Here is a 72,089-nt window from a genome sequence, read left to right on the forward strand (position 1 = left end):
AAGCTCGGTAGACCTCTTACTTGGTGCTTCTTACTTATTTTGATCAGGTTATCAAAATTTACATGACAAAATCTTTTATGCCATAACCAGGTATCTTGTATTTTAGCATATAGACAATTGTTCCAAGTTGAGTCAAGATGAAATGTATTACCTTTTGTTTGTGTCCCGGTGGTGGCTAGCTTTCCATGTTTGTCATGAACTTTGACATTTCCTTTTTGAAATTCTATTTGGTATCTTGTGTTATTTAGTTGTGCTACACTCAACAAATTGTATTTCAAACCTTCAACCCAATATACATCATCATATTTAGCATTGTCAAGAAGTGTGATAGAACCTTTACCTTTCATCAGACATGGTGCATCATTACGAAATCTTACATAACCTCCATCATAGTCTTCTAGTTTAACAAACTTGTGTTTATCACTAATCATTTTTATTTATGTGAGATATCAAGGCTTCTTCCTCATACCTATCTTCATCTGATCCATCTTTGATAGCCACATAAACAGCTTCCTTTGTCTCAGTCCCATCAGATTTATCATCGTTGGATTCCTCATCAACTACTAGGCATGTCTTTCTATCTCTCCTTCTGAAGTCTCGGTGTCCTCTGTATTGATTGTCTTTCTATCTGTCATCTCGGTATTCTCTCTTTTCACTAGATTCTTTGTCAGGACAGTTAGAAGCCATATGTCCTATTCTATCATAGTTAAAACATTTTAAAGGTAACTTTCCTTTATACTTACCTTTGCCTCTTGGTAACCTTCTGGCTAATAATGCTTCAAACTCTTCTTGCTTTCTGATCTCCTCATATAGTTTGTGTACCTCTTCCATGTTTTTGCAAAATCTGTCACTTGCCTCACTGTGATTTCCTTCAGTATACTTATACATTCTATCATTGTAATCATCAGATTCACTAAGATGAAAAGAACTGAATGCAGATTCAACTTTATTTATCAAAGACCCACTGTTATCAAAATTACTTAACTCAAATGCATGTAGCTTACCGATAGTAGCATCCAAGGATACTGACATGTTTGGTATAGACCTTAATTCATTGATCACAGAGACTCGAATGGCATAAACAGGTAGAAGTATTCTGAGCAACTTACTTGTTACATTCTTTTCTTCAATAGTTCCTCCTGCTCCCTTGATTTGATTGACAGTTTCTTTTAACCTTATACTGTATTGGGTTATGTTCTCACCTTCATTCATTTTCATGGATTCAAGTTGACCTCTTAGATTGTCTGCTTTTTCTCTCTGAACATGTTCATCACCACCATACATAGATATAAGCTTGTTCCACATTGCTTTGGCATCAGTGCAACCTTCTAGATCATTAAACTCTGAGTCGGTTAATGTTGATGTTATCTCAATCATTGCTTGAATATGATCTTGCTTTGCCTTTATCTCTTCCATTATCATCGGGTAGGTGCTAGGTGCACTGTAATCATTCTCCAGATAATATATTGCATATTCTCCAATTCCTGATAAGTGCAGCTTCATCCTTTTCTGCCATGTGGAGAAAATAGACTTGTTCAGCTTTGGTGCATCCCTTTTATACATCTTCAGATCTTGCCTCAAGTACCTTTAAACTTTTCTTCCAGAGTCCAATGCTCTGATACCAATTGTTAATAAGATGAGAGGGGGGGGGGGGGGTTGTGAATCATAAAAACTCACTATGCAATATATTTATCAGATTCAACCTCGGTAGCCTTACTGCTATGCAACTATGACTGTAAATCATTGAAACTCATAAATAGATACACTTAAGACATCATAACACATTTAACACTAGATTTAACGTGGAAACCCAAATAGGGAAAAACAACTGTGGGATTTCGGACCCACTAAGAAATATACCCTTCTAGAGTATGCTCGGTTAAAAGCCAATCTTGTTACAGATTACATAAACACATTGCTAGATGTGACCCGGTTAAGGGATTTCCCTCAGACTTGTTAGAATCTTGCACTTTGTTAGAAGTGACATTGTCAAAGGATTTCAAACACTCATTTAGAATGTTACCTTGCTAGAGGATTTACAAATAAGACTGTTAGGTCCACTCGGTTAAGAGATTTCCTGTCACTTACAAAATAAATAATAGTATAAAATATATCTACAACTTCACATCTGAAATGCTAAAGAAGACTCTATGTGCTCAAAATAATCTTGTCATAAGACTTATCTTGCTCCTTGTTGGGCTTCTCAGTCTGTTCTTTAATTAGATATTCAATCTTTTGTGCTCGGTGATCACTACTGTAGTATCACTATTCTTCTATTTGCCCGCATACATTGTTCATCAACAATTTCTTATTTATAAACAATTCCTAACCGCTTAATCTCCTTGATCACATTCCCCATGATCAATCTTAGCCATCAGATCTTTAAACTTGACTAGGTTCATTGTATCTTTCGATCTGAAAATGTTTTATCTCACCTTGGAACTTGTATTCATTCCTTGGAACTTGTGCTAGGTTATGACCATTCAATCTGCACTATAGATCTAACTCCTGTATATTGATTATCGTAGATCTTCAAAAAACTTCTTGCATGACATACCAATCACCTATACATCTCCAGCTCATTGGCATCTTTCATTTAATAATGCTTTTATCCATCCAATGCATTATGTTATTACTCGGCTATTACTCGGTAAATACTGAACCTCACTCGGTAGATATTCTACCTTCTTTAACCGATAGCAATAACCTTATGGTTTACCGACTAGCATCTTGCTAAGTAACATAGAATAGTATCAAACCTTAACTAGTTCTATAGCTTGAAATCTTTTCTCCTTCTTGTTCAGTCTTTGAATACTCATATATAGGATATCAAAACAATCAAAACAACAAGATCTAATCATTGTCGAACTTGGTAATAGTTTCCCATTGAATAACTTATTACTCCCCTTCATTTTCATTCATTCTGTGTCACTTACCAACATATTTATACTTATCAAAACATACTCATTAAGATATGGCAACATCGTACTGAATCAGAAAATCAATTGCTTGACATCAATGACAAAATAATATTATTAAGACAGTAATCATCCTTTCTCAGTTATATCCACAATCTTCAACAACCTTCTCAATATCCTCATGCCAACAAACTTACTGGAATGCCAACAATCTCTCTTTGTGAAAATGCTAACACACCATCAACATCTTGAATCCCTACTAGAAGCCGCGCCAACACCACTTATGCATAGTATCAAAAGATTGTCAACAATGCTTTGTCGGTGAAACCCTCATTGGATCGATAAACCAGGCTTACCGACATATAAGATAGCATCGAATCACCAAATCAATACCAACTGACTGAACATATATCTGAGTAGCATGAATAGAAGATCTAAGCCATTTCCATAAGCCAAAGCATACTGGAGTATATCGGATCAACATGATCTTACCAACCAGAAACCAAACATCCTACCAGGACCAAAAGGATACTGGTAAAGAACCAAAGCAACTAGTGTTGATATCAATGACAAAACATCAATGCAATACATAATTAATTCCCCCAAATTGCCAACAATCTCCCCCTTTGGGATTGATGGCAACACTAGATGTGAAAAACATCCAAGTGCCAAGAAATGCCAAATAAATCTCCCATGCAAGAATATAGCAATGAAGTTATGATTCATACTCTCCCTGTAGATAATATCACAGTTAAGTTCTACAAATTTCTCCTCCTAATGTATATAACTCAAGTTTTTCACATGAATATCTCTCCCCCTTTGACATCAATGCCATAAATCTGACATAAATTTCAAAGCAAAATCATAAACATGGAGTCATAAGACTAACTACTCCCCCTGAGTAGTAGCATCACCACATCAATCCGGAATGAATAATTTCTCTGATAATACATACCAAACTGATGCCAAATAGCATCAATCAATTTTCTATCATAGAGGCAGAAACCCCTAATATGTCTCAGAGGTACTCAAATGATTCTTTAAGCAAAGGTTTAGTGAAGTGTTCATATAAACCAATCTAACTTCATTGTCTTCCACCTTTTCCTTCAAAAAGTTATACTTGATAGATATGTGCTTTGTCTTAGAGTGAAATACCAGATTATCTGACATGTCTATATATAGCATCAGAGTTATCACAATGAATAACTACTGGTTCATTGGAATGTAGTTTTATGTCCTTTAACATTTTCTTCATCCATAGAACTTGTGTACAGTTAGTAGCAGCAACAACATACTCAGCTTCAACAGTTTATAAATAAGTACATGACTGTTTCTTGCTAATCCATGAAATAAGTTTCTTTCCAAGAAAGAAAGCTCCACTGGAAGTACTTTTCCGGTCATCAACATCACCTGCCCAATCTACATCTGTATATGCACATAAAGTGAAGTCATCATCTTTAGGATACCACAAACCATATTTAGATGTTCCTTGTAAGTATCTAAAAATTCTTTTCACAACACTCTCATGATTTTCTATAGGATCACTTTCATATCTTGATGCAATGCAAACTGCATTCATTATATTTGGTCTAGTCTGAGTCAAATATAACAGACCTCCAATCATAGACTTGTATCTTATAGGATTTAGTGGTGCTGATTCATCTTTCCTTGTCAATTTCTCACTTGTAACCATAGGAGTACTAACTGGTTTAGAGTTTTCCATACCAAATTTCTTCAGCATCTCTCTAGCATACTTAGTTTGACAGATGAAACTACCTTTATCAGTCTGAGTAATCTGCAAACCTAAGGAAAAATTATTTCCCCAATCATAGACATCTCAAATTCATTCTCCATATTGTTAGAAAATTCCATGCACAACTTATCTTCACCTCCAAAAAAGATGTCATCAACAAAGACTTCAATAATCAGTATATCATCATCAGTGACTTTATAATATAGATTACTGTTAGCATTAACTATAGTGAAACCAAGTTTTAAAAGATGTTTGTCCAACCTTGCATACCAAGCTTTAGGTGATTGTTTCAATCCATATAGGGCTTTCTTTAACCCGCAAACCATGTTTTTATCATCTAAAAGTGAAAATCCATCAGGTTGTTCAATATAAACTTCCTCATCAAGATCCCCATTTAGAAAAGCACACTTAACATCCATCTGATAAACCTTATAGCTTTTATGTGCAACATAGGCAAGAAATAATCTTACAACAATCCTAGCTACAGGTGCAAAAGTTTCACCATAATCAATTCCTTCCTTCTGAGAATATCCTTTACAAACCAATCTAGATTTATTCCTCACAACTTGTCCATATTCATTTAATTTATTCCTAAAAACCCATTTAGTTCCAATAACATTCTTATTGTTAGGCTGGGGAACTAAAATCCGTGTGTTATTCTTTTCTATCTGATCTAATTCCTCTTCCATAGCTTTCATCCAACATTCATCTTTACATGCTTCGGTTACTGATACCAGTTCAACTTGAGAAATTAAACATACCTCATCAGTTGCCAATCTTCTTCTTGTCATCACTCCTTTGTTCTTATCCCCAATGATCTTATCTTCTGAATGATTCAACCTTACATACCTAGGAGTCTTCTGACTCTCTGTTTCTCTTCCCCGATCTTCAGTTACTGTTGAATTTTTTGATACCGCTGGAGTAACTGGTTCAACATTATGTTCCGATAAAGGTGTTACTAGTTTTGTTATCATCATTTCCACTGTTGGTTCTTGCTCATAAATTCTTATTTGACTTCTATTTTGCTCATCCACCTTGACATTAGCGCTCTCCACAATTCTTTGCAATGTTTTGTTATAAGATCTCTATGCTTTTCTTTCATTAGAATAACCAAGAAATATTCCTTCATCACATCTAGGATCAAACTTTCCAATGAAATCATATCTCTTGATATAACATTTACTACCAAAGATTATGAAGTACTTAACTGTAGGTGTTTTGCCAAACCATAACTCATAAGGTGTCTTACCGGTTTCTCCTTTGATATGAAATTTGTTGAATGTATAAACTGTTGTGCTCACTGCTTCTCTCCAGTAGATATGAGGTAGATTAGCTACCATCATCATGGTTTTAGTTGCATCCAAGATAGTTTTATTCTTTCTTTCCACAACTCCATTTTGCTGAGGTGTCTAGGAGTAGAAAATTGTCTCTTTATCCCATGCTTCTCACAAAAGTTATTAAACTCATCGGATGTGAATTCTCCACCATGATCTGACCTTAAGCACTTAATCTTCAATCCTATCTTAGTTTCAAACTTAGCTTTAAATATTTTAAACTTTTCAAAAGTCTCAGATTTTTTCTTTAGAAAAGTAACCCGCATTATTCTAGAATAGTCATCAATGATTAGCATAAAATATCTATCACCTTGAAAACTTTTGATTCTAGCAGGACCACACAAATCAATATGAATAAGATCAAGAACATCATTAGATTTGTCTTGTATACTATTAAAAGAGGTTTTGACTTGTTTTCCCATTTGACGTTCCTTACATACTAGATTATAGGGCTTTACAATCTTAGGTATATATCTAACTGCCTTAGTTGAACTGATCTTTACCATACAATCAAAATTCACATGACATAGCCTTTTATGCCAAAGCCAACTCTCATCAATTTGTGCAATCAAACATGTCTTCTCACCGGAATTCAAATGAAATATATTACCTTTTGTCTGAGTACCAATTGCAATCTCCATCCAGATCTATTAATGATCTTTCATTTTCCATCCTTGAATTGTAATTGAAATCCCTTATCCACCAATTGTCCTACACTCAAAATATTATGCCTTAAACCTTCAACATAATAAACATTATCAATATTGTTCTTACCATCTAATGATATAATTCCTCTTCCTTTGATCATGCATGCTTTGTCATCTCCAAATTTAACGAGACCGCCATCAAATTCTTGTAAAGATAGAAACTTCCTTTTATCTCCAGTCATATGATGTGAAAATCCACTGTCAATTATCCATTCATCCTTATCTTCAATTTTAGCAGCAAGGGCCTTTTCTTTCGATAAATTCTCTTCCAGTACCAGATCATCTTCCTTGATAGCCAGGAACACCCATTCCTTTCCATTACCGAAACCACTAGCAGAGTCTTGTGTCGGTTCATCATCAGAATCAATCACACCTTCCTCATTCACAAAGTAAAATGATTTGTCTATGTTTTTCCTGTACTTATGCTTGTTTTGATATCCAAGGTTAGGCTTAAAAGATCTTCTAGCTCTTTCTTCAAATCTTGAATTCCTTTCAGGACATGTAGATGCAAAATGACCTATCTTATTACATGCAAAACATTTAAAGAGTGATTTTCCTCCATACTTACTTCCTATTGGTCCTTTAGGTACTCTTCTAGATAATAGGGCTTCAAGTTGCTCAAATTATTCATCTTCTCTCTTCATATCATCCAATTCCTTCACATACAAAGCTTTCCAATCTTTCTTGTTGGTTGATGATGTAAATGCATGAAAAGCAAGTTCAGACTTAACAACTCCAGAAGGTCCAAATTCTTCAAGCTCAAAAGTAGATAATTTTCCAACCAAGGTATCCCTATTGACAATAGTATTTGCCATTGTCCTCAATTCATTAATTGCAGTAGCCTTCATCTTATAAGATGATGGTAAAGCTCTCAGAACTTTAGAAACTATTTTATCTTCATTCACTGATCCACCACAACATTGAATTCCCATGACAATTTTATTTAGCCTTTCCATAAATGCAGTAATCCTTTCATTTTCTTCCATCTTCAAATTTTCATATCTCACTTGGTAACCATCAAGTTTAGCAATCTTAACAATAGGGTCACCTTCATTTAGAGTCTCCAACTTGTCCCATATAGTTTTTGTTGTTGATTTGTCAGTCAATCCCATTATTTGTTGATCAAAAAGTGTACACAAGAGGGATTATGTAGCTCTACAATCATTCTCAAGCTCCTTATCCAAGTTTGTCAGAGGAGGATTGCCAGATGCTAGATTAAAAGGAGTAACCCCATTCTCAGTGATCTCCCAGATTTTCTTACCAAGACATCTCAGATGAGTCTCCATCCGAATCTTCCATACTCTGTAATTTGTTCAATTAGGCATAAGAATTTCTCTCTAAAAGATAGTTGTAGATGAACTAGATGAACTAGAACTATCAGATGCCATAGGATCTTCCTCAAGTGGTTAAATTTCTGTAGAGAGGACCAGAGCTCTGATACCAATTATTAGACAATTCAAATAACCAAAGGACAACCGAGAGGGGGGGTGAATCAGTTGTCACCAGATTATTGAAACCTTAAGCAATCAAAAATTTATAAGAGGAACACATAAGATCATACCAAAATACATAAACTAATTACCGAAATAGTAAATATACCAATTAAGCACAAGCAACAATTAGAGAATAGATACCAACCACATGACACCAAGATTTATACGTGGAAAACCCGGTAAAGGGAAAAACCACGGTGGGAAGCCTACCCATAGTCAAATAATATTTTTGCAGTAAGTATGTGATTACAAATTGAGGGGCTGACACTTACAGGAAGGCCAATAGCCTAGAGCACACTGCTCATTACAAACGGAGTCTCACTAACTACATAAAAATCCAGACTACAATTCAGAAGAAAGAATGAACTGCAATAAAAGCATCTCCTATGTCTAAATACAGTTCTGGTTAAGCTCAATAATAGAGGTCTTAAACCTCTTTCATAAACCCAACTTGATCACCTATGATCAACCAAATCCTATGCATGAATGATTATTACATTATTCACTTGCATGCCATTCCATTATGATCTATAATAAGATCACACACATATATATACAAACCCTCGACCTAATATAATTAGGTCAGCCACCCAGACAATAAAACCTATTATATAATTATAAAACATGTCATCTTGAGACCAAACAAATATCATCCAACCCATAAGTCATATTAGGAACACATCGAGGAGTCCCAACAACACGTTACATTAAGCCGGTCCAAAACCTAGATAACACAGGACCCAATTTAGGTCCACACATGCTAAAACAATGATCCCAATAAGTCAAGGCTCGAACACAATCACCATCACCATCCTAAACCCCTACTAGAAGCTGCACCAACACCACTTATGCATAGTATCAAAAGATCTTCAACAAAGCTCTGCCGGTGAAACCCTCACCAGATCAATAAAGTGGGCTTACCAACATATAAGATAACATCCGATCACCAAATCAATACCAACTGATTGAACATATATTTGAGTAGCATGAATAGAAGATCAAATCCAATTCCATAAGCCAAAGCATACAAGATTATACCGGATTAACATGATCTTACCAACCAAAAACCAAACATCCTACCGGAACCAAAAGGATATCGGTAAACAACCAACGCAGCTAGTGTTGACATCAATGACAAAACATCAATGCAACACATAATCAATTCCTCCAAATTACCAATAAGAGACACTTCATAGATGATTAGATGTTGTCATTGCTGGAAATTGATGTCAAAAATCCCATCTGCAATTCATTATTTGTTCATACTAGAAGTGTGATTGAGCTTTAGTGAGGTCTGGTGAGATAGAACAGGACATCTGGTAGCATGCAGTATCTTGGTTGGTGTTTCATCTATGTTAAATATTTTATTTTGCAGATCTCTAGGAAGCATCATGGATGTGTTATTTACTATATTGCAAGTTTGTGGCCTTCGGTGATAATTCTTGAGTGAGTTGGAAGGTTCGGTATACAGGTTCTTGGATAAAGCAATGTTCATCAACAGTCTCATGTGGATAATCATTGTGCGGATTATGTGGATCGGTTTTGGTGGTTCTAATTGTGTTTGAGGATCATTAGCCAACATATGGGTGGCGTGTGGACAATTATTTTTGGTTTGCATGGTTGTTTTGGTTCAGATTCATTTGACTTGGTATACATGTTTCATTTATGTGTTATGTGTTTTTGGGTTGACATGTAGAAGACCTAATTTGATGTTGTGGATATACAAGATTGATTGATTTTGTCATTTTTGATATCAATGGTTGTGTGGAAAGTATTTGTGAGCGATTGTGCATAGTTTCACGTGTGCAAGTAAAAGGATTTGTGCTCCAAAATATAGTAGATCATCAGAACAAAGCAGTGTAGCAAAGCAGAGTGAGTATTTTGAGCTTAACCAGAACTATTTCCAAGCATTTCCAGATGCTATTCATTAGTTCATTACTTCTTATAATCATTTTAAATGATTGGAAGACAATGAGCCTTTTGGGGTTGTAGCCCTTATTATAATTTGAGTAGTGAGCTCTAGGCAGTGTGCCTGAATGCATGTGCATTCCCCTTATGTAATATTTATATACTTATGATAGAGTATATTAATATTATGGGTCTCAATCCCATCATGGTTTTTACCTTAACTGGGTTTTCCACATATAAATCTAGTGTTATGGTGTTGTGGATATTTTCTTTATGTGTTTGCATCTTTCTTTTGTTGATTTGTATTAGATGGTTAAAGAATCAGATTAATAATGTTAAAGATTTCAGAACACTGATTCACCCCCATCTCAGTTTTCCTTGATTCCAACAATCGGTATTAGAGTCTAGTTCCTCGAAAGAAGCCTAATAGATTGAGGAAGATCCTAGAAGGTGAATCAATTGATTCTGGTAGTCTCAAACATCAGCTCATTGCGGCACTTGAGGATCTTGATCAAGCCCAAGTTGAGGTATGGAAAATAAAAGCAAACCTTAAGGATGTTGAGAAATTCATCCAGTCTTTGAAAGATTAGTTGAACAGGTTAAGGGAAAAGAGAAAGGAACTTGTTGATAAGTTGAAGGAGAAATAAAGCCAAAGCATTGATGACCAAGTATTGAAGGAGAAGACAAAAGAGTGTGAGAAGCTTTCTAGAGATAATGCAGTTTAGAAGAATGAGATGGAATCTATAGTGATGAGATTGACAAAGTAGAATGAGGAAAGGAAGAAGAATGAGGAGAATCTTGTTCAATCCCTGAAAGATAAATCTAAAGAATGTTGCAGACTTGATAGTAAGAATGGTCAACTGAAGCTTGACCCGCAAGACTCTAGACAAAATGAGGAAGATTTTGAAAGGCAGGTCATTCTTCTTAGATATGATCTTGAAGTTGCAAATGAGTACAAGAAGAAGTTAAGAATCAGTTCAACCAAACTTAATGAGAAGCTTGAATGCCAAAAGAATACTAACGACACAAGAGGTCTTGGATTTGAGAAAGGTGAAAGCTCTAGATCTGGTCAAGCCAATACCAAATTGGCATATTAGAAGAACAATTCTAGAAGGCCTTCGGTAAGGCAACCTAATGCTCATAAGTTCATTGGTAACTATTTTATTAGTAATAAATTTGGTCATATGGCTAGTCATTGCAAAAATAGGATGAATAATAATGGTCCATATTTCTCCGATTAATATTTTAAATATAACAAGTATGGACATAAGTCAAATGAATGTAGAAGTGCGATGAACAATTTTCAAAATAGAATGAATGTTAGATGCTATGCATGTGGTAGGTGTTATTATTTACTAAGTTGTCATTAGTTTTATGTCCAAAGTCATCCTATATACTCTAGTTGGTTAATACTACATAAATATTTAGTCAGTAAGCACTAAAGCAGTCGGTTATAGAAGAAAGGAGTCACAGAGTTAAGTATACATCGAGTTGTCTACCGAGTAACATTATATGTCTACCGAGCAGCAAAGAAGGTATATCGAGTAATCTGAACTGAGTAGAAACATGTTACCAGATTCAATGAACCTGGACACATATGTGGAAATGTGTTACAAGAATCGAGGAACAGGGAACCGTTATCACATAGGAAATTGCACTTCAAGATTTTGTATGATTTTGAGGAAGTTTATCCAATGAAATAATTTCTATGATTATTCATTCGATGAATCTTGTTTGTAAGATCGAAGCATGAACAAATCACTGTCCCAAAGATCTATTTATATAGAGTAATTTGAGAATCAAAATGAGAGACATGTGTGATAGAAGAGTTAAAAGAAAAATCATAAGAGGACACATTGAGTTGTGACTGTTACGACTGACAGAGATATTCAAAGGTCACCGAGAAAGTCTTCAGAGAACAGTTTAAGGGACAGAGTAAACAGAAGGGTTTACCGAGTTGATTTATCAATTACCGAGGTATGCTATGAGCAAGGTAATTTCATATTGAGCACATAGAATTTGCTATAACATTTCAGATGTAAAGTTGCAGATATTTGTAAAGATTTTATTGAATCATTTGAGTTGTAATAGAAACCTTTAACAGGGTAAAAGACTCTAACAAAGTCTATAAATTGTAAAGCCTTTAACTAGGTGCAGCATTTTGTTTAAGTGTTGTGAAATCCTTTAGCAAGGTAGATCTAAAGATCTTTATACTCCTAATAGGGTAAGCTATCAGAAATAGCTAAACATGTAGCTCTAACTGAGAAACCTTTATTATTGTAGTAGTGAAGTTGTGGGTGCCATCCCCACCACAGTTTTTCTCTCTAACAAATAATTTCTGCGTAACCAAAATATTTGTGTTATGGAGTGAAATGTGTATGAATTTTATTTCTATAATTATGTGTTAGCTTTATATTATGAGATCAGCAGTTTACAATTTATGTTTATCAGTAAGATTGTTTTTAAAGAAGAGTTTTGAAGTACCGATTCACCCCTCCCCTCTCAGTAAATTAGCCTTCATTGTTGGACCTAACAGTTGGTATCAGAGCTTAAATCTTGGAAAAGGGTTTAACAACCTAAAGAGAAAGATCTTATCAATGGAAGGCTACAAAAAATCTTGGAGAATTGTGAATCTTCAAGAAGAATTGGATCATGCTAATCAAGTGATTGCAGATATGCAGAGACAAATGCATATATCATTGGAAGTTAGAAGAAGGTTGTCTGATGATTTATAGGACTCACAAGAGTTGGTGGAACAAATTGAAACATCATCTGAGAACAATATATCAAAAGAGACTGAAGAAATGATTGGAGAACTGAAAGAAAAGAACAAAGCACCGACTGAACAACTGAAAGCAATGAAAAGAGAACATGAGCATTTCAGCACATAGATGACTGAAAATCTTGATGCATTAAGAAAAACCGAGGATAACATAAGAGACATGGAAAGGGAAAAACAACAACTAGAAGCATTGGTGTCTGAAAAGAATGATGAAATCATAAGAATGACTGGAATTCAACATAATCTTTCTAATCAATTGGGTTATGCACATCATGAAACAAATCTAAAAGAAAATGAGAATCAAGCATTGAAACTTGAATTATCAAGATTGACCAATGAACTTGAAGTACATAAGAAATCAAAAGAAACATTGAAGAAAAGTTATGAAGCATCAAGGATGTTGGATGAGCAACTAAATATAAGAAGACCCAACAAAGATGTAGGACTCAGTTACAAAAGAAAAAACTCTACCGAGAAAGGAATCAACACCACCGAGAGAGGGGAATCATCAAAGCAAGCTAGAAACAAGGAGAACATCAAAGGAAAGAAGCCTATTTGCAACTACTATGAAAAACAAGGACATACTGCCAACATGTGCCAAATCAGAAAAGGTAAGCAACTGAATGTCACTAGGTCTGATGGTTATTGTTACAATTGCAATAAGTATGGTCACACATCTAAACAATGTAGGACAAAGTTTGCTAGCAATTTTTAGAAGGCACAATTCAAGGGGTTTTGCAAAAACTACAATCGATATGGACACAGTATCGATAAGTGTTGGTTTAAGCAGAAAAAACTATATGAGGTCTTCACACCAAGCAAATACTAGAAGCTACCAAACTCACACAGATCTTAATCGACAATATACTGCAATACCATGGGATTACAATACAAGGATATGGTGTGAATGTTGTGGAAGATATGGACATATAAGTGCCAACTGCATGATAAGGTTTGGAATGAACCACCAAAGATCATGGAGGAATCCTGGAATGACATGCTTTCATTGTCATAAAGTTGGACACTTGGCTAAAGATTGTAGAGATCAACCCAGAGGAGATACTGAAGAGATAAAAATCAAACTACAGAAAATCTGGAAAAAGAAGGAAATTGAGTCAAAAAATGAAGAAAGCACCTTACCTAGCGAGTTAGGTGCATCTACTTCGAATTAATCAGTAAAGGTATGAAGGGACTGCATTCTCTCAAGGTTAGATCTTAATAGTTCCTATTTTATCATTTGCATAGCTAAGATGCATTAGCAAGTTTGAAATTATGTCTAGTCTTTTGGAGTACCAGAGAAGTCGACAAGTGCAAGAAACCTGTCTAGTCGGTAAAAGCGTAAAAGGAAGTTAATCGGTTTAGTGGAACCGAGTGCATTTAATGTTTTCTTACCTAACTGCACAAAGCCCGATAAGGTAAAATGTGTTCTTAAAGTTCTTCGCGCAGTTATTTTACACTTACAAGTTACCAAAAAGCAGAGCTAAGTGATTCAAAGGTGAGCTAAAATCTCCCAAGCGAATTTCAAGGTATTTATACAGCAATCTCAAACGCATTTTTAAGCCAGTTAACCGGTCAATATCAGTTGTGAACATCTGCATTATATTTACCAAGTTGAAAGCATTTTCTGGTTAGTTAAAACCCTAAGCTCTTTAGTTAGTAGAAATCCAAGTTTGAAATGGCTCCTAAGTTACATAAACCTGTTGTAGTTGAGAGTATTGAGAAGCCCTCACTGAAGTATTCCTTACCTCCCAAAGTTGCATCTGAACCCGATGAGAAAACTACATTTTCTCTTATCCGGATAGGGTTCTATTGGTTGAAGATGTCAGATTATACACTAAGTGTCATGTTGAAGAGCTAGGTCATACCGAGATCAAGGACATGTATGATGAGTTATGCACCGATGGAATTCTAGATAGCAAATATGAGCATATCAAAGTCAAGGGATTGACCGAAGCCCTAACCTACCCTCGAGTTTTCAAACCCCAATGGGTTAAATTTGTTTTGAGCAGAGTTCATGATGACTTTAAGTGGTTAGAGGAGCAATCGTTCAAAATCACCAGGGAGATCATTCACATAATAACCAGATACCCTATATATGACCATGCCTGAGCACATAAAATGATTTCACAGAAGGAATTGATAACTTTAACCAGAGTTGAGTCTGACTGCAGAGGTCTTAAATTGAATAATGTTACAGATGCAGAGATAAAGTTTGCAATTAGAGTCATCAATTATTGTTTCTTTCAATCGACAAGAGAAAATAGTGTACTTTGTGCAGCTATAGATTTGGCCTACAAGATTTTGAAAAAGGGTATGAAGATTGATCTATGTGAAGTGTTGTTGAAAAACATATTTGAAAATCTCAACACTATAAGGAAACCTAAGAAGAATAACTCAGCAAACACACTAAAGTTTGGGTCACTCTTAGTGTGCATGTTTTTCTATTTTTAGAAATTCTTCCCATCAGTCGGTAACATAGTTTGGGAGTTACACCAACCAATCACCCATCAAATAAATGACTTTATCAATCAGTTAGGTGATAATTTCAATGAGATAATGGATGACTACTTCAGCAAATTTCAAGAAAAGATGCATAACAGGTACAGAATCCCATCTCAGTTAGTGGAAAAATATAAGGATGATATATGTTTTGAATTGGACACCGACTACTGTTATGTCAATGCAGTAGATCCTAGAACTCAATCTCTACTGTCCATGGGTTATGAGATGGATCTTGATATTTCTCAACAATAGATAGATGCCTTTTTGACACTTCCTAGGCATGCTATCGAGATCAGGTATGGTACCTATGAAGAGGTCAAAGAAAAAGTAAAAATGAGCATAGTAGTACCGAAGGCTACAAGAAAAGCCACTAAAATTATCAAAGTACTAACTGAGAAATTTGGAGAAGGTTCTACCTCCACTCCTATCAAGAGTGATCAACTTACAATTGAGGAAGAATCCGAGGCTCAAGAAGTAGCAATTACTCTGAGCACCGAGTTACCAAAGGTAAAAGGAAGAAACAAGATACACCTAAGGTATCACTGACTCCACCAGTGAAATGACCTAACACTAGATCATCTGCAGTGTCACCCGGTAAGAGGCAGAAAAAGGTTGAATTTCCTAAAGTTACAAAGACTTATAGAAAGTCGACCAAGAGACTGATTTTGGATAAAGAGTCAAGTGACACAGAATCTGAAGACACAAACAAATTTCAGATTGTTAAAAGCACAAAGGAAGATGTACACAGTGTTGAAAACTTTTGTGCCAAATTGAAACAATATGGAGGATTCAGGTCATTCAGGTATGTAAAAAATGACTCCAGAACAGAAGATGATAAGAGGCAAATAGAAGAATCAGTTGTATGCACACTTCTAAAATTCCGAGTAGTTCCATTGGAAGTAAGTAATTTTCTTCCAAATGCATTATACTCTCACATTGACAACAGATGGAAATATGCCATGGACTCGGAGAAGCAGATAAGAGAAAGAGTTTTAGTACATCTCTTTTCAGACATGTCGGTAAATGGTATTAGAAACCATTTGAAAAACTATCAGACAAATTTTCAAGTGAAGCATAGAGCTTGAAAATGATGAATGGACTTTATCTTGAAGTCGAAAAGGAAACCAAAGAGAAATGGCAAGAAATCTTCAAAATTCAGACTGAAGAAAATCAAGGTGAAGTTGAAATAGTTGACATTACCGAGAAAGATCCTCCTTCAACTATTCAACAAGATGAGGATGTCATGGACACTGAGGCACATGAACAAGAGATGATAGAAGGAAATGCCTATGCCAAACTGGTATCAAGTGAATCAGTTTTGGAACAAGTCAAGTCCTATTCTCCAGTAACTCAAAAAGTTTCAACCGAGAAACCTTAGGACACTGATCAATGCCAAGAGGGTCAACAGTCTACAAAAGGAGAATCTACTTCTCAGGCCATCGAGGAACAGACTTCTCAAGCACCTGCATGCACTGAAACTATTGCCACTGAGACCCCAAGCAAGGAATCACCGAAGGACACATTAGAGGCTAAGAGAACTGACCAAAGTGTTGCCTCTACCGAGCAACCTACCAAGGGTGAACAAGCCTCCAAAGCCATTGTACTCATTCAACCGGTGAAAGCCTCATCATCCAAAGAAAAGAAAGTGAAGAAGCATAGTTTCAAGGTAGATCTTTCAAAGCCTATTGTGTTGCCAAATGTTGACATTTCAAAACTGAAAGGGCAAGCACTTATTGAATTTAGAGAACTATGTAAAGCCAAAGCAGATCAAGAAAGAAAAATGGCTATTCAGAAGAAGAACCGAGTACTTTAGAAGGTTAAAGAATTATTGACAAACATGCTACCTGAAGCTACCATGAATAAAGATGATGCCATCCATATGCAACTAGCTGAACTACTCACTAAATTAGAAGCATCAGGAGTAGACACATCAGAATACCTTAGCAAGTTGAAGGACAAAGAGCTAACTGCCAAAATGATTGAACAAGTGCAGAATGGAATTGCCATAGGTAAAGTCAAGCTTGTTAGACTCATTGCTAAGTTGTCCCCCTCAACTCAAACATATTCTTTATTTATTTCAGAAGCTCTATACATTTTCATTATTTATTAAGGATATCAAGCATAAGACCGAAGTTATTGAACAAGAGATTACCAATCTCTCCAATAAATTGAATACTGAGCCAAATTTTATTCAAAATTTCTATACCAAGCTGCAAACTCTTATGGCTCAATAGTTAGAACTTCAGAATGAAGAGCACAAAATCAGAATGGATATCATGACTCTTTAGACCTTATTTATTCCCCACTTATCATCAGTCCAAGAGCAGATCAACCAAGCTACCCACTTATCTTCTCAACCAGAGGGAAGCACTTTAGATGGTTTGATTTCACTGTTAGCTGATATTACAACTCATAATTCCCTAATGGACAGTGTTAAGGATGCACTCTCCACTGCTCTCATTGACGCCAACACAAAGTATAAATCTATTTTTGACCAGTTGCCTCCACCTAATGGTAACTAGTTTTGATGTTTGTCAAAAAGGGGGAGTGTACCGAGTATAAGAGGGAGAGTACCAAGCAAAACATAGTATCTGAATGTACAGTTGAATTTGACAGGGGGAGCATAGAACATAGAGCAGTGAACACTGAGCATTAATCACAAGAGCATGCAAATTAAGTTATGTATAGTATATTGATAAGGGGAGTATATATTTGAGTATGTTACTATTCATTGACAATTGTATATACTGTCATTTTAGTCAAATTTTGTAAGTATATAGATTTTGAGTTATGACTTTGAAAGGAGTTTTGTCAAACATACCAAACTAATGTCAAAAGGGGAGATTGTTATTATTTACTAAGTTGTCATTAGTTTTATGTCCAAAGTCATCCTATATACTCTAGTCGGTTAATACTACCGAAATATTCAGTCGGTAAGCACTAAAGCAGTCGGTTACAGAAGAAAGGAGTCACAGAGTTAAGTATACACCGAGCTATCTACCGAGTAACGTTCTATGTCTACCGAGCAGCAAAGAAGGTATACCGAGTAATCCGAACTGAGTAGAAACATGTTACCAGATTCAATGAACCTAGATACATATGTGGAAACATGTTACAAGAATCGAGGAATAGGGAACCGTTATCACATAGGAAATTGCACTTCAAGATTTTGTATGATTTTGAGGAAGTTTATCCAATGAAATAATTTCTATGATTATTCATTCGATGAATCTTGTTTGTAAGATCGAAGCATGAAAAAATCACTATCCCAGAGATCTATTTATATAGAGTAATTTGAGAATCAAAATGAGAGACATGTGTGATAGAAGAGTTAAAAGGAAAATCATAAGAGGACACATTGAGTTGTGACTGTTATGACTGAGAGAGATATTCAGAGGTCATCGAGAAAGTCTTCAGAGAACAGTTTAAGGGACAGAGTAAACAGAAGGGTTTACCGAGTTGATTTATCAATTATCGAGGTATGCTATGAGCAAGCTAATTTCATATTGAGCACATAGAATTTTCTATAACATTTCAGATGTAAAGTTGCAGATATTTGTAAAGATTTTATTGAATCATTTGAGTTGTAATAGAAACCTTTAACAGGGTAAAAGACTCTAACAAAGTCTATAAATTATAAAGCCTTTAACTAGGTGCAACATTTTGTTTAAGTGTTGTGAAATCCTTTAGAAAGGTAGATCTAAATATTTTGATACTCCTAACAGGGTAAGCTATCAGAAATAGCTAAACATGTAGCTCTAACTGAGCAACCTTTATTATTACAGTAGTGAAGTTGTGGGTGCCATTCCCACCGCAGTTTTTCTCTCTAACAAAGAGTTTCTGCGTAACCAAAATATTTGTGTTATGGAGTGAAATGTGTATGAATGTTATTTTTATAATTATGTGTTAGCTTTATATTATGGGATCAACAGTTTACAGTTTATGTTTATTAGTAAGATTGTTTTTAAAGAAGAGTTTTGAAGTACGGATTCACCCCTCCCCTCTCAATACATTAGCCTTCATTATTGGACCTAACAGTAGGTTTGGACATGTTGCTAATCAATGTAGATCAAGAGGAAATCAGATGAACTTTAGGCCTATGCAAGGAAATGTTGTTTTCTATGATTGCAACAAATCCGGTCACATTGTAAGATTTTGCAGAAGTAGAAAAGTGAATAGGAAGGGTTTGGAAGACAAGAACAAGAATATGAAGGCAGATGAGAAGGGGAAAATGAAAGTGGAAGAGATCAAAGATAAAATGAAGAAGACATGGGTGAAGAAGAGTGATAGTGATGCAGGAAGTGGGTCCGTACCTGATTCTGGTGCTGGAACTTCATCCAGTAACTAAGGCATCTAACCTTGGGGGAGTTTTCATGAAAATATTATAAACCCCCTATTTGAGATTTGTGGCTAATTCCAACAAGTTGTAGAAGTTGTATTTGATGATTGTAGATGTTTTGTAAGGAGTTTCATAATTGAATGAGTGGATTTAAAGATCTGTAGAAGATTTTTGTGCAATACAGAGTATCTAGTGTTGGAAACAACAAGGAAGGAAAACTGAGAGGGGGGTGGGGGTGAATTAGTTTTCACTGGATTAGAGAAATTAAACACAATCTCATATCTAATCAACTACAACAAAAAGAAAGATAACAACAATAATAACACACATATCACCAATATTTTGACATGAAAAACCCGGCTAAGGAAAAAACCATGGTGGGAACCTACCCATAATAAGATGATACTCTGTAGTAGTATGTGTAAATATTACAATGGGGAATGCACATGCATTTAGGCACACTACCTAGAGATCACTGCTCAAATTACAATGACCAAGAAGGATACAACCCTCAGGGAAGGCTCACTACCTTACAAAGATATTCAAACTACAATCCGATTGAGATGAACTGCAAAGATAGCATCTGCTATTGCCTAATGACAATTCTAGTTAAGATCATATGTCTTCCCTTCACCAATCTTTGCTCAATACACCACACCGAAATATGAATTTACTTGATCATAAATACACCACTCTCTGATTATGCAGACTCAAAACCCATACTACACCGAACCACAAATATAACACCTATTTATACAAATCATTAAGCTTGACTACAAGGTCGGCCAAACCCTTGACATGTAATTATAAAACTACATCATACGATACATAAATCAACAAATAGACCAACACAATGTCATAAATAACATAGCATGGACCTAAATCAACTCCTCAAATGCAACCACCGCTAAAAATATCGCCAAGTTCAACAACAACATGTTACACCACCAGATATACCACATAACATGAAGAATATCAATGGACCCATAAGATCATCACAATGATCAATGCATACCATAAAACAAATAGGACATGATTAGGAAACACCAACAAGCATGTTAGAACCATCTGTAATAGTTGCATCAATACCACTTATTCAAATCTAAATCGATCAACATGCTAACACTCAAGAACATTTAACAACAACAACTCAGACAAGAAAAATAGCTTGTGGAGCATCAAATCACAAACCATCTGAAATGAAGATACAAACAAACATCCCAAACACTCCCAAATCTGCAACACAAGATATGATCATACAACAACACAATGGATGAAACACCAAAACACTGCAATACTGAACACTGAAAAACCAATCTCCATACCGAAATCCTCAACTCGATCAAATCATCACATAGAATCATGGAATCAATAAATAATGAAGTAAAGACACTAGAGATACTTCATTATAGAACCACCAATCCTCATCAACAAACTAAACCAGATAATTTTTTTGTAATCACCGGAACACTAAAACCAAAACACAACAATATGGTGACATCAATGACATCAACATATCCTAGCAGCAACAATATCCAACAATCTCCCCCTTTGGCATTGATGGAAACATATGAGTGTGAAAAAAAATCAATGCAAAGGAATAAATAAACACCAACAAACTCCAACAAACTCCCCCTAAGATCATGCACACAAAGCTCCAAAGATAAGGCAATTTTTCACATGCATCTCTCCCCCTTTGACAATAATGCCAATGATATAAATCGATCAAGCTTCTCTCCCCAAATCTGATAAACTCTAACTCTGAACCATACACTGACTACCCCAACTGAGTAGTAGCACCAATTCATCAACCCAAATAAGAAGATAAGATTGTGAAGTCCACCAGATTGATGCATCTCCATGCACCTAGTTCTCACCGGGAGGGGCAGAGACCCCTAACTTATCTCTCAAATAAAAAAATGTATCTATAGGCAAATGATTAGTGAAAATATTTGCAATATGATCCTTTGTAGATACATTCTCTAGTTTAACTTCCTCATCACTAACTTTCTCCCTCAAGAAATGATACTTAATTGATATATGCTTTGTTTTAGAGTGCAGTGCCAGAATCTTGGAAAAATTAATAGCACTTGAATTGTCATAGTAAATAACAATAGGCTTATCATACACAACTATTATGTCTTTCAATATCTTCTTCATCCAAACTACCTAAGTAAAGTTGCTAGCAACACTAATGTATTCAGCTTCAGCAGTAGATAGAGATATAACATCTTGTTTCTTACTTGCCCATGAAACAAACTTCTTCCCCCCACAAAAGCTCCACCAGTAGCGCTCTTCCGGTCATCTACATCACCTACTCAATCAACATCAGTATAGGAACATAACATGAAATCATCATTTTTCAGATACCACAACCCATAGTCAATAGTCCCCTTCAAATATCTAAAAATCTTCTTCACAACAGTAACATGAGTCTCTTTAGGATCAACCTGAAATTTGGCACAAAGACAAACAACATGCATGATATCTAGTCTGTTGGCATTTTGCATAGAGATTGCATTAATGATATGTTGTCATTGATGTCAATTGAACCGATAAAAGGTATTCATGTTATTGCTGATATTGTTGTTTTTGATATTGGCTAGTAATTGGTAAGAAGAGAGTTGTAGAAGATGTTGTAACCAGTATGTAAAGTTTGTGAGTTGAACCGGTGAACCGGTGTAAAGGGTCAAACCTTTCTATGTAATGTAATCGGTAAACCCTATTAGTTGTTAAACCCTAACCAATCAAGTTTGTTGGTTTATTATCTGATGAGCAGTAATGATGGAGACGTGTGATCATTGTATGAGGATAAATTCAAATTGGTTTGGCACATTTTCTTATTGTCTAGGGAAGGAGTAAAGTGGATTGCATTTAATGCACAATGTGTGATGAGTTACAAAGTCCAATGGAGAGTTGATCATAGAGTGGTTGGAATTGTCTTGAAGAATGTGAAGAGATTTTCATGATTTCTAATGGTCAAGATTGAACCGACTTGTTTGTAATCTCGATGATGAGAATTAGGTTTTTGTTGTGTTACCGACCTAATTTATTTGTATTTAAGGTCAATGAAGCTGTTTGTAAAGGTTGTTGGCAAGATTGGTAGAAATTTTTTTGAGTGTGTGGTTTCCCAACCAGTGAATGGATCTTCACTTTGAGTGAAGGCATATTTAAGCTTAGAAGGATTTGATCAAGCAAATGTAGTGCTACTCAGACAGATCAAGAAAACTAGTTGTTTTCTAACAGTTACAACAGAAGTAAAATCCCTTAACCGAGTAAGCTCTAACAAGCTTGGTTACTAATTAAATCCTCTAACAAGGTGGTCCATTAGCTTGGATTCTTAAATCCTCCAGTGAGGTTACTCCTAACAGTGTATTATGCTTCTAACAAGGCATATTTGTAAATCCCTCAACCGGGTGATTCCTAACAGGAATTAGTTCTTAACAAGACTTATTATAAAGCTCTAACAGGGTGAACTTTGAAAGAGTTAGATAGCTATCCTTGTGAAACCCATCTCACCATGGTTTTTACCTATTTGGGTTTTCCACGTATAAACATTTGTGTCAAGTGGTGAATGCTTTTGTGGCTGTGATCTTATTTGTTGATTGGGTTAACTTCTGATAAGGCATGTTAAGTAGAAGCATTGAGAGATGAATATGTTGAGTTAAGATTAAGCATTGTTGATGTTTAAAAGATTGAAAGTGTTTACTATTAGATGTCATCATAATAGTTAAATCGGTTAATATCAAGTATTCCTAACAATTTTGATCTTGACTGAGATATGTTTACTTTGTTTGACTGAGTTTGAGCTTGGGAACTTTGTATTATTTTTTCAATATATTGATTCACCCCCCCTCTCAGTATTCTACCAGATACTTATTCTTTCATCATACCATCAGAGTCTAGTCCGAGTCAGGTACAACAGTCCACCAACCATAGATGTGTAAAAGGTCTGATTAATTTTATGAGATTCATCTTGCTTAGAGAAATTGCATCCAATCACCATAGGATTTCCAACAGGATTAGAATCATCTAACTAAAATTTCTTCAATAGTTCCTTCACATAATTAGATTGAGAAATGAAAATATCTTTACCAGCCTGAGTAATCTACAATCCTAAGAAGAATTTCATCTCACCTATCATAGACATCTCAAATTCCTTTTGCATATTATCAACAAACTTCATACTCAAATCATCATCTCCTCCAAAAATAATGTCATCCACAAACACTTCAACAATGAAAATGTTATCATTCTCAAGCTTAAAGTATAAGTTACTATCAATGGTACCTTTACAAAATCCCAACTTCATCAAATACTTATCTAATCTAGCATACCATGCTCTAGGGGCTTGCTTTAGTCCATAAAGTGCTTTCTTCAATATACATACCACGTCTCCTTCATCTGATAATGAAAATCCTTTTGGTTGTTCAATGTAGACTTCCTCCTCAATATCACCATTATAAAGGATGACTTGACATCCATCTAATATACCCTGAAATTCTTGTAAGCAGCATATGCAAGCAACAATCTAACAACTTCAATTCTATCTACTAGAGAAAAAGTCTCCTCATAACCAATACCTTCCATCTGAGAGCATCCCTTACATACCAATCTTGCTTTATTTCTCACCACTTCATCGGCTTCATTCAGTTTATTCTGGAACACCCATTTAGTACCAATCACATTCTTGTCTTTAGGTCTCAGAACAAGCTCCCATGTGTTGTTCTTCTCAATCTTATGCAACTCTTATTCCATAGCTTTTATCTAGTTCTCATCCTTACATGCTTCAACAACATCTTTAGGCTCAATCTTAGAAATTAGGCATCTCTCCAACATCAAGTCTTCTTCTTGTCATCACACCTTTGTTCTTATCACCAATAATTTGATTCTCAGAATGATTCAATTTCATATACCTTAGAGTCTTTTGATTATTTTAATTCTCAAGCTCTTGAACTTCTTCACTAACTGTAGCAATATCTGGATTAATTGTCTTTACCAGACCATTCTGCTTTAAGATCCCAGTCCGTGTAGGCTTAGAAACAATATCATGATCATCAATCTCATATCCGCATGCTCTGATCTGATTCCCATGATATTCATCAACCTTCACATTTGTACTTTTCACTATCTTCTTCAACCTCTTATTGTAACATCGGTAGGCCTTACTCTTAGTATAATAACCCAAGAAGATCCCTTCATCACATCTTGCATCAAACTTTCCTATATCCTCATCTCTTTTGATATAACATTTTCTTCCACTCTAAAATATCTAATTGTAGGAACATGACCAAACCACAGTTCATAAGGAGTCTTACCAAAATCACCTTTTATATGCACCTGGTTGAATGTGTAAACAATAGTGCTAACAACTTCTTTCCAAAAGGTTTGCACAACATTTCCTTCAATCAAAATTGTTCTAGCAGCATCCAAGATTGTTTTGTTCTTCCTTTCAACAACTCCATTTTGCTGAGGGATTCTAGGAGGAGATAATTGTCTTCTAATTCCATTCCTCTCACAAAATGTATCAAAATCACCAGACGTGAATTCTCCTCCTCTATAAGATCTCAGACACTTCAAATTCAATCTTGTCTCAGTCTCCACCTTTGCTTTGAATATCTTGAATTTATCCAATGCTTCTAATTTATCCCTTAGAAAAGTTACCCACATTATTCTAGAGTAATCATCAAGAAACAACATGAAATACCTGTCACCCTGCACGCTTCTCACTCTTGTAGGACCACACAAGTCAATATGAAGAAGATCTAATATATCATTAGATGTATAAAGCTTACTCTTAAATCAAGTTCTTGTTTTCTTTCCCAACTAACATTCTTTACATACCGGATTAAAGGGCTTCACAATCTTAGGAAAATCTTTAACAACTTAAGTAGAACTTATCCTTATCATGCAATAAAAATTAACATGACACATCCTCCTATGCCACAACCAACTTTCATTAATTTGAGCAACCAAACAACTTTTCTCACCGACATTCAAGTGAAAGATATTACCTTTAGTCTTAGTCCATGTTGCAATCTCTATACTGGATACATTCAAAATCTTGCATATACCACTCTTAAATTACAAGTCATATCCCTTGTTAACCATTTGTCCAACACTCAAAATATTATGCTTTAAACCTTCAACATATAAGACATCATCAGTATTATTCTTACCACCAAATGATATAGAACCTCTACCACGAATGACACAAGCTTTATCATCCCCAAATCTTACTTTACCACCATCATACCTTTCCATATTCACAAATTTACTTTTATCACCTGTCATATGATGTGAACAATCCCTGTCAGTCACCCATTCATCTTTTTCTTTAATCTTAGTAGCCAAAGCTTTCTCCTCAACAATGCAGTTCGTAGAATTCACTGGTATGAGATCATCTTCCTTGATATCAATAAATACAAATTCATCTCCTGAATTCCCATTGTCCGATTCCTCATCTGTCACACCTTCATCAACAACATAATATCATCTCTTCTGATATTTGTACTTTTGGTTAGGCTTGTAGGACTTATCATACTTATCATGCTTCTCATATCTATCATGTTTATCAAATCTATCATGTCTTTCATGCTTATCATACCTAGACATTCTTTCAAGACACCTAGAAGTAAAATGTCCTATCTTATTACAAGAGAAACATTTCAAAGGTAACTTTCCATCATACTTACCGTCTCCCTTAGGCAATCTTTGAGCAATAAGTGCTTCAAGCTCATCCGATTCTCTTTCCTTCTCTTCCATCTCTCTCATTTCTCTTTCATATCTTGAAACCCTAGATGAACTCTTTCTCGGATCATACAACTACTTCCTAGATACAAAGGCTTTAAATGTAGTCTCAGATTTACCATGTGATTCTCCAAATTTACTAAAATCAAATGCAACTAGCTTACCAACCAACATGTCTCTTGTCATAGTAGTCACACTTCGGATCTCATCAATAGCAACAACTTTAGCTTTGTAAGAAAAAGGAAAGGGTCTCAACACCTTAGCAACAATCTCATCTTCCTCAAGAGTTCCACCAACACATCTGATGTTCATAACAAGTTCATTCACCTTAGCCATAAAGGATGTTATATTCTCATTTTCTCCCATCTTCAGTGTCTTATATTTCCCTTTCAAACTTTGCAACTTAGAAACTTTAACTTGTGCATCTCCTTCATACAATACCTCTAGCTTTTTCCATATCTTATGTGCAATCTGAAGTCCTATCACATTAGTCATCTTTAAATTGGGCACAACAACACTTCCTTAGCTCTTATGTTATGTTCAGCTTCCTTGATTTCATCAGCAGTAACCGGTCCATTTGGAGGAACATTGTAGACATTCTATGTAATCTTGCAATAATCTTCTCCAAGACACTTCAAGTGAACTTCCATCCAATCCTTCCATATAGTATAATTATTTTCATCAAATCTAGGACTCTCCTTCTTGAACACATAGGTTTCCATACCGGATCTCCTCAAGCGGTTAAGCTTCTTCCGAGGGATCTAGCTCTGATACCACTTGTTGGCAACAACAAGGAAGGAAAACTGAGAGGGGGGTAAATTATTTTTCACTGAATTAGAAAAATTAAGCACAATCTCAGATCTGATCAAATGTAGCAAAAAGAAAGATAATAACAATAACAACAACACACATAACACCAATATTTTGACGTGCAAAACCCGGTTAAGGAAAAAACCATGGTGGGAACCTACCCACAATAAGATGATACTTTGCAGTATTATGTGTAAATATTATAATGGGGAATGCACATGCATTCAAGCACACTACCTAGAGCTCACTATTCAAATTACAATGACCCATAAGGCTGCAATCCTCAGGGAAGGTTCACTACCTTATAAAGATATTCAAACTACAATCTGGTTGAGGTGAACTGCAAAGATAGCATCTACTAGTCTCGGATGACAGTTTTAGTTAAGCTCATATGTCTGCCCTTCACCAATCTCTGCTCAATATACCACACCAAAAGATGAACTCAATTGATCACACATACACCACTCTCTGATAATGTAGACTCAACAACTACTACCACATTACATGAATATTACACCCATTTATACAAATCATTAACCTTGACTACAAGGTTGGCCAAACCCCTAACACCTAATTACAAAATTACATCACACGATACATAAATCAACCATCGGAACAATACAATGTCATAGACAACATAGCATGGACCTAAATCAACTCCTCAAACACACACCACCATCGGAAATCTCACCAAGATCAACCACAACAGGTTACATGACCAAAAATACTCTATAACACAAAGAATATCACCGTACCTAGAAGATCTTCAATAAGTCACACAAGGATTAATGTGGACCACCAAAACAAATAGGACATGATTGGGAAACAACAACAAGCACATTAGAACCATATGCAATAGTTGCACCAACACCACCTATTCAAATCTTCATCGATCAACATGCTAACACTCAAGAATACTTAACAACAACAACTCGGACAAGAAAGATAGCTTGCGAATAATCAAATCATGAACCATATAAAATTAAGATACACATGAACATGCCAAAAATTCTCCCAAATCCGCAACACAAGATATGATCATACCGGAGCACAATGGATCAAACACTAGAACACTGTAATATTGAACACTGAAAACCAATATCCATATCGGAATCTTCTACTCGATCAAATCATCACATAGCATCATGGAATGAATAAATAATGAAGTAGAGACACTAGAGATACTTAATTATAGAACCACCAATCCTCATCAGCAAACCAAACCAAATCATTTTTTTGTAATCACCAGAACACCAAAACCAACACACAGGAATATGTTGACATCAATGACAACATATCCTAGCAACAACAATATCCAACATCCAAAAGTATTACGGAAAAGTGTATTTATTACAATGAAAAGTTAGGTACATGGAAGATAAAAATTAATTTAATCACTTAATTTCTCACTTTCTATTCAAAGAGAAGAAGAGAAGGAATCTCTGCAAGCAGAATTTTCAAAGATCGAAGTGTGAAAGAAGATTTCTCAGGCGATTTTGCTAGAAACCCTAATATGATGATCAAAGTATTTATCAATGAAACTTTTTCAGATTTTAATTTTAAAATTTTTATAATGGTTGCCTCTTGAACTACTACCCTGTTAGTCATAGACATCACTGATTGAGCTTGACCATATTTTAAGAAACACCCATTTATTTCCATGGAAGATGATTCAAAGAGTGCATTTTCATCAGCTCCACATGTTATTTTGCACATTGAGGATATTAGGGTTTACACACACTATAATATTGAAGAATTGGAAAGCTACAACCTGTTAAATCTCTACAACAAATACTTGACCGATAGGAATTCAATGCTAAAACTAGAATTTCAAGTATTGGAGGAGAAGGGTTTTCTGTGATGTTTGATGAACCCAAATGGGTTTGGTACATATTGAGTAGAATGCATGATGAATTCATGTGGTTGAATAAACCATTCAAGATCACAAAGAACACCATTAGGGCTATTACTGGTTTATGTTCATCCGAAGAGCTTCCCTCAATGAAGGTTGTGAAGAATGAGATTGTTACAAACACAATTGGATCAAAATTTGATCGAAGAGAAATGACTATCAATGATATCTTGGAGTATGATGTCAAATTTTCTTCAATGGTGGGTGGGTACAAGGTTTACTACTCCAACGAGGAGAATTTTATTTTTGAAACAACCATCTATGCAGCCTATGAGATGGTTAAAGAAAATAAGAAGTATGACCTGTGTGAATTGCTCTAAAGTGAGCTAATAAATAACTTGAAGAAGATCAAAGAAAATAAGAAACATCCATTCAAGTAAGGAACTCTAATCCTATGTTTATTTTTTTACTTCATGAATGAAGTTATGAGAGTTGGGCATGTCAATGGGCTTTTGACAAACCTGTAGGTGTGAAAATAGAAGAATAATTGTATAACCTCAATGATTTAAAGATCTGGAATGCTAATCTTTGGGGGTTAATTTAAGAATTTTCAGAAGGAAATGCATGAGAGGGAAAGAATCCCTAAGTTTGTGGTTGAGAATCCCCAAGATACCATCTCTTTCATGGTGGATATAGATTATTGCTTGATGGAGGCTATTGAGCCCCAGATTGTTTGGATCATGCCCATGGGGTATGAGGTTGATGAGAAGATATTGGAACTATATGCTCAATATCTGTTAAGCAAGTCGGTGGATCCCTCTGAGGAGAGATTCAAGACTTATGCAGAGAAAAGCTTGAAGTTGCACCAACAGTTCAAGAAGCTAGTAATTGAAAAGAAAGTCAGGAAGGAAGTAGAATCTTATGCAGAGAGATGGGGATTTCTAAAGAGATGGTCTGGAAGGAAATATAGAGGAACATCCTCTCTAAAGAGAAAACTATTAAGAAGGCCAAATCGGAAGTTGATGCACTTAAGCCTAAGAAAACAAGCACTACTACCTCCTCCGATCCATAGAATCTTGCAAGATATTTAGTCAAGTCATCCAGTGGTGGTGAGAAGAGAAAGAAGACAGTAAGATTTGTCACCATGGATGATGAAGAGACATAGTCAGATGAAGCTGTTAAGGAGGTAAAGCAAAAATTAGCTAAGGCATATAAAGTTGCAAACGAGAAACCATCCGATGGAGCAAAGCCAAGTAAGAAATCAAAGACATCTAAAATTGATGATGCGATTAAACATGTAAGATTTACTGTTGAACTTCCTATGTCTCTAAATGAAATTGTAAATGAGTTGGTAAAGAATGGAAATTTGAAACCATTATCAGGGCGGTATGAAATTTTTGATGAGAATGGTAAAAGGACTGTAGAAGAAGCTACTGTTGAGTATTTGAATGTATATAGCAAATCTTTAATAAAATTAACGTCTAAATACCCAAGAGTCTATATGATATATTGTATATGAGGAGAGTAACTACAAAAGAAGAAGAAGAGAGACTACGAGAATATGTGTTAGTAGATTTATGCTCCGTGATATCAAAGGAGGAAATTGCAAGAATTCTTAAGTTAGCAAATATGAGTTTCGAAGTAAAACTAGAGTAAATAAGATAATGACAGGGAAAACATATGAAGTTATAAAAGATACTAAGAAAATTTTGAGGAAAGTAAATTACTTCAAAATCAATATGAAGTTGTTTATGAGAAAAATCAAGTTGATCCAATAGCTAAGAAGATAAAGGATGATACTCTGAAAGGACAAACAGTTGAGCGGATAGTGGTAAATGATCCGAAAATGGCCAAAGATGAGGATGTTATAGATAAGGGTGAAGGGGAAGCGGTACAAGCAAATGAGACTGGGGATGCTCAAAATCCTTTGGTTGAAACTGTCGATCCTATTGAGATAATTGAGAAGGATGATGATGTAGAGATGGAGAAGGTGGAGGTTAAGGTTGAAGTTGAAATTGAAGCAAGAGACACTGTAGGGGTAGTGAAGGGCAAGAAAGTCATTGATGATCCAAAATTTATACAAGGTCCAATCAACCTTGCCTCTCTATCTCCCATCTAGAAGCTTCAATTGTTATCTTTTGCTCAAGCTAAGGCTAGTGAAGATCTCCTAAAGTCTCACACTAAAGACAATGAGTTACTTAACCTAGCATCTAGTGTTCTGGAGAAACTTATGCCCACATTTCAAAAGAGCACTTCAGTCACCCCATCTGAATAATTGAAAAGTTTGATCAATTTAGTTGACACTCACTTTGAATCATTTGAAAAATTTGCTAAGGTGAAGGTTCAGAATGAGTTTAATGCAAAAGGGCTCCAGACATTGAAGATGATGGATTTTTTATGACAGAGCCACATTAGATACTTGTATCAAAGGTATGTAATATGTATTATATGAAGGAGGAAACATCTAAAAATTATGCCTATCTCTGTCAAAATTCATTGAGGATATAGAGAAAAAGTTTAAGGAGCATGAGGATGAGTTAACCCACATATCTCAGTTGGTTGATTCCTTGTCAGCATCTATGAGCAGTTATGAAGATCAAGCATTTTCCTTATTTGAAAAGATCAGGAGTTTGGGATATGATAGGGAAAGAATAATTGGCAGAGTTAGTGAACTTCAGAGTCATATTACTCCTAAGTTGGACACTATGCTTAGTGCCTTGACAAATGCTTAGGATGCTCAGGCCAACAGTGAACCAACATATCTCAAAACAACAGAAACACAAGCTTACCTATTCAGTGGTCTTGTAACCATTTTGGAAAGTCTTAAGAAGGGTTGGGATAGCCATCTAAATTCATTGAAGAACTCTTTTGTAGACATCTTCAAATTTTTGTAAGGTTGTGTGTATATATGTATATAGAATTTTGGTTTGAACTTTGATTTCCAAAATCCCTATCTTTGTCATTGATGTCAAAGGGGGAATGTAGTAGAGTGAAAAATGTTATAATAAGCTTAGGGGGAGTCTTTTGGAGTTTGGTTGCTAGATTTTAGATGTATTATAGTGAATAGTATTTTGGTTTTGGTTTGACACTTAGTCATTTTTCACTAAGTGTTGCCATCAATGCCAAAGGGGGAGATTGTTGGAAATATACATTGCATAGATGATCAGATGGTGTCATTCATTGCAACTGATGTCAAAAATCCCATATGTAATTAATGATTTGTTTATACCAAAAGTGTGATTGAGCTTTGGTGAGATTCGGTGAGATAGAACAAGACATCTGGTAGCATGCAGTATCTTGGTTGGCATTTCATCTATGTTGAATATTTTATGTTTTGGATCTCTGGGAAGCATCATGGATGTGTTATCTACTATATTATAGGCTTGTGGCCTCCGGTGATAATTATTGAGTGATTTGGAAGGTTTGACATACAGGTTCTTGGATAGAATAGTATTCACCAGCAGTCTCGTGTCGATAATCTTGTGTGGATTATGTGGATCAGTTTTGGTGGTTGTAATTGTGTTTTAGGATGATTAGCTGACATATGGGTGGCATGTGGATAATTCTTTTTGGTCCGCATGGTTGTTTTGGTTCGGATTTAGCTGACTTGGTATACACATTTCATTTGTATTTTATGCATTTTTGGGCCAACATGTAGAAGACCTAATTCGTTGTTGTAGATATATAAGAGCGATTAATTTTGACATTTTTGATATCGGTGGTTGTGTGGAAAGTATTTGTGAGCGATTGTTCATAGTTTCACGTGTGCAAGTAAAATGATTTATGCTCTGGAATATGACAAAACATCATAACAAAGCAGAGTAAGATTGAGTATTTTGAGCTTAACTGAAACTATTTCCAAGCATTTTCAGATGTTATTCATTAGTTCATTACTTCTTGTAATCATTGTAAGTGATTGTAAGGTAGTGATCCTTCGAGGGTTGTAGCCCTTATTGTAATTTGGGAAGTGAGCTCTAGGAAATGTGCTTGAATGCATGTGCATTCCCCTTATGTAATATTTCTATACTTATAACAAAGTATATTAATATTGTTGTTCTCAATCGCACCATGGTTTTTCCCTTAATTGGGTTTTCCACGTATAAATCTGGTGTTATGGATATTTGCTTTATGTGCTTGAATCTTTCTTTTGTTTATTTGCATTAGATGGTTGAAGAATTAGATTAATAATGTTAAAGATTGTAGAACATTGATTCACTCCCTCTCAGTCTACCTTGATTCCAATGATTCCAACACATTATGCATCTGATTTCAACTATTCTTTTGAAAATTTCATGCAATTTATTAAGTGCATTAATTTATCTACTTAATATAAATCTAACCAATTTACTCTTATGTCCTTCCAGATTGAATAATGAAAATAAATTGCATTTATTGATAGAATATTATTATAGAATAAGTTGTATCTGCATATAATTTCGTCCTCAACTAGACCTCACTTTGGTGCTTCGATGTTTGATGCTTGATGTATGTCCTGATTTTACTCACACCACCTATTAATCTCACATTTTCACCACCTTCATTGTCTCCCTCTCATGTTGGAGTCTTGATTATGAGGACCAAGGCCTTGGGTACCTTAGTCCTAGCTCAGAACCCAGACACCCAACTCCCTAGTCCTATTAATCAAAACCCATTTTTGGGTCCTCATAATGGTCACTTCATGTGAGTAGTAAAATTAATCCCATGTCGGCATACTCCAAAAATTTAATTAATTTTCAGATTGTTAAGTATAAAAGGAGGTCTACCCCTCTCATTTGAAACCTAAATTTTTCAAGAGGAAAAACTATGATCCTAATTCAATTCAAGTGTGCAAGCAATCAGTCATTCATCAAGCATCGGAGTAGAAGTGAAATCAAGTTTATGCATTCAAGATGGCATCCATGACCAACCTTCTTTGAAGACATTCTTCATGAAACCCTAAAAACTTTACATGGGGATCAAACAAAACTTCATCAAGGTATACATTTCAATTACAAGCATTTATTTTCAGATTTGGCCTTTCCCTCAAAAGGAAAGCATTTAGCAGCAATTTTCATTTAAAATTCATATTTCAATTTCAAGGTTAATTCTTAAATTGGGGTTTGACCTAAGGCAAACCCCTATCCCAACATATTTCCCTCTCTTTTTGTGTGCAGGAAATAGGTGTAGGAGTTGTACTCAGGAATTTCACAACAACAAATAGGTTTAGCTTTTGATAGAGGAAAATTCAAAGGACCAGGGTGAATGTGTAGTATATGGTCCCAAAAAAATAGGTCAAACTTCTGGTAATAGGTTCTAAACATCTTCTTTTTCCCAGATCTTAGTTTGTGGCTCTATGGGATATCTGTAGTAGTCTATTTTTGACAGCTGACTTTAATCATTCATGGTTTAACCCCAATTTCACAATTACATTCAAATTCAACTAAAAAAAGAGGATAACTATTACCAACCAGTGAATCTAACTAGAATTTAATCCCTTTCCTTATTGGGATTGTGGTTGGATATATTAGGTTCACTCCTCTTTAAATGTATTGGGTTAATTTGGTTAGTTAGTGGTTTTATTATCTTAAACCCTAATTCCTAATTTTTCACCTATTACATTTTGGTGAACTCGACTCCTTTCATGCTTATTTCTGACTTATTATCTCAAGTTTGATTTGTATGCACTTTAACATTAATTTTTGCACTCATAAATCTGATTTGCAATTGAATTACATAAACTTAGTGGTTAAATTCACAAAAACCCTAATTTATTGTTTTAAAATTGAGTTGTGGGTTCAATAATGTTTTACTTATGTTTTTAGATCTGATTATTTGTTAGATAATAGAGTTGGGATATGTTGTTGTCATTGATGTTAACACATTCCTATGTTGCAAAGAATTGGTTTTGGTGATCTGTTGCAGATGTGTTGATGTGGTTTATTGGGTTTTGAGATGATTATCTCTAGTTGATTCAACATGATTTTCATGATGCTATGAGATGGTTTGGTCGAGTTGTGAGATCTGGTATGGTGACTATTTTTTCAGTGTTCTTTGTTGTAGATTTGTGGTATTTGTTACTTATTTCTCTAGAATGATTATATCTTGAGTTGCAGATTTTAGAGAGTGTTTGGGACGTTCAGGTGTGTTCTCTGATCGGATAGTTCATGCTTTGGAACTTTGCAAGGTTTGTCAGTTGCTGTTCTTGAGCTCCAGTGATGGTGTTAATGATGAATCTTATTACTTGAGTTGTTGCGGTGATTGCATTGGAATTCTTGTTGCTTGTTGATGATTTTGTCCTATGCGTTTTGGTGGTCTGTGTTGATCATGGTGCACATTATTGAAGATCATATTGGTTTGGTGTTATTATTTGTGTTATGCAACACATTTGGTGGTGTAGCATTTTGTAGATGATCTTGGCAAATTATTTTATGGTGTTTTATGTTCAAGGATTTGATTTGGGTCCATGCTAAGTCCTTGCTGACATTGTATTGGTCCGGTTATGGATTTATGTATCGTGTGATGTAATTTTGTAATTAGGTCTTATGTGTTGAGTCGACCTTAAGGTTGAGATTGATGAATTGCATAAATAGGTGATGTAATCATGTTAATTGGGTGTCTGTGGTTATGTTTATATTTTGAGAGGTTATTGTATGTGCGAACAAGAAAATCTATCAGCCGATAGTGTGGAAGAACAGAGGATATTTGTTGTGCCGATATCATGCTTAACCGGAAATGTAATCAGGCATTTGGAGATGCTATCCTATAAGTTCATGTAATCTGGATTGTTGTCCAATCTTTGTAAGGCAGTGAGCCTTCCTCAGGGTTGTAGGCCTCCTTTTTTTTGAGCAGTGTGCCTAAATGCATGCGCATTCCCCATTGTAATATTTTCACATACTACTGTAGAGTATCATCTTATTGTGGGTAGGTTCCCATTGTGTTTTTTTCCCTTAATCAAGTTTTCCATGTCAAAAATCCATGTGCTATGTGTTTTGTTGACATTTTTTTATCTTTGTTATTGTTGTTCATGATTAGATTTGTATTTAAGGTTAATTTGGATTGAGTTTGGTGAAAAATGATTCACCCCCCCTCTCAGTTTTCTTGCATTGTTGTTGCCCTATTGCCAACATTATTATGACATATTTGTTGAATTGGTTGAATAGACCAGAATACTGAGAGGGGGGGGGGGGGTGAATCAGTATTTCCACAACATCTAAAACTTTTACTGATATATCAATTTATCAATTAATCTCATCTACATGAAACAAAAAATGCATGATAAGGAAATAACGCAACAACAAATTGAACACTAGATTTTATATGTAGAAAACCCAAATGGGAAAAACCATAGAGAGTGCTAGCTCTGAAGATAATATAACTAGTTCTATGGTGTTTACAAAAGGGTGGCTCACTATCAGATGGCTCACTGCTAGATTACAAAAGTTTCTCACTTCCAGAATGTTCACTACAATAGAAAGAAGTTGAATTAAGGAAAATTGCATCTCCTAATGCATAGGGTCAGTTCCACATTAATCTTGGATAACAACTCACAAAAATCATAGTAAATCTAGTAAAGGATCATTGTACCACTATCCATAATCACCTGCAACAAGTCTAATAAGGGATTACTGCACTACTGCCAAATCAATCATTTGTAGAAAATCCGGTAAAGGATTACTACAACACCCTCTAGACTCTGACTCTACTATACATTCTATAGACATCTAAATTTGACTAATCAATTTAATAAAATTTATTTCCCTTAATTAATTAATTAATTAAGATTAATTAATCCCCCTTCCTAATCCTTTGAATTAATTAATTAAGATTAATTAATTCTCCCTTCCCAATCCTTTGAATTAATTAATCTCATTAATTAATTCCCCTTTCCAAATCCCTTGAATTATTTAATCTTAATTCATTAATTATTCCCTTTCATTTTCATAAATTAATTAACTCAGTTAATTAATTCCCTCCTCTTCCCTTTTTATTTGAATTCTTTAAATTCAAATATTCGATTTAGGACACATGGCTCCTAACTTTTAACCACCTAACCCTCCTCCTAACTAACTATTCTAGTATAACCCTCCTCCTAACCAACCCCAAACTAACCTTATCCTATCCTATCCTAACCTCCCCTCACATGTGTGTGCACACACATAAATCCGCAATTTCCTTATTATTAGAAAATTGATCCTATTTTGGGTGGCCTCCTCTCAAATGGACATGTGTCCCTCTTGAGGACACTTGTCAACCCTTGTTGAGCCACTTGTCCTATTTCCTTCTTCCATCCTCTTCCTTTCCTCTCAAATCCTATTTAATCCCCCCTCATTTTAGAACAAATCCTCCACATTTCATGCTATACATTGTTATAAAGTAGCATTTTAGACCCACTTAGCGCAAACCATATCACCATAATGTAGGTTTCCATGTTCATATCCATTTAGTTAATCCTTGCATCTTGAATCCAATTAGCATATCAACACAATCAAGCATAATATAACGTCATGAGAACACATCCTAATTGGGGATAATCAATTCAAAGTTGGAGTATGAGGTTTGTGCTCACTTGTCTCATGCTCTTCTATCTCATTTCCTTTTTTCTCAACATCACAATCTTTAAGGGTATTGAGTGAGTAGCTTGTTTAATTGTTTTCATTTTTATTTTGATAAATTTATTATAGCATACTGATGTAGAGGATACTGGTCTATAAGCACCCCAATAGATAATACTTGTTGTTTTCACAACTCGACCTTAGAAATCCTCAAGGTTTTCTAGTCTTTTCCTTCACCAAAGAACTCAAATTTGGGTTACCAACTCAATAAAATAAATTAATCATCACCTAGGGTCTTCACATGCCCCAAAAAACTTGTCTCAAAAATCAACACATCCCCATTTTCTTGGTTTACACAAAACCTTCTTACCCGGGTGCCAACCTAGGCCTACTTCTAGTAGCCCTGCTAGACTGGTTTTCCCCACTTAATTCAACTTTTTTTGAAAATAATTACATAATAAATTATACTTCTAGATACCCTTTTGGATGTTTCATAACATATGTGAAAATCAACTATGGTTCTTTTGGACAAAATACCCTGACCGGTACCCCACTACACACTGACTAGGCCCAATTAGCCCTTTTTTTCAAAGAAAGTACCAACACATGGTACAAAAACAACACCAAACCAAAAAAAAGTCTTGAAAAATGTTCCAAAACAATATATTTTATAACTTTCAAGGAAAGACACACTCATTTGACAAGTTAGATATCAAACCCTCCTTTTTAAGGCTTCTAACCTATGGCTTTCTCAAAACCACTCCTCCATTCACTTCTAGAATCAACCAAGGGTAATTTCATCTTTTATTCAACCCTCACAAACATCTTCTAGTATAAAAATATCACATTTTTAAGATACTTCTTCTGCTACTATACTCATGCCTCCATTTTCATGCCTTTTTCCTCACAAATAGACAGTTTTCTTGGTGATCACCTATTCCATCTCTTTTCCTTGCATTCTAGTCATTGGGTTAGTAAAAAATACATTCATAGGGTCTCATTCCTAAAGGAACAGTAAAGGCATAAAGAGGAATGAGCCCTAACTTCTCATTTTGACTCCAAATGAACACAAAATGTGCACCTACAACAAGATTCTTTTGGACAGTCAAAATAAATGATCAAAATAGATGTAAAAAACTTCAAAATGGATTCAAATTCTCATCAATACCAAAAGGAATCACCTGAAATCCATTTCCAATCAAAAATTGAAAGAAAATAACCCAAATCAAGCAAGTAACTTTCAGATTTTGTATTACAAAGGAGTAGTTCGTACAATGCAAATGTGATTCCTTTCCCAAACTTCAATCTTTTTCTCCAGGTCATGTAGCATGAGTTATAAATCAATACAAACCTGCCCAAACTGACCGCAACCACCTTTCTCTTAACAAACACTTAAATCTCTTGTTTGGCTAACTAACTGTTGGGTTTTCAAATTTGAATTTGACAACACTAGACATAATCCCCTTAATCCTAATTTACCAACACCAAAGGCTTTATTTGAGCCTTATTACATCAAAATGACTCAAAACAACCTAATTAAACTCATTAGGCATCCTTTGTGCCATTTTTACATATTTAGACTTATTGACCCCTATTAGGTCCATTTGCACTCAAAACTCATTTCATTCTTCCTACTAGATTCAAATGCCTTAATAGGATTTATTGCATCATTTTTAGGTCCTTTGGACCATTGACTCCATGTGCTACACCAAAATGGTTTCATGTGCCTCCATATCAAAGGGAGTGCTCCTACACCACACAAGTATTTACCTCACGCATTTTCTGGCACACTCAGTGGGACCCACTTCATAGGACTATCTAATGGTTTTATGAGTGATTATTTTGTAAGTATTTTCATGCTAGAAGGCAGAATATTGTGTCACCATTAACCTAATTTTTATAGGTTTTTGTATGGATTTTCACTCAGTTTTAATCAATTCACATTTTCCATTACAGTAATTAGCATTTGCCTTGACAGTAATTCATATTCACCCTTACAGTAATTCACATTCGCCCTAACAACGATGAGAATTCATTCAAACACCATCATGACCATACTAGCAATCTAACACTTAACTTTGGCCAGAAGATCAAAAATTTTGTTGACTTGTTTGGTCCAGTGGGTTTTATATTTTACTTGGTTTATCATGTATCATGTTTCCTATGCTACTTGAGGACTTCCTTGACTAGAGGAGCTATGATGGGGAATAGTCATTAGTTTTCATGTGGCGTGCTTGTGGATTGTTGTTGTAGTAATGATATGAATTTTCCAAAGATATGATTGTCTATGATCTTCAAGGACCTAAGAGTCTAGTGTGAATGAGAATATTGCTTCCTATTTGAAAGTGTCTTCTATCCTTTCCATGTGGTTCATCTTGGTTTTGTCATACCTATATACTTACATCCACAATAAGCTCCACAATGATATAGCATTTTGAAATGAACAAGCTCCATCACCCTCACCTTCTCTTTCTATCCCATTTCATATCCATTCTTTTTTCATGACTTCTTATATGGTCATCGATTTACCATCTCCTTATCCACATGCCTTTTCATCCATCATCATTTATTTCATTTTCTTATAGCCTGTAGTGTCTCTCCCTGATTCATCTTTCTTTTATGCATGACCAGACTCTATAGACCTAGTTCAATGCCAAAGGGGGAGACTGTTGGAAAGCGACATTGTTTTGGTGATGTTAGATGCATGGAGATTACTTAGGGGTTGTCATTGATGGCAACTTAGTCGAGTGATCCTATCTGGTATCCATAGAATTGATTTACTAGAACTCATTTTGTTCATAAGGCATAAGTTTGGAAGGTGGAACACAGCAATTGGTAGAGAATGCGATCATGGTGCACATCTTGATTTTGGTGAAGTATTTTTGGTTGCTATGATCTGAGCAGTTGGTTCGAGGTTTGAGATAGATTACTTCATGATCCTGACATTCAGTGTTGAATTATGTGCAAGTTTAGGGCTCCGGTATCCAGAAGAACAGAGTTATGATGTGGACATTTGGGTAACATGTGTTGTGGAACTATAGGGATGATTTTGGTTATTGGTGTTGTGTTTGAGGAGCTTGTTTCATTCCATATGAAGCCTGTGATCACATGTTTTAGGTCCAGAATATGAATTTGTGATGGATTAAGCCACCATGAGACTACATGTTTCATGTTTTGCACTCTTGTGAAGCCAACTTGATGGAGATCTATTTTGGTGGTGCAGATATAGAAGACAAACTTGGGTGATCATTTTGGGTGAATATATGTGTGTAAAATTGTTTTAGGTGCATTTGAGCACAGTTTCACGTGCACATCTTGAGTTTTGTTGATCCAGTATTTGGTAGTAGAGAAGAATAGAGAATTTTTTTTAGATTAGTGGAGCAGATCATTTTGTGCATAACTGAAACTGATTTCTAGCATAGGTAGATTCTATATTCCAGTTCAAACTTTGTAATTGCCTCTATATCTCAATTGTAGGACAATGAGTCCTTTGGTTTGTAGCCCTGCTTTGTAATTGAGCAATGAGCTCTAGGTAGTGTGCCTGAATGCAAGTGCATTCTCCTTTTGTAATATTGTTTTACTACTGGCCATAGTATAATAATATTGTGGGTTCAAATCCCACTGTGGTTTTTCCCTTTTCGGGTTTCCACATAAAAATTTGGGTGTTATAGTTGTATGTTTATTTGCTTTGAGTTTTTGCATTATACTCTCTATCCTTTGCATCCAATGGTTTAAGAATCAATTTAATAATCTAATAAATTGCATAACACTGATTCACCTCCCTCTCAGTGTTCATTGATTCCAACAATTGGTATTAGAGCCTAGTTCTTTCTAAGAAGCCTAACAGATTGAGGAAGATCCAAAAGATTGAATCAATTGACTTCAGTTTGCAGAAACAACTTAATGTGGCACTTGAAGATCTTGATGCAGCAATGAAGAAAAGAGTAGCCTGAAAAGAAATCTGAGTTCAACTAAAGACTTCATTAAGACATTGAAAGATCAATTGAACACTTCTAGAGAAAAGAGAAAGGAGCTGATGGATAATGTGCAAGAGAAAGAAGAACAAAGTGTTGACAATCAATCCCTACAAGATAAGACAGATGAATGTGAGAAGCTAGCTAGAGAGAATGTAGTTTTGAAGAATGAAATGCAATCTATTGTAATGAAGCTAACAAAGGAGATTGAAGACTAGAAGAAGAAAGAAGAAACCTTGACTCATTTACTGAAGGAAAAATCTAATGAGTGCTACAAATTGACATACGAGAATAATCAACTGAAGCTTGAATTGGTGCAAACAAAGAATGATGGACATGAACTTGAAAGGTAGATCATAATTTTGAGAGATGAGTTGACTACTGCTAATAAGTACAAAGAAAAATTCAAAGCTAGTTCAACTAGGTTAGATGAGATGCTGGAAAGTCAGAGACATGGGAAAGATACATGAGGACTTGGATTTGAGAAAGGAGAATCCTCTGGTTATGGTCAAAGCAATCATAAGAAGGACAAGAAAAATCCAATAAGACAACCTAATGCCTATAAATTCAATGGTAAATGCTTTGTTTGTGGTAAATTCAATGCAAAAGTAAGATGAATAATGAGATGATGAACAACATGATGAATAATTATTCCACCTTTACTGGTCAATGTTTCATATGCAACAATTTTGGTCATAAGTCAAACATATGCAAAATTATAATAAATAATTTTTAGAACAAGAGATGCTATGCTTGTGGGATGTTTGGACATATATCTAGCCAATGCAGGATGAGACCAAATTAGATGAACTTCGGGCCTATGCCAAGGAATGTTGTTTGTCATGCATGCAACAAACCTGGTCATATTGTAAGATATTGCAGAAGAAAGAATGCTTTGATGAACAAGAAAAAATTAGATGAAAAAAGAAAATCTAAAGTGGAAGAGATCAAATATTGGCATAAGAAAATGTGGGTGAAAAAGGAAGATTCAAATGTGCAAAATGGCTCCACACCTTAATCCAGTGATGGAACCTCATCCGGTAACTAGGGCATTTTTGTCTAAAGGGGTAGATTATCATACAGATCTCTAGAAACCCCTTGTAGAGATCTGTAACTAGTCGAGGATGGTTACAGATGATGGAGATTAACTATGAAATTGTTATCTGAAAGATTTCATGGCAGTTTGGTAATCTGGTGAATGAATTTATGAGAAACATTGTATACGAAAGTCATTAGGGTTGTGCATTTATTACAACTTGCAATTAGGATTTTGACAAATAAAAAGACATTTCAATAGCTGTTTCTTCACAATGCAAATGAGAGAGATCAAAGAAGCAGAGTGAATTCTAGCAAAAAAAATCGAGCTTGTAGCAATCAATCAATGATTTCTTGCACCCAATTAAGAATAAAAAGGTATTTTCTATTTGCAAAGCTATCTGTTCATATATCCTAATTTCAAAATGGCATCTACATCTGCATCTACATCTGGTGTTTCAACTCCTTTGGTGGTTGATATTACTGAGAGGGCAAGGCCCTTATTCAAAAGGCATCCATTCAAATCTATTGAGAATGATCTAGAAGGTGCATTTTATTCTATTTTGTATGACACACTTCACAATAAAGATATTAGGGAATACATCCATTGCAACATGGAGGAGCTTGGGAATGCATATATGCTCTCACTTTACACCAAACACATGATGGATGGTATGGGGAATTTAAAGCTTGAATTCAAGTCACTGCACAACAAGGGTTTCATTCAATTCATTCACTTCCCATTGTTTGATGAACCCGAATGGATCCAATACATTATGAGCCTAATCCATAATGAATTCATGTGGATGGACAGACCTTATAATATTACTAAGCAAGCCATTGAAGTGGTTACATGTTTACATGCAACCGGTGAGGTCCCTAGATTAAGGAAAGTACAAAATACAATAGTAACAAAGGTTATCGTATCTTAGTTTGATAGCCGATCGATGACAATCAATGAAATCATAGAGCATGATATTAGATTTGCCTTGTTGGTGATTGGATATAAGATATATCAATTGAGTAGGCAAAGTTTTGTATCTAACATGTCCATATTTGTAGCCTATAAGATTCTAAAGGAAGGAAAAAGGTATGATCTTTGTTCAGCTCTTCTCAGTGAGTTATTAAGCAACCTAAAGAAGATTAAGAAGGACAAGAAGTATGTATTTATGTTTGGTTCCTTGATTGTTTGTTTGGCTCTGTATTTCCTAAATGAGATCCTTGGTATTGGAAAGATTCAATGGGGTTATGACAAACTGGTAACTGTTCAGATAAAATAAGGATTGTAGGGTTTAGGTGTGGGGATACTTCAAATCCTTTCAGGCATTAATGTACAATAGGGAAAGGATTCCTAAAGAAATTGTTGAGAAGTATGAGAAAACTATCTATTTTATGATTGAAAAAAGATCAATGTCATATGGAAGTAGTTGAGTGAAGGACTGTATATATCATGCCCATGGTGTATGAGGTGGATTCTGCCACACTTGATGCATATGCTCAACATCTATTGAGTCAACCAGTAGAGGATAAGGAAGAAAGGTTTGGTACTTGTCAATAAAAAGACCTTGATTTTCACAAGAATTTTAGCGAACTTGCCAGGAAAAGGAACGTAAGGAAAGAGGTTGAGGAATTAGCAGAACAAATGGGCATTAATAGAGAAGTTGTGCAGAGAGCTAGAGAGAAAAATATATTGAAGAAGGAAGACATGGTGAAGCAATAGGCTAAGCTTGTTCCCCCTCCTCCCAAGAAAGCTAAAGCCAAGAAGAGTAAGTCTAAACCTATCTCCAGTGTGCAGAAGGCCATTGTTCAACCCAACAATAAGAACAATAACTCTAGTTGAAGTCTCAACCTGAAGTTTGGACATTCACTTGGTAAATTCACTATTTCCATAGCTAGTGTTCATTTGATTGTCAACCCAAGGATGTAATACTTGAAATGGGTCTGCACTATATATGCACTAAGTTCCTGTAATAGCTACCCTGCATTACTGCAACAACTAACATCTATGCAAAAAAGATAAGTAAGAATTGAAACTATTGAAAGGCTACAGGAAAAATTTTGCATTAACATAAATTCATTCAAGCAATACTGGCTAAGTTCAATGCTGCTAAACAAAAATTACTGTGTTTTGGTTTGGCTGCAGGAACAGTCACTAGATCTATTTCCAATGGCTGTAGGAACAATCAATGCAAGAACGTCTACTGCAACTAAAGAAGAAAATTAATCTTAACAAAGGCATAGTAACACTCACCAAATGGGCCCCCTTGGATGAGTGATCCCAGGCTTCCAAAAAACAACTCTAAATGCTCAGAATAACATATTTTTATTCATTGTTCTTCGAAAGTCATTACATAATTCAACATCAAAAGAAAAACAAAACACTTGTAACTTTATTTCTAAAATCCTCTGCTCTCTTTTCTCTCTTTTTCATCTAACCTCTGAAAAGAGATAAAGACCTTTATTTAAAAGAAAACAATTACTTCCTATTACACAAATCATGCCAATTAGAAGAGGTGGATAACTAATCAAGAAAAGAAACAACCAGAGTTAGGTCACTGATAATGTGGATCTAAACTGAACCACAATCATAACACATCATGGCGGTATTTTCAACACTAATGTCTACTTGAGTAAGACATCAGTAAACATTTTGCAATTACTTTTCCTCTGTCATTCCTTATGCTCATCAACATTTCTGTTGATTCGATCTTTTAGTCTCCTCCTTAAATATCTCCTACAACAACTGGCGCAATAGGAGATCCTTCCCAAAGCATCAATTTATTTCTACAATCTCAAAAAGAAAGAACATACACATCTATTTTAATTAATCAAAATGTCTATTAATTTCACACATGATATTGCCTAAACAATCCACATGGCAACATGAATGAATAACATGATTGTAGGAATAAATTGGCAAAGACAAAACATGTTTTAATAGGTTTAGGCTAACATCTGAAATACATATAGTAAACTTCTGATACCTCATTACTGTTACAAGCTAGGGTTTTCGTTGCACCAAAAGATCACCCTATCAATGCCCAATACAACCACTAGACTTATAGAATCCACAGGAGGCTATTAAACCATGTCACGAATCCCTGCAAGGGACACTGGCCCACTGCCAACAATCCCCCTCCCAACGTCACTAGCCGTAGCCTACGTGATTCGAACCTGTGACCAAGCTTTGATACCACTTGTTACAAGCTAGGGTTGCCGCTGCACCAAAAGATCGACCTGTCAATGCTCGATACAACCACTAGACTTATAGAATCCACAGGAGGCTATTAAACCATGTCATGAATCCTCACAAGGGACGCTGGCCCACTGCGAACAATTACTACTATGTAAATCAAAATATGAGAAAAACTTAAGAGTTTTGAGGATAAAAATATGCTAATGTCTCAACTCATCATGCCACCCAACTTTAAGGTCTTGCTGATCCTCCAACAAGAGGAAAATTCTTGATTTTGGCACTAACTCTTAACTCACCAACGGTTCCTTGACCTGTTCCTCCTGAAGGAAAATTCCAATAAAACCCCTTCATCTTTTCTAATCTAGACCATCTGTCCTCTTCTGTAGCTACTTCATATGGGTGATCTGTAACCTTACATCCCAACAATGGCCACATAAGTATATGGGGCTGAAAGATCAAAGGTAACCAATTATTGGTTTTCATCCTACCCAGTTGGATATATTTAGGGGCTCTTTGCATAGCTGCATGAAAATTTAGCAGTGAATGAGGTTCTCCTTGTTTCAATTCTTTTGGTAAATTATTCCAGCACTGAGTTAGGCCTTCAATTGCAGCTGCACTTTCATTTTGAACTAAATGCTCATATGCTTGGAATATTTCTTCCTTCATTGGCAACACTTGATTCCTCACATCTTGCCTTACCAATAGCTTCTGCCATTCATAATGGAGAACTCTTGGCTCTTTTGCTTTCTTCCTCAGTGGTAATAGACAATCAAATTCAACATCCCTATGTGTTTTGGCATGTGCTCCCATGATGATCTCATTTGGAATGCATGACATTGAGGCTTTTATGTGGATATCAGCAATGTATAACAAGGGATTCCACTCACTATCAGAAGTTACAACATAGTTATGCAAGTAAAGATCACACAATAAATTTTTCACAGCTATTGGGGAAGTTTGATAGGCATCATAAAATTCCTCAGGGGTTTCTAAAGAAGGGCTAAGGTCCCTGATAATGCGGTTTAATTTAAAATTTAAATACCACTCTTTCAAATGTAGAGCATAAACTCTTGGCGGTGCCCTACATTACATTAACTCCGGGACCATACTGGTGATTGTATCAATTTTGGCTTCTAATTCTTCAATTTTATTATCCCTTTTTTCAATTTCCTTCTGTTGTTTGTCAATAATCCCTTGTAATCTAGCCCTTTCTATCTCCCACTGCCTATAAAATGTTAATGCAATAGATAAACTATTGAAGGATGATGGAGGTCTAATAGCTATTACCTTTGGACATGGAATTTATTCAACAGGTTCCTCAAGTTGTCTTGCCACATATGCCAGACTTGAAAGTCTATCAACATCATCCTCCTAAATATGAACCTTTGTTGGGCTCTCTTCTTCTAATGCTTCTACTGAAATAACCTTTGTTGCATCACTTACTGGATGAAATTTTTGGGTAGTACTCCTAGTTCTTCTTGCATATACCTTTGGAGTGGCTGTAGGAATGGTTTCTACCTGCAGCTTTGCTACAAGAGTATTTCTCTTTGGTCTATGCCTCTTGGCTGTAGGGGAAACTTGAGTTTCCTATGGATGAACCATAGGTTCACATTCTACATTAGTTCCTTCTAATTCCTTCCCTTTTCTCTTAGAAGATGTTGATTCTCTTTGAAAAGAAGTGGAGGGCTGCTCCATGTTTGTCTCAACCATCTCTTCCTCCGTAATAGTCACTGCTCCTTCAGCGATGAGAAATTCATTCTCCACAAAAATTATGGGAGAAGAGGGTTCTCCCATTTCCTCCTTTTCAACTGTTAACTCATCTGCAACAGGAGCATCTTCAACCCTAAACTACAATATATCTTGAAATACCCCCCATTCCATCTGTGAAACATCCCTAAGAGAATGTTCTACCAAAAAATTTATCAAACCATGATGGCTGATAGAACGATTTCCATTATTCCGTGTTTCTTTGGCACTTGTGGAAATGAGGTGATATAAAAAATTTGGAACATTAACTCTTCGACCATGCTGTAAATGACTAGGCAATTTGAAATGGGGTGAATGTAAATTTGAATACCTCCCTTCGCAAGTAATGTACTTCATTACAAATAAAGCCACCTGGGGCCACTTTGCTAGAAGGGAAACTCTCCTAGTTCCTTGCTTGTCCATTATTAGAGGTCCATCTATGGGGCATGTAAATTTTGCTCTGGTGCTTCTAGCATCTTTTGATTCTAGAAACAATTCTCCTTCCTGCAGCAACCCTGTAACCTCAGCTATTCATTGCTCTATAGCAATGACCCTTAATCCTTTAACAATAGCCTCCCCTTCATTGAATGAATGCATAAAATCAGAGGCAATTTCTTCATTATAATCAATTATTTTCAAAAAGTAGACAATCCAACCATGCTGCCGGATATAATGCTCACAAAGAGCATCCTGTAGCAATGCATCATAGATTATTGGTTCATGGCGGATTGGATCTCCACCCATTTCTTAATCTGTTAATGTAGAAATCCCTGCAGCTGAGAAATGAAGAACCAAAATACTCTATAGACTAAGAATTGAAACTTCCTTACCTATTTCCAAATTTGGCAGTAGAATTCATTACTTTCTTATGCCAAAAAAATCTCATTAAAGGAATGATGGCAAACAATCAAATCAAGGTACCGAAAGGATGAGTAATTACTAATTTTGGAAACCAGACCATAAAACACCCCCTAACTTACTTTGGCACGTGTCCAGACAGGCTGAAAGGATTAAGGGAAGTGTACGCAGATTTAGTAAAGGCAATAATCATAATGAAATCATAAATGCCTAATTAAATTAAAATAAATTATGTACATATCCGCAAGCTTGCGAAAATAATAGCAAAATGAAATGAAATGATAGATAAGGAAATGAGATGGGATGACGTGGATGGAAAAATCTATTTATGGAGAATAATATTTCCATAAGACATGGGAATTTTGTTGTGAAATGATGTGTGGAGAATTATGAAGTGGCAAGTATGTTCATTGTAGAGGCTGCATGAACCTTACCTTCAATACTTTGTTCAATTGCAGAAGGAACTTGACCAGTTGTTGCAGGAACTTGTGGTTGATCCTTTTTACCAAATTGCTGCAGGAACTCCTCTTTGCTTGCAGGCTTATGATAAAGATGCAATGTGTGACCATTTACCAAAAGCTTGAACCGAACTGGGTCAATTATGGTCAAACAAACAACTCCATTGTTGAAAAATTCCTCTATCTCATATGGACCTAACCATCTGGTTTGCATCTTTCCCAAAGTATCTTTATAGCTTGAGTCATACAATAGTGTCCAGTCACTTGCTTTGGACTTTTTCTCTTTTACATATTTATCATTCCACTTGGCTCTCTGATTTTGTATCAGTTATATCTATTGGACGACCATTTTTCTCCATTCATCCAAAGCATTCAATTGCTGAATGCAATCTTTTTGTGCTTCAAAAAGTGTTATATTTAATTGCAAAGTTGTCCTCAGAGTTTTATGCTCAAACACAATAGGCATCATTGCTACTTTTTCATACACCATCTCAAAAGGTGTAAAACTAATTGGTGTCTTCCAAGTTGTTATGTATGCCGAAATTGCTTTTGAAAGTCTATGAGACCAGTCTTTTTTATGAACAACTAATTTCTTGGTAAGAATAGCCTCAAGCTCCCTATTTGTAACCTCTACTTGTCCATTAGCTTGTGGATGATATGGGTTAGGTTTTATGTGCCTTATATTGTATTCATTGATGAAGGCTGCAATCAATGTTGAAGCAAATTGTGGTCCTTGGTCTGATACAATTTCCCTTGGTACTCCATATCTTGTAAATATCTCCTCATAAAGGAACTTAGCCACCTTATTATCCCTTGCATGTGTCATGGCACGAGCTTCCACCCATTTGGTTACATAATTAGTACATACTAAAAGGTAAGATTTTCCATTAGAAGGGGGATCAATTGGGACAACAAAATCTAATCCCCATTTATCAAATGGTGCAACCAATATTTGTGGATACAATGACATCTCATCAGATTTAGTAGCTCTCCCCATGCACTAGCATCTGTCACATTTTATTGTATATTATGCTGCATCCTTATATAATGTTGGTCAATAATATCTTGTATTCAGTATTTTGAGTGTTGTTCTTTTAGCAACAAAATGTCCTCCACGTGGCTCATCATGACATGCATGTAGGATATCATATGTTTTATCTTCTCTTACACATCTTCTCATGACTTAGTCAGGTCCAGTATAAAACAAACAATCAGCAATCCATGAGAAGTTAAAGCTTTTCTCAACTAGCAACCTACTTTCTTTAGGGGAGAAATGAAGTGTCATTTTAGTAGCAGCTAAATAATTGGCAATATCAACATACCAGGGAGTGTGGGTTTTTATAAGGAATAGATGTTCATCCGGAAAAGCATCATCTATGGCTGTAGGATCTTCTTGTAACTGAAGCCTTGAAAGATAATCTGCAACCACATTAGACTTTCCTAGTTTATCAATAACTGTGATATCAAATTCTTGCATCAATAATAACCAGCGAGCTAATCTACCGGTAATTGAAGGCTTTTTCATGAGATATCTGATTGCAGTATGATCAGTATGCACAAATATGGAATACCCTATTATATAGTGCCTAGATTTGTTGAGTGCATATATAATTGCTAACCTTTCTTTTTCAGTGTCTGTGTAATTTAACTCAGGCCCCTGCAAGTTCTTGCTAATATAATATATTGCACTCTCCAAGTTATCAACCTTTTGTCCTAAGACTGCTCCTATTGCATAATCAAATGCATCTGTATGAATTTGAAAGGGTAAAGACCAATTTGGACCTTGAAGAACTGGTGCTTGGGTCAAAGCATGCTTGAGCTTTAAAAAAGCTTCATTGCATGAAGAAGTCCATTTAAATTTCATTTCCTTGGTAAGTAGAGAATATAAGGGACTTGCAATTTTGCTAAAATCTTTGATAAACCTTCTATAATATCGAGTATGACCAAGAAAACTTCTGACATCTTTTTGCTTTACCGATGCATTGATATTTTGAATAGCTTCAATTTTTGTTGGGTCAACCTGTATTCCTTTTATAGAGATATGATGACCAAGGACTATACCTTCCTGCATCATAATGAAGCACTTCTCACTATTTAATGAAAAACTATAGTCTTCACACTGTTGCAAAACTTTCTTTAGGTTCTCTAATGCTTCTTCAAATTTAGAACCATAAGTTGTAAAGTCATCCATATAAATTTCCATGATGTCTTGGGAAATATCTGAAAAAATATGATTATCACTGCTCTTTGAAAGGTGACTGGAGCATTACATAATCCAAAAGGAAGAACAAAATATGCATATGCTCCCCAAGGACAATTAAATGTAGTCTTCTCTTGGTCCTCTGGGGCTATCTGAATCTGGTTGTAGCCACTGAATCCATCAAGAAATGAAAAGTATCTCTTCCCAGCCAAAGAGTCTAATACCTGATCCACAAATGGCAATGGAAAATGATATTTTTTTATTGTTAAGTTCAAAGCTCTATAATCAACACATACTCTCCATTTTCCTCCTTTCTTAGGATCTATTACCAAAGGTGATACCCATGGACTATCAGAGATAGGATAGATAAACCCAACCTTTAACACCTTCTGCAATTCTTCTTTAACTATTTCTTTTAATGCATGATTGATTCTTCTTTGTGGTTGTCTAAGTGGGCTACAATCTTCTTTTATGTAGATACGATGGGTACAAACTGTGGGATCGATTCCATGCATGTCCTTGTAATCCCATGCAAAGGCATGTTTATGACATTTAAGCAAGTCCATGAGTGCTACTTTTTGAGTATCTGCAAGATCACTGTTGATATTCAAATATTTATTCAAATCAACTTCTATTTTGATAGTAAGATCAATTTGGGATATATCATAAAAATGAGAAGTATAGACTTTCTGTGGAAACAAAGTATGCAATATATCAGTGGCCGCAGGAAAGTCTAAATCTGCAATATTTGGTACCAACTCCTGCAATTGGTGTTCTTGTTTTAACTCATTTGTCAGAATTTTATAAAGAATTGAGTCTTCATCATGGAATTGCATGAATGTTTTTGGTATTTTGGATATGTTGATATGGTTTTGTCATTGATGTCAACACTTGTCATCACTTGTCAACACTTATCAGCACTTGGAGATCTTTGGTTATGTTCACCGGCAAGTTAGAAACTTATGCACAGTCGCTGGTATTTGGTTCACCGACAAATTATATTGTTCACTGGCACTTAAAATGACTTGGAGACTACTTGGTTATGTCAAAGACATTATTTGATCACTTGGTTTTGGCGATTTGGTTATTGGTTTATTCGGGTTTTCATATTTGCTGTTACTGACAAATAGGTTCAGGTTATGCACCGACAGGCATATCTATTCTAGATTAGCACGACACATTATGGAGATGATTTATTATTATTGTAAATGCATTGAGCCGACATCATGCATCGGATATTGATTTATTTGTAATTGATTTTATTGTAATATCTTATAATGGGCCGACCTGTTCAATTGGTCTTAGGTTATGGTATAAATGTAAGATCTCATTTGTGAGATTGATATGTGATTGGAAAAAGAATTGTAATAAGGTATATGCAAAAATAAGCAGAGCTATACACACAGTCATCATTTGAAGGTTGAAGGAAGGTTTTTGTGAAGGTAATTAGAACTAAACCAGTACTGAATCCTACATATGAAGATGCTATTTTATGTAGTACATTATCATTGGATTTAACCATCCAATTGTAGTCAGTGTGACTCTCATTTTTTGATTGAGCAGTGAACTCTAGGCAGTTGGCCCTTTTGCATGTGCAGAATCCATATTGTACACACATACTATCTGCAGTAGTATCATTTGATTGTGGGTAAGGTTTCCCACTATGGATTTTCCATTTATAGGGTTTCCATGTACAAATATTTGTGTTATGTGTTGTGGATGTTATTGTCTTTCTATTTCATACATTAATCTTTACCAATAATGCAGTTAACTGATAAAACTGTCTACCGGCATAAAGTTTGGTTTACTGGCATTAAGCATTAAATTTTGGTTAAGTTAATTTTGGTTGAATTTATTGGACAATTGATTCACCCCCCCCCTCTCAGTTGTCTCTAGGACCTAACAATTGGTATCAGAGCCTAGTCCTCTTTTTGCAGAAGTTTAACAGCTTGAGGAGATCCAATGTCTTCTAACTATTTCAGGAAGGACAGTCTGAAACTTGATGGAACTAACTATGGCATATGGAAGATCAGGATGGAGACACATTTGAATTGCATTGGAAAGGACATATGGTATGTTACAAAGAATGGCTATATTGCTCCTACTCAAGGTCAACCTAATCCACCTAACTTGGCTAGAGATGAAGAAAATGATTGCAAAGCAAGAGAAGCACTTTTGAGTGCATTATCAGATCAGCAAGTCATAGGATTATTAGACAGATCTACTGCTAAAGGTATTTGGGACAAACTAGAACTATTGAATGAAGGAGATTCCACAGTCAAAATTGCAAAACTTGAATGCTTCCAGGTCAGGTATGAAAGTCCGAAAATGGAAGAAGATGAAAGAATTTCTGCTTTTATGGAAAGAGTAAATGAAATTGTTTTGGGTATACAATGTTGTGGAGGAACCTTAAGTGAAGATGAGATTGTTTCTAAAGTTTTAAGAGCTTTACCACTGACATATAAAATGAAAGTTACTGCTATAAATGAATTGAGAACAATGCCTAATGCATCAGTATCTAGAGATACCTTGGTTGGAAAACTTTCAGCTTTAGAACTTGAGGAATTTGGTCCTATTACTACTATTAAGACAGATCTAGCTTTCAAGGCATCATCATCATCTGCAACATCATCACCATCATCTAAGAAATCTGATTGGAAAGCCTTCTAAGCAAAAGAACTTGAAGAAATCAGGAGAGAAAATGAATAACTTGAAGCACTATTTGCAAGGAAAATGCCTAAAGGTCTAATTGGAAGTAAGTATGAAGGTAAAGCACCCTTTAAATGTTTTGACTATAATAAGATTGGTCATATGGCTTCTAGATGTCCTGATAGAAATGCAAGATTAAGAGAAGAAGCTAAACGAACATATAAGCCTAACCCTGATTATCAAAAATACAAGTTTAAGAAGAATAGAGACAAATCTTGTTATTATGTTGATGAAGGAGTTACTGATGATTCTGATGAGGAATCGACAGACAATGGGTGGGATTTTGTTGCTATAATAGAAGATCAACTGACACCTACTGTTCAACTGGTAGAGCAAGCCTTGGCAGCTAAAGTTGAAGATAAGGAAGAATGGATTATTGATTCAGGATGTTCACATCACATGACTGGTGATAAGAGTAAATTCTTAACCTTATAGGAATACAATGGAGGTTTAGTAAGATTTGGAGATGATAAAGCTTGTTTGATCAAAGGAAAAGGCACTATATCTTTTGATGGTAAGCACAATACTGATAATGTTTACTATGTTGAAGGTTTGAAGCATAATCTCTTGAGTGTTGGTCAATTAGTTGAGAAAGGATTTCAGTTACAATTCAAGAATGGTAAATGCAAAATCTTGAACAAAATTGGTTTGGAAATTACAACCGTTAATCAGACTAGAGGTAATATCTTTCATTTGAACAACAATGAGAAAGCATGTTTGATTGCACATATTGATGAAAGTTGGTTATGGAATAAGAGACTTTGTCATGTAAATTTTTATTGCATTGTGAAAATCAGTACAACTAAGGCAGTAAGAGATTTACCTAAGATTGTTAAACCTCGCAATCTGATATGTAAGGAATTTCAATTTGGAAAGCAAGTTAGAGCAACTTTCAAGAGTATTCCAGAGAAGTCTAACAATGTTCTTGATTTAATTCATATTGATTTATGTGGTCCAACAAGAACTAGAAGTATACAAGGAGATATGTATTTTATGCTAATCATTGATGACTATTCTAGAATGTGTTAGGTTACTTTTCTCAGCGAAAAATCTGAAGCATTTGGGAAATTCAAACTATTCAAGGTGATGGTAGAAAATGAAACCAACAAGAAAATCAAACGTTTGAGATCAGATCAAGGAGGTGAATTCACATCTAAGGAATTTAATACATTTTGTGAAGTGAATGGGATCAGAAGGCAGTTATCAGCACCCCGGACACCCCAGTAGAATTGAGTTGTGGAAAGGAAAAACATAACTATCTTGGATGTAGCTAGAAGTATGATATCAGAAGAAAATCTACCTCATATATACTGGAGAGAAATGGTCAATACACCAATTTATACATTCAACATAGTTCACATCAAAGGTGAAACTAGTAAGACCCCTCATGAACTATGGTTTGGTAATACTCCTACTCTTAAATATTTCAGAATATTTGGAAGTAAATGCTATATTAGAAGAGATGAGTATATTGGAAAATTTGATCCTAGAAGTGATGAAGAAATATTTCTGGGTTATTTATCTAAGAGAAAGGCATATAGATGTTTTAATAAGAGATTGCAAAAAATTGTTGAGAGTGCAAATGCGAAGATTGATGAACAGTTTAGAGGAAATTCAAGGTACATAGACTTTGAACCGGCAATAGAGATAATCACAAATGAACCTACTGTGAATACACCGATACAGAATGGTGATCTAGTTACACTGGCATCATCTGGAGATTCAACAGTCACTGAAGAACAACAAGAAGTAAAAACACCTTGGTATGTAGGATTGAATCATTTTGAAGATCAGATAATTGGAAACAAATTTCAAGGAGTTATGGCTAGAGGAAGATTGACAAATGAAGAGGAATGTCTTATTTCTCAAATTGAACCTACATCAATTAATGAGGCATGTGAAGATAAATATTGGATTAAAGCTATGGAAGATGAATTGGAAGAAATTGAAAGGAATAACACTTGGTCATTAGTTCCTCGACCTAAAGATAAAAATGTGATTGGAACTAAATGGGTTTTCAGAAATAAAATTAATGAAGATGGTAAGGTGATAAAAAACAAAGCAAGATTAGTGTGTAAGGGATATTCATAGAAAGAAGGAATTGATTACAATGAAACCTTTGCACTGATAGCTAGAATTGAGGCAGTCAGACTTTTATTGGATTTTGCAGCACACAAGAACTATAAAGTATATCAAATGGATGTTAAATGTGCATTTTTGAATGGAGATCTTGAAGAAGAAGTTTATATTGAACAACCTGATGGATTTTCTTACAGATAACAAAGACATGGTTTGCAGGTTAAGGAAAGCTTTATATGGTCTAAAACAAGCTCCTAGAGGTTGGTATGCTAGATTGGGCAAATATCTTTTAAAGCTTGGATACACTAAAGGTAATGCTGACAACAATCTATACTACAAAGTGACTAATGATGACATCTTGGTTATTGAATTTTTTGTTGATGATATAATCTTTGGAGGAGAAGATGGATTGTGTAAAGACTTTTCTAACAAAATGTAGCAAGAATTTGAAATGTCTACGATTGGAGAGATAAATTTTTTTTTAGGATTGCAAATTTCATAGACTGATAAAGGTATATTCCTATGTCAATCTAAGTACTTGAAGGAATTACTAAATAAATTTGGCATGGAAAACTATAAACCGGTAAGCACACCTATGACTACAACTGATAAATTATCTTTGAAGGATGAATCAACACCTGTTAATCCGACTAGATACAAGTCTATGATAGGAGGTTTACTGTATTTGACACAAACAAGACCTGATATTATGAATGCAGTATGTATTGTTTCAAGATTTCAGAGTAATCCTAAAGAAAATCATGAATTAGTAGTAAAAAGGATTTTCCGGTACCTACAAGGCACTACAAATCTTGGTTTATGGTATCCTAGAGATGAAAATTTGACTTATGTGCATACACAGATGCTAATTGGGCAGCAGATGTGGATGACAGAAAAAGCACCACTGGTGGAGCATTTTTTCTTGGTAGCAGACTAATTTCATGGTTGAGCAAGAAACAAAGTTGTACAAGTCTATCAACAACAGAATCAGAATATGTTGCAGCAACAACAAACTGTACACAGGTATTGTGGATCAAACAAATGTTGAAGGACATAAAGGTAAAATACAAGGAACTTATAACTATTTGCTGTGATAATATGACAACAATTGATATATCAAAGAACCCGGTATTTCACTCTAAGACTAAACATGTTTCTATCAAATTCAATTTTCTAAAAGAGAATGTTGAAGCAAAACAAGTGAAATTGGTTTATGTGAATACTAAAGAGCAGATTGTAGATATTATTACAAAGCCTTTGTCTAAGGAAACTTTTGAATATCTCAGAGAGAAACTTGGAGTCCTACCCCCACCGATAGAGACTTAGATAGTTGATGTTTGTCATTAACCGATATAATTAATAGAGAAATATTTTATTCCGGCTTTGATGAGGAGAGCTACTTATCAGGGGGAGTGGTTGTTATAATAAGTTGGTATTTTGTATTTGAAACTGGTTTTTGTAATGCTTTGGTATTTGATGTTAAAGGGAGAGAGATATTATGAAAAAACATTTGAAAAACATTTTGGGGAGAGATATCTTTTGGGAGAAATTATTGCTAGGGGAGAGAAATTATGTATTTTGATTTCTGGTTAATGATCTGTTTGGGAGATTGTTGGTTTTTTGGTTTTTAGCATTTATGTTTTAACACTTTTATGGTTTTTCCATCTTATGTTGCCATCAATTCCAAAGGGGGAGATTGTTGGTATTTTGGATATGTTGATATGGTTTTGTCATTGATGTCAACACCTGTCATCACTTGTCAACACTTATCAACACTTGGAGATCTTTGGTTATGTTCACCGGCAAGTCAGAAACTTATGCATAGTCATCGGTATTTGGTTCACCGACAAATTATATTGTTCACTGGCACTTGGAATGACTTGGAGACTACTTGGTTATGTCAAAAACATTATCTAATCACTTGGTTTTGGCAGTTTGGTTATTGGTTTATTCGGGTTTGCATATTTGTTGTTACCGACAAATAGGTCTAGGTTATGCACCGACATGCATATCTATTCCAGATCAGCACGACACATTATGAAGATGTTTAGTATTATTGTAAATGTATTGAGCCGACATCATGCATCAGATATTGATTTGTTTATAATTGATTTTATTGTAATATCTTTTAGTGGGCCAACCTATTCAATTGGTCTTAGGTTATGGTACAAATGTAAGATCTCATTTGTGAGATTGATATGCGATTGGAAAAAGAATTGTAATAAGGTATATGCAAAAATAAGAAGAGATATACACATAGACATCATTTGAAGGTTGAAGGAAGGTTTTTGTGAAGGCATTCAGAACTAAAATGGTACTGAATCCAACATATGAAGATGCTATTTTATGCAGTGCATTATCATTGGATTTAACCATCCAATTGTAGTTAGTGTGACTCTCATTTTGTGATTGAGTAATGAGCTCTAGGCAGCTGGCCCTTCTGCATGTGCAAAATCCATATTGTACACACATACTATTTGTAGTAGTATCATTTGATTGTGGGTAAGGCTTCCCACTGTGGTTTTTCCCCTTACAGGGTTTCCACGTACAAATATTTGTGTTATGTGTTGTGGATCTTATTATCTTTCTGTTTCATGCATTAATCTTTACCGGTACTACAATTAACTAATAAAACTGTCTACCAACATAAACTTTGGTTTACCGACATTAAGCATTAAATTTTGGTTGAATTTATTGGACAACTGATTCACCCCCCCCCCCCTCTCAGTTGTCTCCGGGACCTAACAAATGTTCCTCTATTAATCATCATAAGGTGATTAATAGAGTCAACTCCCTCAGATTCTTCTCCCAAAGTAGGCCAAATGGCTTGTTGTTTATCAAATTGGGGTTGAGCAGGATAATACAAAGCTAATGTTTTTGTAGAGTTCCCATCTAAAATAGTCACATCCCCTGATATACATCCAATATATGCATCAGCCATGGCAAGCCAAGGTCTTCCCAAAATCACCGGATATCCTCCTAATGTTGCCTTTGGAGATAGAATCATAAAGTCTGCAAGGTATTCCAAGGAATCCAAAGTAACAACCACATCTTCAATCATACCATCAGGTCAAACTTTAGAGCTATTAGCAAGCTGTAGGACTGTAGGTGTAGGTCTGAGACTATTAATTTCAAGCTACCACATTACTTTTCTTGTCATCACATTAATGGCTGCCCCTAAATCAACCAAAACATTCCTTATCTGAGTGCCATTAATGGCTATATTCACAACAGGACTACCAGGATTAGAATATTTAGGAATTGAAACCTTTCCTAGCATAATATCTGCCAGTTGACCCATCACATGCACTGTTTGCGGATCCTTCTTGTTCCTACCAGGTTTTTTCAGACATGCCTCCCTAAGTGCCTTAATGTATATAGGAAAATATTTTATTGCTTGTAACAATGGGATTTTAATACATACATGTTTTTGTTGATCTGTGATATCAAAACCTTGCTCCTATTATGTAATAACTTTTTTTTCTTGCAATCTCTAGGGAAATGAGGGTAGTCTCTATTTCTGAGGTATTGTGGTTGCTGGATTAGAGATTTCTTGTTCTTCTTGCATTTCAGTTATAACTGGAGGAGATGGATTAGGCAAAGTTGTCCCGGATCTGAGGTGAATATCACTTATAGATAGAGAATAGGCTGGGTATTGATTAGGATTAGCTGAATAAACTTGTTGTTGTTGTTGAGATTTAACATTAGGATTTGGTATTGGCTGAGTGGGCAACTGCGTTGGTTTAGGTGGAACAATAGTGGTTGCAGGGGGAGGCATTATTGCAGGCGGTTGTGGCTATTGAATAGGATGTTGATATCCAAAAGATTGGGTAGTCCATGGTTGAATCCCCCTCCATTGAGGAGTAGGTTGCAAATTCCCTTGAAACTGGTTCCCTTGTGCCTGAGGTGGATACCAATTTCCCAATGGCTGCTACCACTGTGACATTTGACTAGAAAAATGTTTCCCTTGGCCTTGAGGACCATACAAGTTTGGATAATTACCAAAATTTTGAGCATATGGTGATTGCCATTGATTATTTGGTACATAAGAATTTCCACTATAACCAGGAAAAGAAAGTGGATCTGGAGGCATACCTTGTCTTTGGAAATTTGGCCTTCTTTGAGCAACATAGAAAACTTGTTCATCCTCACCTTGTATTGGCTTGAAGTCAGGAACCTCAAGATTATCAACCATTTTACATCTGCAGTCCTTTTTTCTTTGTCTACAACGAGGGCAAAATTTTGCAAGAAATGCATCAACTTCTTCATACTTCTTCTTAGCTAAGAGTGTATCCAATTGATTAGCCATATTGTTTATGATGTCCTCCTTAAAGTCCTTCAACAAATGGCTAAGTTCCATTCTAGAAACTCCAATACTAGATGTTGATGAAGGAACACCTGGCTTGAAGCGCCTGTTTTTTTTAGAAGCTGATCTAGAATACTTCTTACAAATTTGTACTATTTCATTCCATGTAGATTGTGTAATGTCACCTCCTCCCATAAGATCCAAAGCATCAGTGCATTCATCACTCATTCCTCTTAAAAATATCATCTTGAGGGAATCTTCATTTAGAGTGCTATGCTTGGACTTTTTGACACTAAACAGAAACCTTTCCAGGTAATCCTCAAGACTCTCATCTTCTTTCTGTGTCATTCTAAAAATATCATCCCCATGGCGATTAGTGCCTCTACAATAGTCTTTATAATTTGCAAGAAACAATCATTTCATCTCGTTCCATGTATTGATTGTGCTACTACCCAAACTCATAAACCATCTTAAAGATGATTCTTTCAAAGTGGCAAGAAATATTTTGAGTCTATGGGCATTTGTAGTATAATCAAAACTCCTACAGATAACATCAAACTCAAATAGAAATGTGTCTGGATCCTCTGTCACTAATCCATAGAATTTAGGGAGGGAAGAAGCTGGAATGTTCTTGAGATTAGCATTATCATGCTGATCAGATATGGGGAACTCAAAGGTTGGGTCCAAAGGTGTGGGTGGATTATTCCCACCAGGAGGTGGATTTCCTTGCATTGGACTTGTGGGGGGAATTACCAAATGAAATTATTTTTTTGGTAGTCCAAAAAGAAAATGAAGGCTCCCTTCAGGAAATTTAGATTCAGGGTGGTTCAAGTTCTCTAGGGTTTGATAAAGTTCAACAAAAGGATTTATATCTGGGGAATTAATTTCTGCATGATTAGGATGACTGGGTAGAAATATACCCGAAAAATCTCTTCTTCGCCTATGCATGCAAGTTCATAAAGTTTTTCATAATAGGTTCTTAGTTTGACACCATCCCTGGCAACGATGCCAAAAATGTTCAACCCAACAATAAGAATAATAACTCTAGTTGAAGTCTCAACCCGAAGTTTGGACATTCACTTGGTAAAGTCACTATTTCCATAGCTAGTGTTCATTTGATTGTCAACCTAGGGACGTAATACTTTAAATGGGTATGCACTATATAGGCACTAAGTTCTTGCAATAGCTACCCTGCATTATTGCAACAACTAACATCTATGCAGAAAAGATAAGAAAGAATTAAAACTATTGAAAGGCTACAGGAAAACTTCTGCATTAACATAAATTCATTCAAGCAATACTGGCTAAGTTCAATGCTGCTAAACAAAAATTACCGTGTTTTGGTTTGGCTGCAGGAATAGTCAATGGATCTATTTCCAATGGGTGCAGGAACATTCAATGCAAGAATGTCTACTGCAGCTAAAGAAGAAAAATAATCTTAACAAAGGCACAGGAACACTCACCAAGTGGGCCCCCTTGGATGAATCCAAGCTTCCCAAAAACAACTCTAAATGCTCAGAATAACATATTTTTATTCATTACTCTTCGGAAGTCATTACATGATTCGAAATCAAAAGAAAATTAAAACACTTGTAACTTTATTTCTAAAATCCTCTACTCTCTTTTCTCTCTTTTCTATCTAACCTCTGAAAAGAGATAAAGACCTTTATTTAAAAGAAAACAATTACTTCCTATTACGCAGATCACGCCAATTAGAAGAGGTGGATAACGAATCAAGAAAGGAAACAACCAGAGTTAAGTCACTGATAATGTGGATCTAAACCGAATCACAGTCATAACACATCGTGGCAGTATTTTCAACACTAATGTCTACTTGAGTAAGAAATCAGTAAACATTGCACAATTACTTTTCCTCTACCGTTCCTTACGCTCATCAACATTTTTGCTGATTTGATCTTTTAGTCTCCTCCTTAAATATCTCCTACAGCAACTGGTGCGATAGGAGATCCTTCCCAAAGCATCAATTTATTCCCGCAATCTCAAAAAGAAAGAAAACACAAGAACATACACATCTATTAATTTCACACATGATATTGCCTAAACAATCCGCATGACAACATGAATGAAGAACATGGCTGCAGGAATAAATTGGGAAAAACAAAACATGTTTTAATAGGTTCAGGCTAACATCTGAAATACATATAGTAAACTTTCGATACCTCATTACTACTATGTAAATCAAAATATGAGAAAAACTTAAGAGTTTTGAGGATAAAAATATGCTAATGTCTCAACTCATCACCCATCCCTCCATCTAAGCCACAATAATTATCAACTAGTGGAGTTGAAAAGAAGAAAAAGGAGAAGCCGGTGAGAAAATATGTTGTTGTGGAAGAGGAAACAAAATCTAATGAAGAAGTAAAATAAGTGAAGAAGACTGCAACATATTGAAGGGTAGTTCGGAAACCCTTATTCGATGGAGCTCCACCTGCAAAGAAAGCTAAAATACAAGGTGAACCATCTAATAAGACAAGAGCAGACAAGAAGAAATCAATAATAGACGAATCTCTTAAGTCAAGTAAGCTTGAAGATCCTTACACTATTATCCCTCCGCTACAAAAGAAGATAGATACAATAGTAAAAGAAGGTAATCTGACAATATTTTTTGTATATTATGAGCATTCTACTGAAAAAGTTCGAAGAGCTACTGAGGAAGCAATTTTACATTATATGAATTAGTTAAGTAAAACATTGATTGAGTTGTCATCCCTAATCCCAAAAGAGTTATATGATATCTTGGATGCCTGGAGACACACATCTAGCTTAGAAGATGAGAGGTTAAAAGAATATACCTTAGTCAAGCTATGTCCTGATATAACAAAAGATGATATACAAAGAATTTTGGGACTTGTTGTGGAAAAATTTCGAAGCAAATACAAAGTGAATTAAATAATGTTCAGAAGAGTTGATGTAGTGAAAGATACAAAGGGTATTCTGAAGAAATTTTTGAAAGAAAACAATGATCAGATCAATTTGGAAGAAGATGAATCCCAATCGGAAGAACAATCGAGCAAAGATAATCTAGTAGTTCACACAGAAGTTTCTCATGAGTAGCCATCTATACAGATTGATCCTAATCTGGTAGACAAGGAAATTGCAGATGATATTGTTGATAATCAAGCAGTTGGAGACTCTGATGAAGCTATGCAATATCCTCAGTTATGGAAGTACACTTTGAAGAAGCAACTAAGGAGAGTGCAGATGGGAAGGGAGTATATAAGGAAGCTGGAGAAGAGGCTAATGTAGAAAAGCATGATACAAATATTGATGCTAGTGCTGAGAAAGATAAAGGAGAGGAGAAGGTTGAAGAGACACCAGTGATCATTGCAAGAGTCAATGTTCCAGACAAAGAGGAGCAGATTGTTGTTGAAGAACATGACTTTTCTCATGGTTCAATTGAGGTGTGCACACTGTCTCCCACACAAGCACTCAAGTTAGCCACCCTTGCACAAATCAAAGCTAGTGAGGACTTACTTAAGTTCACATCTAAAGAAAAATAGATTATATCTCTGGCTACTATAGTTTTGGAGAAAATTTTGCCTAACCTTAAGCAGGATTCCAGTGACACACCCTCTGGTAAGCTTAAGGGCTATGTTAAACAAAGTTGAATCAAATTTTGTATCATTGGAGAAAGAAGCAGATATAAAAGTTTTGAACCAATTTAATGAGACACGACTTCAAGCATTTTTGAAAACAATTGAGGCTGATAGGGCAGTTTTAAAATCTATGGTAAAAAATTGTTGAGGATGCTTTAGATGATAAGGGAATATGAAGGGCAGTTAGCTGCAATTTCACAATCTTTTACCCCTCTTTCAGTTTTTGCTAGTAGTTTAGAAGCCTAAATTATGAATATTAAAAACAAACTCAAGAGCTTGAGTGCAAAGAAGGAGCGGTTAATAGGCAGAGTGAGAGAATTAAGAAGTCTAATCACTCCTCAATTGGACACTTTGCTTGGGGCACAACGGGTTGTAGTAAATGCTTTGGGAAAAGATTTAGTGACATATCTTAAGGGTGTAGAAGTCCATGCATACATGTTTAGTGTCTTAATCAATGTCTTGGATTGTTTCATGAGGGGATGGAATGAGTATCTGAAGTCCTTGAAGATAACTTATGCAGATATTTTCAAGTTTTTGTAGCTCACTGTACACATTATTTTGTATATAAGTTTTGGCAGATTCCTACCTTTATAATTGATGTCAAAGGGGGAGAGTGAGCAGAGAAAAATGGTGCACATTCTTAGGGGGAGTAAGTTGAGTGTACATATTTTTGGATTGATTGTAGTTTTGGAATTTTGGAACACTGGTCATTTTTCACAGTGTTGCCATCAATGCTAAAGGGGGAGATTGTTGGCAAGAGACATTGTTCTGATGATGTTAGATGCATGGAGATTACTTAAGGGTTGTAATTGATGGAAAATCAGTCGAGTGATCCTATCTGGTATCCATAGAATTGATTTACCAGAAGTGATTTTGTTCATAAGGCATAAATCTGGAAGGTGGAACATAGTAACCGATAGAGCATGGGATCTAAGTTGTTGGTTCAAGGTTAAAGACAAGTTACTTTGTGATCCTGACATCCGGTGTTGAATTGTGTGCAAGTTTAGGGCTCCAGTATCTGTTGATTCCAGAAGATTAGAGTTATTATGTGGACAGTTGGGTAGCGTGTGTTGCAAAACTATAGGGATGATTTTGGTGATTGGTGTTGCGTTTGAGGAGATTGTGTTGTTGCATATGAAGCATGTGATCACATGTTTTAGGTCCAAAATGTGAATTTGTTATGGATTGAGCTGACATGAGACTACACATTTCATATTTTGCAATCTTGTGAAGCCAACTTGATGGAGATCTATTTTGGTGGTACAAATATATAAGATAGACTTGGGTGATCATTTTGGGTGAATATATGTGTGAGAATTTTTTTTAGGTGTGATTGAGTGTAGTTTCACATGCGCATCATGAATTTTGTTGATCCGATATTTGGCAGTAGAGCAGAATGGAGTAGATTTTCAAATTAGTAGAGCGGATCATTTTGTGCATAAATGGAACTGATTTATGGCATTGGTAGATGCTATATTCTAGTTCAAACTTTGTAATTGCCTCTATATCTCAATTGTAGGATAGTGAGTCCTCTGAGGTTGCTACCCTATTTTGTAATTGAGCAGTGAGCTCTAGGCAATGTGCTTGAATGTAAGTACATTCCCCTTTTGTAATATTGTTTTACTACTGGCCATAGTATAATAATATTGTGGGTTCAAATCCCACTGTGGTTTTTCCCTTTCCGGGTTTCCACTTAAAAATTCTAGTGTCATGGTTGTATGTTTATTTTCTTTGAGTTTTTGCATTATACTCTCTATCATTTGCATCTGATGGTTTAAGAATATGTTTAATAATCTAATAAATTGTAGAACATTGATTCACAACCCCCCACCCCCTCCGCTATTAGTGTTCATTGATCCCAACAACTCTCATGGTGAAGAGAATTCTCACACATGTGTGAGAACCCTTGGGTCAAAGATGAGGGGGAGGAGGAAGTGACCCTTTCTTGAAAGCTAATTTATGAGGGGGAGTCACATGTGGACCTAGGTATGCGGGATGAATTTAAAATTAGAGGAAATGCTAATGATGATTAGCCTTAGGTTAATTAGGATTAATGTAGGGGATTAAATGGAGGGTTTATAGGAATTAGGATACTAGTTAATCAATTGGCCATTAATTAACTAATTGGGATTAGAAGAATGTGTATTTAATTTTGTACATGCTATATTTTGAAGAGGCTAGCTCGTGCCCGCCACGTGTTGGCACGATGCTCATTCTCAGCGCCCTTTTCTTTGAGTTAGTTAAGCCTCATGCTCTTGATGCATGGCATTTTATTTGTGGTGTTTATTTTTGCCCTAAGTGAATGGGACCCACAATTTGCAAGGGAGTATGACGCATTACGTGGCAGTTCCCCGAGAGGTCCTAGGTTAGCAGTTCGCAGTGCCCAAGCCTCTCTCCCTCATGCTACCATGTGTCTCCCATGGTGGTGGACCAAAATTTTTCATGTTTTTAGTTGCAGAGGAACCACCGAAGGATATTTTTGATCCAAATAATAGAAAAATAAAATGTGGCTTTTCTAGAAGCCAAAGATGGTTTTCGTTTGCAGGTTTTTGCATGTCGTTAGATGCGGAGGAGCTTCCAACAGTATTTTTTTTGTTATTCCTAGCTCGCAGGTTGTTGAATTCCAGTCTATAATAATAGGTATTTGAGCTTGGCAAATGGTTAAGAACTTATTTTAAAAAGATAGACTAATATTCTATAGGAATTCAACTTTTAATTTGTTGTTTTGTATTTATGAAGACATGATAATCAAAATATGTCTACAACCTTTATGATTGCTGTTATTCAGTGAGCATTTGATAGTTTTTTGTGCATCTATGAAATCTCGATATAAATTTAGAAATATATGCGTAATACTCTACCGATTAAACTATGTTTTTTTGCACTCGTTATCTGGTGGATGTGTGGTGTGTATTGATTTATGTTAAAAGAAAGTTTGGTTATATCTTTATTATTATTTTGGGCATTTAGATTGTTGAATGAGCCTTAGAATGACATGTATGTAAAGTTGTCTATGCTACTTAATGTACTAAAATCAATTTCACTGCATCGCTTTCAAGTAGGTGTTACTTTTATGTTTCTTTCCTTCCCTATACTCCACCCAAACAAATGAAGAGCTGGTTTCTAAAATCCCGAAGGTCACTCACTAGAAACAAGTGGGTCTCCCATCACTAAGTTTCCCATAAGGCTGTATTCCTAAAAGTAATTTTAATGATCAACGGTTTCTTTTTCTGGCACACCTGGTGGGACCTTATTTTCTTATTTTAAGAGTGGGTGTATGATCCATATACCTATTACTATGAGCCAAACTAAATTGAACCCAAGCTTATTACTACCATCCCTAGTAGCGGTCCAAGCCGTAGTACAAGGAGGGACTTAAAACCCAGTCCTAGCAGTTCCCATACCGATGGTGGCACAACCTCAAAGGAAATTTGTCACTTGGAATAGTGGAAATCCCCTTATTGCACCTGTTCCTCCCACTCAATTAGATGTTATCCTTACCTCTGCATTAAAAGCATTGCCAAAGTTCCTTGGAGAGGACTCTAAAACTCTAGGGGAAAATTTGTAGCATGTTGCCGACGTATGCACCGTACACAGTGTCACATTTCAAAATGTGGTATTGTGATTTCTCGCAACTTCTTTTAAAGGAAAAGCCCAATATTGGTATAGATCTCTCCCACCAAATTCTATAGGAGATTGGGACCAGTTGGGGGATAGTTTCTTTGAACACTTCACCAGAAAGGGAGATAGATCTTTTTTATTGTAGTAGTTGATAACAATAAAAAGGGCTCCCTAGGAGGCCATGACATACTTCAATTCCAGATTCCAGAAGACCTAGCAAAGAATACCCATATTTGCTCAACCTCCCTCAGATACGACTTTCATGTTCTACCTGAAGGCTTTCAACTCTGACATATTTATTATGATCCAATCTTTGAGAGGTAACACTCTCCCAAACACTTATGAGCTAGTGGTATTGGCAGAGAACAATCTGATCAATGCATGAAAGATTCCTCCAAGGCCACCTTTGCTAGTATTTTCCAAGTTGACAACCCAAATGCCCAAGCCATCATCTCCAAATAGATATGTCCCACAATCTATGTACGTCTACCTGAATGCTCAACAAGCAAGCACTATCATCCCTTCTTCTCTAGCTACAAAAGTGAACAATATGAAAAATTTGCTCAGAACCTTTTCGAATGAGATTATTAGCCTTAAGAGACAACAAGCTTCACCCGCTAGGCCTCCTTTTCAAAACTATCAAGGGAAACCCCCTTATCAACAAAATCAGTACCAAAGTGGTGCAAAAGCTAACCAAGACCAGTTGAACAATCAACTTGTACCTGTACCTACCCCTTTGCAAACTATACCTCCCAATAACAACAAGGAATTGGTTGCTGGACAACATAATCTAGTGGATGATACCAATTCTTAGTGTTTTCCATGCAATGTCACCCACACGTCACGAAATTGTCCAAGGGGAAACTTTAAATAGAAGGTTGCTGAGAAGAGGAGTCAAGGAGTGAGCCCTGATGCTAGCATATATGCTTCTCTGGGGATGGATAATGTTGCACTTACAACCCAAATGTAGGGCATGTCGATGGAGAAAGAAGCTGAAATCGCTCTAGATCACACTCTCTTTTCCTGGATGGAAGATGAAGAGATAGTTCTCACAAAAGATGATCCGTTATCATCTTCAAAAATGCATCAAGTATAGTTTGATTATAATCTCTTCTCAAAGCATCGGTTCACAGGAGATCCTGTGAAGCAACAACCAAAAGCAAGTGTGGGGAAATCTGAAGAGCAGCCTATGGTGGTCCTGGATTTCTAGAAACCCAAAGTTTTTATACCGTACAAGGCTAAAGAAATAAAAGCTCACGTGCCTACAGTTCTTGATGTAGTAGAACAACTAAAGAGAGTGCCCACAAATATGTCTCTATAGGATATTCTCGCTATCTTGAAGCAAAAAAATTGCCTACGAAAAGCTCTTGATGAAGCAGAAATACTTTTGGCTAGATCTGAATGCACAAAAGATAAAGGTCTTGAGTTAGGAGGCAATCACGAACATCCACAGTGCTTACTTATGAAAGCCAAAAGTCCCATGCAAACTTAAAGATAGGTAAGCTGAAACCCAATCCTTTCTACTTAACTCTTATTGTTGGGGTTAAGTTACTCCATAATTTTATGATTGACTTAGTGCTAGCATCATTGTGATGCCCAAGCAAATATCAGAAGTTTTGAAGTTATAATATGAGCCCGTGAATAGAGGAGACATGCAGTTAGATGGTAATAAAGTCCAAATCGTGGGTGTAATAAAAAAGCCTCCTGCTCACCTTATTCACTTTCCCTAGTATCAATGTAACCCAAGAAGTAGTAGTCATTGATATTCCTCCTGTTTTTGGCCTTTGTTTTTCCAAAGACTTTACTGCAAAAGTGGGGGGATATCTCTCTTGAGATTGGCATCACCTTATCATTAGATCTAAACATGGGGCCAAGTTGAAAATATTGTCCAAGCCTTTGCACACCGAATATGTAGCTAATATCGCCATGATCAATTTTGAAGCTACCCACACATCCATTTCTAGAGGTGAAATGAAGTGTGTAGAGTTGTTAGAAGATGAAGAGATAACGAGATATCGGTCCCCAGAGCAAGAAGTTTTCCTCAATGAATTTATAGATATGGATCTGTATGCAAATTATCATTCCACCAGAATTGGGATGTATGTAATTTTTTTATGAGGATTAGATAATTCCTCAAGTGTCAAAAGACCCACTAGATACAAAAAATCTAAAGGAGGAACTGACTTCTAAGCTTTGGACCCTACATTTCGATGGTGCAAGAAACAAAATCGGGTCCGGATCAGAAATTTGGCTAATATCTCCTTTTGGAGAGCAGATTCTGATATCTTTTCACCTCCAATTTTCTTTTTCTAACAATGAAGTAGACTATGAAAGCTTAGTACATGGTTTGAGCCTTGCAAAATGTCTAGGAGTCAAACAACTTAAAGTTTTGGGAGATTCTGAGCTAGTGGTTCAATAAGTTTGGGGATATCAGCTGCAAAGCATGTCCACATGCATTCATACTACCATCGGGTTTGGGATCTAATAAAAATATTTGATGCTTTCAATATTCAGAGGATTCCCTAGAAGAAGAATGAAGTTGTTGATTGTATGGCCTCAGTAGGATCCTAGTTTGATCCAGCCTCTGATTTGCAAGAAAATAAACACTCAGTTCGGGTGATTGTCAGACCAAATATCCTAGAGAATGATATACACTAGCAAGTCTTTGAAAATGATAAACATATAGCCATGTTCATTCAGCAATCCAGGGAATTCACAAACCAACTACAACCCAAGGTCACTGAGGCATACGATGACCAATTTATCCAACTAAGATCAAATAAACTCCTATAGGGTTTGATAAATTTGGAAAAAAAATTTGATTATGAGGATGCAAAAAAAAAGAAGTAAATTCATCGTAGGTAAGGGATAGTATACCAAACTTCAAGTTGGAGAAGGGCAAAAGTTCTCAAGGTGGGAAAAAATGTCCCTCAACATGATAAGGATAGGTTGTCCATTTCTATGATGAATAAATATGAGTGATTGCATGGTCTTATGACGACCTCAAATTCTACAATCCAGAGGTAATACAACACATAATTGAGCTAACCGAAGGGGAAAAGCCTATTGGATAGAAGCAACATTAGGTGAACCTCAAGATCAAGTTCCTGATGTCACAGGAGTTGCATAAATTAATTGAATCCTAGATCATTTATCTGATCAAGCATAGTACTTGGGTTTCTAACTTGGTGTCAGTTTGGAAAAAGAATGGAGACATTCGCCTTTGAGTGGATTTTCAGGATCTAAATAGAGCATCCTTGAAAGACCATTACCCCCTGCCTCCAATGGAATAGAGCCTGCATATAGTAGCAGGGTCTAAGATGTTTTCTATGGTTGACAGTTTTTTCGAATACAATCAAGTCCTCATCAAACCGGAGGACCAACATAAAACCACATTCACCACCAAATGGAGAACATTCGCCTATCAAAAAATGCCATTCAGGTTGTCTAATGTTGGTGCTACTTTCCAAAGAGCCATGTATATAGCCTTCTAAGAGATAATTAACAAGATTATTCTTATTTACTTGGATGACTTGACAGTGTTTTTGAAACATAAAGAAGATCATTTTGATAATTTAGAGCTAGTTTTCCATAAATGTTGGGAGTATGGTATCTCGTCGAACCCTAAGAAATGTATCTTCAAAGTGCCTCAAGGAAAGTAGGTAGGACATGTGGTGTCTAAAGAGGGAGTTTCCATTGACCTAGACTATGTGAAAGTCATCAAAGAGATTTCTTTTCTCATGAACAAGAAGGGTATCCAATCCTTAATGGGGAAGATTAATTTCGTCAACCAATTCATTTCTGATTTTGCTGGAATGGTAAGACCGATCACTCTTATGCTGAAAAAGGATCTTCATTTCAAATAAACTCTAGAAGCTAAAGAAGCTTTTGAAAAGAAAAAAAGAAGCCATCTCATATGCCCCTATCTTGGCTAACTCGGATATGTCTAGATATTTCCTAATGTACGTTTATGCTAGTAACTTAAGTATTGTTGTTGTACTAACATAGAAGGATGCAAAAGGTATAGGGGAGAATCCAATTGCCTTTCATTAAAAAATGCTAAAAGTGTACAAGTTCAAGTACAACTTAGTTGAAAAACAAGCATTCACCATAGTAAAAGTCATAAAGAAATTTAGGCATTTCATTGCCTGTAATAAGACAACTGTCTACGTCGCTCACCTCACAGTCCGTGAATACATAATGGAAGAAGAAATGAAAGAGAAGAGTGCCAATTGGATTACCAAGATTCTTGAGTATGACGTTGACATTAGAGCCACCAAGGTAATATGAGGGAAGGGTCCCAATGAAAACATGGCTCAAGAGTCTGAGGTTTCGGGAGGAGCTCAAGATGAGATTGTGCTGATGCATACAAAACCAGAGGAAAGGAACCGTATCACCGACTAGAAGGTTTTATCCAAAACAAAAGATTCCTAGTAGACCTCCTTCATGAATAGAGAAGATTCTATAGGCTACAAAACAATGGTTATCGGTTCCTAGAAGGATTCTTATTCAAGAGGAACTTCGACAGAGTTTTACTCTATTGTGTAGACAGGCAACAAGCTGAGAGGATTCTGCACGATTTCCATAACAACCCCGTGGGAGGTCACTTCT

Source organism: Cryptomeria japonica, chromosome 1, assembly GCF_030272615.1.
Source record: "Cryptomeria japonica chromosome 1, Sugi_1.0, whole genome shotgun sequence".
NCBI lineage: Eukaryota > Viridiplantae > Streptophyta > Pinopsida > Cupressales > Cupressaceae > Cryptomeria > Cryptomeria japonica.